Source organism: Panthera tigris, chromosome X (genome assembly GCF_018350195.1).
Source record: "Panthera tigris isolate Pti1 chromosome X, P.tigris_Pti1_mat1.1, whole genome shotgun sequence".
NCBI classification, from domain to species: Eukaryota; Metazoa; Chordata; class Mammalia; order Carnivora; family Felidae; genus Panthera; species Panthera tigris.
In genome coordinates, this window is record NC_056677.1 from 110,970,715 (window position 1) to 111,042,803 (window position 72,089).

The window sequence follows — 72,089 nt, forward strand, 5'->3', positions numbered from 1 at the left end:
GGAAGGTTCATTGACAGCACCCACATGCCGCTCATCTTCCCGCCATGTGCAGAGTATGGTCAGCAGAAGAGTGCAGAAAGCTTAGATGGAAACGCTTGGATACACTTCCAACCACAATCCCATCCACAAAATGAGGATTCCTAAGGATTCCTAGGAGGCCATTGATCTCCATGGTAGACATACTCTTTTAGTTTCTTTGCATTGGAGGCCAGAGACACATTTCTTCCCTGGTAACTAATATCTGCCCAGTCGCCAGATGCTGCCATTGCCCCTGAACCCACAATGCCTACCACACTTTCACACGAAGACACTCTACCCACCCCCTTTCAAGTTTCATTACACTCCCAGAGTTTACTCATATATCCCTTCTGGACCCTAGGTTTCACTAATTGCGAGAAATGAAGGGCCTGAAATGGTGTATAGAAACAAAGGCGGAAGGATTAATCCTCCACCCTGGACACCTGACCCAGGAGGCTCCCGGACATCCAGCTCATCAGCTCATGCCCGTGACAATCTAAACGTCCCCTGCCTCATGGAAGGTTCATTGACAGCACCCACATGCCGCTCATCTTCCCGCCATGTGCAGAGTATGGTCAGCAGAAGAGTGCAGAAAGCTTAGATGGAAACGCTTGGATACAATTCCAACCACATTCCCATCCACAAAATGAGGATTCCTAACGATTCCTAGTAGGCCATCTCTCTGTATGGTAGACAAACTCTTTTAGCTTCTTTGTATTGGAAGCCTGAGAACCAGACATGGCCCATTTCTTCCCTGGGACCTAATATCTGTCATGCCCCAGAGGCTGCCATTGCCCCTGAACCTACAATGCCTACCACACGTTCACATTAAGACCCTCGACCCCCCGCTGTCAAGTTTCATTAAATACTCATATCCCTTCTGGACCCCAGGTTTCATTAATCAAGAGAAATCAAGAGCCTGAAATGTAACAAGGAAACAAAATAGGAAGGATTAATCCTCTAACCTGGACACCTGACCCAGGAGGTTCCCGCACATCCAGAAACATCTGCACATGTCCATGAGAATCGAAACGTCCCCTGCCTCATGGAAGGTTCATTGACAGCACCCACGCAGGTGCAGGTACCAAGGGTGCAGGTCCCAAGGGGTGCAGGTACCAATGGGGCCTGGTGTCTCATGGGAGCATGGCATCAGGGCAAAGAAAATAAGAAACAAGAGCTAAACTATCCCCACTGAAAAGGGGGACACGACCTCCCCCTTCCCTTCTCTGGGAACATGGACTTTGGAAAACTTGTCCTTGGGCGCTCTCTGCCTCTTCGCAAACCTTTTGAAAAGCTAAACAAGCCTCTTGCCAGTTTTAAAACCCAGCCTCCTGACACATGGAGGGGGAAGCAAACACCACAAGCAGTGCCCAAGAGCCAACACAGATCCGGGACAATGGAAGAAGATGTCCCTGGAGGATAAAAGAGGCATAAGCAACAGCAGTTCCTTCTCAGAAGGGCCTCAGGTTATTGTCACCTGCAACAAGACAGCAGGGGGAAGGACGACGCACCCTACCCCGTGGCCTTCCTTCACAGGCCCACGGTACCACAGAGTAAGGATGAAACAGCAGAGCCGTGCCTGCTGGCAAACCCACACTCCACGTGGAACGTGGAAAACAACACCCTCTTCTCCTAATGAATGTGTCAACTCAACAAGACTGGCATAGTTTCTCATGTCACATCCACCAATGTCCATTGTCTCCTCGCCCCCAGTTATGCTGCCCCAGGGTAGTGCGTGAGAAGGGAGAAAGGCAGGGGACACACCCCTGAACCCACAATGCCTACCACAACTTTCACTCCAAGTCCCTCGGCCCACCCAAGGTCAAGATTCCTTCTCTTCCCAGAGTGTCCTCAGAGCCTTTGTGGGCCCCAGATTTCACTAATCAAGTGAAATCAAGAGCCTGAAAATGGAGGCTGGTAACCACAAAGTCTCATTAGCAAATGTCCTTGATATTCTAAAGGTCCCCTGCCTCATGGAAGGTTCATTGACAGCACCCACGCACCGCCCCGCTTCCCGCCATGTGCAGAGTTCGGTCAGCAGAAGAGTGCAGAAAGCTTAGATGGAAACGCTTGGATACAATTCCAACCACAATCCCATCCACAAAATGAGGATTCCTAAGGATTCCTAGGAGGCCATTGATCTCCATGGTAGACATACTCTTTTAGTTTCTTTGCATTGGAGGCCAGACAACCAGACATGACCCATTTCTTCCCTGGGAACTAATATCTGCCCAGTCGCCAGATGCTGCCATTGCCCCTGAACCCACAATGCCTACCAAACTTTCACACGAAGACACTCTACCCACCCCCTTTCAAGTTTCATTACACTCCCAGAGTTTTCTCATATATCCCTTCTGGAGCCTAGGTTTCACTAATCGCGAGAAATGAAGGGCCTGAAATGGCGTATAGAAACAAAGGCGGAAGGATTCATCCTCCACCCTGGACACCTGACCCAGGAGGCTCCCGGACATCCAGCTCATCAGCTCATGTCCGTGACAATCTAAACGTCCCCTGCCTCATGGAAGGTTCATGGACAGCACCCACACGCCGCTCATCTTCCCGCCATGTGCAGAGTATGGTCAGCAGAAGAGTGCAGAAAGCTTAGATGGAAACGCTTGGATACACTTCCAACCACAATCCCATCCACAAAATGAGGATTCCTAAGGATTCCTAGGAGGCCATTGATCTCCATGGTAGACATACTCTTTTAGTTTCTTTGCATTGGAGGCCAGAGACACATTTCTTCCCTGGTAACTAATATCTGCCCAGTCGCCAGATGCTGCCATTGCCCCTGAACCCACAATGCCTACCACACTTTCACACGAAGACACTCTACCCACCCCCTTTCAAGTTTCATTACACTCCCAGAGTTTACTCATATATCCCTTCTGGACCCCAGGTTTCACTAATTGCGAGAAATGAAGGGCCTGAAATGGTGTATAGAAACAAAGGCGGAAGGATTCATCCTCCACCCTGGACACCTGACCCAGGAGGCTCCCGGACATCCAGCTCATCAGCTCATGCCCGTGACAATCTAAACGTCCCCTGCCTCATGGAAGGTTCATTGACAGCACCCACATGCCGCTCATCTTCCCGCCATGTGCAGAGTATGGTCAGCAGAAGAGTGCAGAAAGCTTAGATGGAAACGCTTGGATACACTTCCAACCACAATCCCATCCACAAAATGAGGATTCCTAAGGATTCCTAGGAGGCCATTGATCTCCATGGTAGACATACTCTTTTAGTTTCTTTGCATTGGAGGCCAGAGACACATTTCTTCCCTGGTAACTAATATCTGCCCAGTCGCCAGATGCTGCCATTGCCCCTGAACCCACAATGCCTACCACACTTTCACACGAAGACACTCTACCCACCCCCTTTCAAGTTTCATTACACTCCCAGAGTTTACTCATATATCCCTTCTGGACCCCAGGTTTCACTAATTGCGAGAAATGAACGTCCTGAAATGGTGTATAGAAACAAAGGCGGAAGGATTAATCCTCCACCCTGGACACCTGACCCAGGAGGCTCCCGGACATCCAGCTCATCAGCTCATGCCCGTGACAATCTAAACGTCCCCTGCCTCATGGAAGGTTCATTGACAGCACCCACATGCCGCTCATCTTCCCGCCATGTGCAGAGTATGGTCAGCAGAAGAGTGCAGAAAGCTTAGATGGAAACGCTTGGATACAATTCCAACCACATTCCCATCCACAAAATGAGGATTCCTAACGATTCCTAGTAGGCCATCTCTCTGTATGGTAGACAAACTCTTTTAGCTTCTTTGTATTGGAAGCCTGAGAACCAGACATGGCCCATTTCTTCCCTGGGACCTAATATCTGTCATGCCCCAGAGGCTGCCATTGCCCCTGAACCTACAATGCCTACCACACGTTCACATTAAGACCCTCGACCCCCCGCTGTCAAGTTTCATTAAATACTCATATCCCTTCTGGACCCCAGGTTTCATTAATCAAGAGAAATCAAGAGCCTGAAATGTAACAAGGAAACAAAATAGGAAGGATTAATCCTCTAACCTGGACACCTGACCCAGGAGGTTCCCGCACATCCAGAAACATCTGCACATGTCCATGAGAATCGAAACGTCCCCTGCCTCATGGAAGGTTCATTGACAGCACCCACGCAGGTGCAGGTACCAAGGGTGCAGGTCCCAAGGGGTGCAGGTACCAATGGGGCCTGGTGTCTCATGGGAGCATGGCATCAGGGCAAAGAAAATAAGAAACAAGAGCTAAACTATCCCCACTGAAAAGGGGGACACGACCTCCCCCTTCCCTTCTCTGGGAACATGGACTTTGGAAAACTTGTCCTTGGGCGCTCTCTGCCTCTTCGCAAACCTTTTGAAAAGCTAAACAAGCCTCTTGCCAGTTTTAAAACCCAGCCTCCTGACACATGGAGGGGGAAGCAAACACCACAAGCAGTGCCCAAGAGCCAACACAGATCCGGGACAATGGAAGAAGATGTCCCTGGAGGATAAAAGAGGCATAAGCAACAGCAGTTCCTTCTCAGAAGGGCCTCAGGTTATTGTCACCTGCAACAAGACAGCAGGGGGAAGGACGACGCACCCTACCCCGTGGCCTTCCTTCACAGGCCCACGGTACCACAGAGTAAGGATGAAACAGCAGAGCCGTGCCTGCTGGCAAACCCACACTCCACGTGGAACGTGGAAAACAACACCCTCTTCTCCTAATGAATGTGTCAACTCAACAAGACTGGCATAGTTTCTCATGTCACATCCACCAATGTCCATTGTCTCCTCGCCCCCAGTTATGCTGCCCCAGGGTAGTGCGTGAGAAGGGAGAAAGGCAGGGGACACACCCCTGAACCCACAATGCCTACCACAACTTTCACTCCAAGTCCCTCGGCCCACCCAAGGTCAAGATTCCTTCTCTTCCCAGAGTGTCCTCAGAGCCTTTGTGGGCCCCAGATTTCACTAATCAAGTGAAATCAAGAGCCTGAAAATGGAGGCTGGTAACCACAAAGTCTCATTAGCAAATGTCCTTGATATTCTAAAGGTCCCCTGCCTCATGGAAGGTTCATTGACAGCACCCACGCACCGCCCCGCTTCCCGCCATGTGCAGAGTTCGGTCAGCAGAAGAGTGCAGAAAGCTTAGATGGAAACGCTTGGATACAATTCCAACCACAATCCCATCCACAAAATGAGGATTCCTAAGGATTCCTAGGAGGCCATTGATCTCCATGGTAGACATACTCTTTTAGTTTCTTTGCATTGGAGGCCAGACAACCAGACATGACCCATTTCTTCCCTGGGAACTAATATCTGCCCAGTCGCCAGATGCTGCCATTGCCCCTGAACCCACAATGCCTACCAAACTTTCACACGAAGACACTCTACCCACCCCCTTTCAAGTTTCATTACACTCCCAGAGTTTTCTCATATATCCCTTCTGGAGCCTAGGTTTCACTAATCGCGAGAAATGAAGGGCCTGAAATGGCGTATAGAAACAAAGGCGGAAGGATTCATCCTCCACCCTGGACACCTGACCCAGGAGGCTCCCGGACATCCAGCTCATCAGCTCATGTCCGTGACAATCTAAACGTCCCCTGCCTCATGGAAGGTTCATGGACAGCACCCACACGCCGCTCATCTTCCCGCCATGTGCAGAGTATGGTCAGCAGAAGAGTGCAGAAAGCTTAGATGGAAACGCTTGGATACACTTCCAACCACAATCCCATCCACAAAATGAGGATTCCTAAGGATTCCTAGGAGGCCATTGATCTCCATGGTAGACATACTCTTTTAGTTTCTTTGCATTGGAGGCCAGAGACACATTTCTTCCCTGGTAACTAATATCTGCCCAGTCGCCAGATGCTGCCATTGCCCCTGAACCCACAATGCCTACCACACTTTCACACGAAGACACTCTACCCACCCCCTTTCAAGTTTCATTACACTCCCAGAGTTTACTCATATATCCCTTCTGGACCCTAGGTTTCACTAATTGCGAGAAATGAAGGGCCTGAAATGGTGTATAGAAACAAAGGCGGAAGGATTAATCCTCCACCCTGGACACCTGACCCAGGAGGCTCCCGGACATCCAGCTCATCAGCTCATGCCCGTGACAATCTAAACGTCCCCTGCCTCATGGAAGGTTCATTGACAGCACCCACATGCCGCTCATCTTCCCGCCATGTGCAGAGTATGGTCAGCAGAAGAGTGCAGAAAGCTTAGATGGAAACGCTTGGATACAATTCCAACCACATTCCCATCCACAAAATGAGGATTCCTAACGATTCCTAGTAGGCCATCTCTCTGTATGGTAGACAAACTCTTTTAGCTTCTTTGTATTGGAAGCCTGAGAACCAGACATGGCCCATTTCTTCCCTGGGACCTAATATCTGTCATGCCCCAGAGGCTGCCATTGCCCCTGAACCTACAATGCCTACCACACGTTCACATTAAGACCCTCGACCCCCCGCTGTCAAGTTTCATTAAATACTCATATCCCTTCTGGACCCCAGGTTTCATTAATCAAGAGAAATCAAGAGCCTGAAATGTAACAAGGAAACAAAATAGGAAGGATTAATCCTCTAACCTGGACACCTGACCCAGGAGGTTCCCGCACATCCAGAAACATCTGCACATGTCCATGAGAATCGAAACGTCCCCTGCCTCATGGAAGGTTCATTGACAGCACCCACGCAGGTGCAGGTACCAAGGGTGCAGGTCCCAAGGGGTGCAGGTACCAATGGGGCCTGGTGTCTCATGGGAGCATGGCATCAGGGCAAAGAAAATAAGAAACAAGAGCTAAACTATCCCCACTGAAAAGGGGGACACGACCTCCCCCTTCCCTTCTCTGGGAACATGGACTTTGGAAAACTTGTCCTTGGGCGCTCTCTGCCTCTTCGCAAACCTTTTGAAAAGCTAAACAAGCCTCTTGCCAGTTTTAAAACCCAGCCTCCTGACACATGGAGGGGGAAGCAAACACCACAAGCAGTGCCCAAGAGCCAACACAGATCCGGGACAATGGAAGAAGATGTCCCTGGAGGATAAAAGAGGCATAAGCAACAGCAGTTCCTTCTCAGAAGGGCCTCAGGTTATTGTCACCTGCAACAAGACAGCAGGGGGAAGGACGACGCACCCTACCCCGTGGCCTTCCTTCACAGGCCCACGGTACCACAGAGTAAGGATGAAACAGCAGAGCCGTGCCTGCTGGCAAACCCACACTCCACGTGGAACGTGGAAAACAACACCCTCTTCTCCTAATGAATGTGTCAACTCAACAAGACTGGCATAGTTTCTCATGTCACATCCACCAATGTCCATTGTCTCCTCGCCCCCAGTTATGCTGCCCCAGGGTAGTGCGTGAGAAGGGAGAAAGGCAGGGGACACACCCCTGAACCCACAATGCCTACCACAACTTTCACTCCAAGTCCCTCGGCCCACCCAAGGTCAAGATTCCTTCTCTTCCCAGAGTGTCCTCAGAGCCTTTGTGGGCCCCAGATTTCACTAATCAAGTGAAATCAAGAGCCTGAAAATGGAGGCTGGTAACCACAAAGTCTCATTAGCAAATGTCCTTGATATTCTAAAGGTCCCCTGCCTCATGGAAGGTTCATTGACAGCACCCACGCACCGCCCCGCTTCCCGCCATGTGCAGAGTTCGGTCAGCAGAAGAGTGCAGAAAGCTTAGATGGAAACGCTTGGATACAATTCCAACCACAATCCCATCCACAAAATGAGGATTCCTAAGGATTCCTAGGAGGCCATTGATCTCCATGGTAGACATACTCTTTTAGTTTCTTTGCATTGGAGGCCAGACAACCAGACATGACCCATTTCTTCCCTGGGAACTAATATCTGCCCAGTCGCCAGATGCTGCCATTGCCCCTGAACCCACAATGCCTACCAAACTTTCACACGAAGACACTCTACCCACCCCCTTTCAAGTTTCATTACACTCCCAGAGTTTTCTCATATATCCCTTCTGGAGCCTAGGTTTCACTAATCGCGAGAAATGAAGGGCCTGAAATGGCGTATAGAAACAAAGGCGGAAGGATTCATCCTCCACCCTGGACACCTGACCCAGGAGGCTCCCGGACATCCAGCTCATCAGCTCATGTCCGTGACAATCTAAACGTCCCCTGCCTCATGGAAGGTTCATGGACAGCACCCACACGCCGCTCATCTTCCCGCCATGTGCAGAGTATGGTCAGCAGAAGAGTGCAGAAAGCTTAGATGGAAACGCTTGGATACACTTCCAACCACAATCCCATCCACAAAATGAGGATTCCTAAGGATTCCTAGGAGGCCATTGATCTCCATGGTAGACATACTCTTTTAGTTTCTTTGCATTGGAGGCCAGAGACACATTTCTTCCCTGGTAACTAATATCTGCCCAGTCGCCAGATGCTGCCATTGCCCCTGAACCCACAATGCCTACCACACTTTCACACGAAGACACTCTACCCACCCCCTTTCAAGTTTCATTACACTCCCAGAGTTTACTCATATATCCCTTCTGGACCCCAGGTTTCACTAATTGCGAGAAATGAAGGGCCTGAAATGGTGTATAGAAACAAAGGCGGAAGGATTCATCCTCCACCCTGGACACCTGACCCAGGAGGCTCCCGGACATCCAGCTCATCAGCTCATGTCCGTGACAATCTAAACGTCCCCTGCCTCATGGAAGGTTCATGGACAGCACCCACACGCCGCTCATCTTCCCGCCATGTGCAGAGTATGGTCAGCAGAAGAGTGCAGAAAGCTTAGATGGAAACGCTTGGATACACTTCCAACCACAATCCCATCCACAAAATGAGGATTCCTAAGGATTCCTAGGAGGCCATTGATCTCCATGGTAGACATACTCTTTTAGTTTCTTTGCATTGGAGGCCAGAGACACATTTCTTCCCTGGTAACTAATATCTGCCCAGTCGCCAGATGCTGCCATTGCCCCTGAACCCACAATGCCTACCACACTTTCACACGAAGACACTCTACCCACCCCCTTTCAAGTTTCACTAGACTCCCAGAGTTTTCTCATATATCCCTTCTGGACCCTAGGTTTCACTAATCGCGAGAAATGAACGGCCTGAAATGGCGTATAGAAACAAAGGGGGAAGGATTAATCCCCCACCCTGGACACCTGACCCAGGAGGCTCCCGGACATCCAGGCTCATCAGCTCATGCCTGTGACAATCTAAACGTCCCCTGCCTCATGGAAGGTTCATTGACAGCACCCACATGCCACTCGTCTTCTTGCCACGGGCAAGGTATGATCACTGGAAGTGCGCAGGAAGTTTAGATGGAAACGCATGGATACAATTCCAACCACATTCCCATACACAACATGAGGATTCCCAGTGAATCCTAGTAGGCCATTGCTCTGCATGGTAGACGTACTCTTTCAGCTTCTTTGTATAGGGAGTCTGACCACCTGACAGCACTACATTAGGTAGCACGACGGAGAACAGTAGGATGGCCTCTCAAAAAATTAATAATTGAGCTCCTATATGATGTATCAATCCCGTATCTGGGCATTTATATAAAGGAAAGGAAGCCACTATGTCAAAGACACATACTCATCCCATATACTCACTACAGTCGTATTCTCAATATGTAAGACATGAGAGACTTGTGAGCATCCATCAACAGCATAAATGGATAAAGAATATGTGGTACATGTATCCAATGAAATAATATTCATCCGTGGAAAAGTGCGCCTATAACAGGGAACCAGTGTAGCAACGAATACACTGCATTTCAAAGGCCTTACCTCGTGCTCCTTCGGCAGCACAAGTGCAAAGGCCTTACCTTCAGGTGTTCGATATCCATTCCCCTTCTGTCACCCACATCCATAAGAGGAATGAAAATCCACTTCAGGCTAACAGGGTTTGACATGAAATACTTCACACCAAGAATTCATAACTCATTAACATCCCCGCTGGGAAGTACACATTCACGGAGTACAGGCCTCATAACGCAACTGATGTGGCAGGCTCCAGAGTGGACTCCTGGGAAAGAGCCACCAAGCCAGACCCCACCTTAAATTGAGAGGGTCACCTTGTCTTTCCCTCAGGGTCCTGAGTTTGAGATGCCACCAATTAAACAGTCACCCTTTAGGAAGCTTCAACCTTGGGTCTTATTTTGTTAAGTGCCAGTACTCAGAAGTCTTACCCACAAAACATTCATCTACGTCTTCCGCATCCCTCCCCCCAGTGAAATGACCCAACATGACTTTGATGGGCAGTGGGCACAAGTGTGTGTGGAAGAAGGAGGAGGCATCACGGTTATTAAGTTGTACAACTGCTTTTGACAAGCAGACAAGCCATTCTTGTTCACTTTTGTACCTACCGCCTGGGGAAGGAACATGCGTTGGGGCACAGAGTTTTGCAAGTACCTCACGTCTCAGGTTTTCACTGGGTAGGAAGTCGTAATGACCCCCATCTCCCACGGCTTGAAAGTAACCGAACCAAGTACAGGGATAAATGAAAAGTCTTTGAAATGTCAACATGTTGTGTAAAGGCTACATACGTTAGTGTCTAACCACATAGAAATGTGGATCGTTTGGACTTTGGGGAGTGCACATCAGGCTCTGTGATGCCACCTTCTGGATAGAACTGGTGCGAACAAAGCAACAGAGGAACCAGAGGTGTGTCTGACACTAGAGGTCACAAGGGTCTTTGAATGCACCTTAGAGCCATTCGTCTTTATGCTTAACACTCTCACACCCAACCGTCAAAGTCTTCACCTGATTTTCCCCAAATTAACCACTGCCCAGAAAAGAAGTAACTTTATACAGAGAAGGAAAGAGAGGAGACCTTTGGGCACTGCCAGTTACCAGGCACCCTCCAGCCCCAGCTTGACGCTGAGTGACATCAGCTTCAATGTCAGACGTCCAAGGCAGCCAGGAAAGAATGCAGCTCAGAGAAAGGCAGGGTCTGGGATGCTGGGCTACCTCCTGGCATCACAGCAGAGTTAAAGAGGTCCATTTCCAAAGAGATGCCCAAGACCCTCTGAGAATAGTGGCTGGCCCTGTGAAAGGAAACAAAACGTAGCTGAAATTACAGCAAAAGGCTCAAGAAACGAAGTGCAAGTGGGGTCTGCACAGGTGGCAAGAGGATCTAAACCAAGCCATGATCTTTTGCTCCCCTCAACACATTCTGGAAACGGTGTCCCGATTTCTTCAGTACCTCCTGTGTGCTGAGCACTTCATAAAGATGATCACGCTTGATTTTCACACCACGCCTGAGAGCAAGAGCAAGGTGTCATTTCCATTTTGCAGATGTGGAAGCTGAGGCTCAGAGATGACAGGAAGAAAGGGCCGAGGGTCTTTCAGACTCACATGCTGGAAACTTATTGTGAACGAAACACGATGGGTGACACGGTCTCGGCGACATCTGCAAAGCCAAAAAATCGCTAGAATGTACGGAAGGGGAAACCCGCAAAGAAGTATTGACCCACATGTTGCTTGAACTGTTAGCCTGTGCTTCTAGGACGGCTGCCACATAAATGCCCACCCACCCCAGCGGGGGTGGACCGGCAGACTGTCACCCTCTGGCACCCGCTTGGTGTACAGGTCTCATCTTTCTCGCCTCTCCTAGGTACGCCTGGCTTTCAATTAATTCAGATCCATGACTTAAAAAAGTTACACCCAGACCTGAAGAAATGCACCTGAGCAGTGCTCCCACAATCTCTGAGTTCCTGAAGTTTGTGTCTGACCATCCCATCCAGGCCATCCTGCTTCTGCATGCATGGTATTAGAAAGCGATTACCAAAAGGATAAAAAGGCTCAAGATCAGGGTTTTTTGGACATCTGACATTCTAATAAAGCCAACGTGTGTGTAACAGTGGCACGCAACAGTAAGCAGAGGAACGCGAAGAAGGTCTGGGAAAAAGATGCCACTGACTCCTTGAGGAAATTGACTCAAGACATGGAGTCTCTACCACGGAGTTAACAAGTAGTGTCTAGGCGGTGACCCCGACCTTGTGGGAAGCGCCCATGTTAGAGACTCAGGGATGGGATTTCCACACCATCTGGAATAAAGGTACAGCTGACAGGAGACAAGTGCTATTCACCCAACACCTCTGGCCTCGCACAGCCTAAGGTTGCTCTTACCTGTACGGCTGGCCTTGACGATTGGTTCAGGGTCCTCTCCTCTCACAACGGGCCCACCGGCTGACCAGAACTGGACGTTCCCATCACAGATCCTGAGGGAGGTGATGATTGTACAAATCTACAAAGAGACTTACCTGTGGAAGGTCAGCTTGGGACCACTGCAGGAAAATTAGGCCACTTGGAAACTCACAACACGAGTGGATGGGGCAAACTTCCTCTTTCCCTCATCCAGAGCAATTTCTCAAAGTGGTTGGTGGGGCCAGAGGACCCAATCATGCAGCCTGTGTGAAGTAGGCCAAAAGAGTGAAAGAGAATGTAAGGCAGGAACTGCATGAATCAACCCACAAGGTGAGATTGCGGCTTTAGAGGCTGATTGTCCCCTCAGCACGAACCGTGGTGCATCCCGCCTTCATCAACCAGCACAGGGGAATTATTAAATATTATGTTAAGAGGTATCGCCCCTCAGTGGCGAGAAGGGGTGTCTCAGAACTCCCATGTCGCTCTTCACTAATGAAGCCATCCACTCGTACACAATTGGGGGTAACAAACCTTTGGAATGGGTGGTGGTGTTCTCACTTTGTTACCAATTGCTGACACTGACATACCACGCAAGACACGATGGGTAACAAATCATTCAAATGGGTTTTGTGCTCTACTTAATAGACCACGAAATGCACATTACAATGGCTGGGCTGTTATACTAGACTTCTTAATCGGTAACACAGTAAGTTCCAAAACTGCTAAAAAGCAAAATGAGCTAAGTTAATCACAACAAATTCACGAAGCATTTCACACATTGCATAATGTCCCTACCAGCTGACACTGAACACAGGTCTCCGAGGAGGAAACAACGGGAACAAATTGGACATTTGGTTACATACACACTGGAGAATCTGCTCTCAGTGTGCAAGAATGCCCCTAGGATACTACAGGCAATGGAATGGGCAAGTAATGAAAGCACCTTCATTCCACACTTAGATTTTGTTCAAGATCTAGGACTCTGTCTCAAAAGTCAGGATTGGTGAGGCTAGTTGAGTGTCCCAGTTCCTGAAGTCTGCTTTGCTGTCAGTACCGAAGACAGTAAAACCCAAATACCAGCAGTGGATCTTTCACAGGTCTAAATGTAATCAAAGTACATTTTACAGACCTTCAACGTGTCACCGATATGAGTCATTAAATCGTTTCTATGTGAGCTAAGATACCAAATTCAAGTCAATATCAAGAATCAATCAGCAAAAAGGCTGATAAGGCAAACCCAGCTATCACCATTATCAAAAGGAAGTCCCTGTTGTACCAAGTATCAGATTACTCTCAGGGATTAGGGCGCTCAGGGTTTTGAGCAAAACAACAGCTTCCCTCTCATTGAATTCTCCCCTTGCATACACATTAGGTCTGACACAGGAAGGGAGGTGTATGAGGAGAAGCAGGCAGCCACTGACTATTTCCTAAGCCAATATGCTAGCCCTTGGGGCATTAAGGCACGGTCAGCTCTTGTGGCTCAAGAGGCAGGGACAGCACCCTCTGCGATTGGGGTGGAGTAGGGTGCAGGGAGAGCAGCATGTCCAGTCTAGCCCAGGACCCCTAACAAGGAGGACTGGAGGTGTCAGGGAACAGACTGTTTGTAAATAGGATACCACAAAGTAATTTTTTCTATGGCAGAACACCTAGGAAGGAGCACCTGGGTCAGCATTTAAAGACACAACAATAAAAAAAAGAAAAGAAAAGAAATACCACTATGTCACGTGCACAATCAGGGTTCTAATATAATATTCAAAAGTATGCACTGTGACCAGCAAGGGCCATTCAGTTCTAGAACACAGAGAGCAATACTTCTGGGGGTGAATTTGCTTGTAAATAAATTGAAAATGCCCCGTGACGTTCAAAGCAAAGGCACTAAAGACGAAGTACAGAATTGACCTGAATAAAGTTGATAAGTGTCATGTAATTATTATGAGAAATGAAACCCAGAACGAAGCCAACGGAATTCCGGGATGGCCGGTGACAGGCACTTCCCGGAATTCGCGGTCAGGAAACAGCACCGTCAGCCTGATGGTCAATACCTGCTATTTTTTACATTGAAAAGAAAATTTTAAGTAGGCCCATGAAATAAAACACACAGAGCCAGTTTTTCAGAAACATTTTAATAGCAAATAAGACGAAAGGTTGGGCTCCCGGGCCACCGGGAGCCAGTCACTGTCATAAAGCAAGAAGCACACACATAATTAAAACAATCTCTTCCTCGTTTGTAAAGTAACGATAACGCCAAAAATGGTTAACACAAAGCTTACGCAAAGGGCCTGGAACAACATTTAATGGAACAAAGTCACAGGAGACCCAATTCTTTTGTACACCCAAATCCCCAACTGTATGAGAGGCAAGCATTCACCAGATTGTTTTGAATTGTAATTTGAGATCACCTCAAAACGTTTATTATTATTCATTTTGAAGACTTTATTTTTAAGCACTCTCCACACCAGTGTGGGGCCTGCAATCACAACCCCCACATCAAGAGTCACAGGTTCTATCACTGAGCCAGGCAGTTTCCCCAGAAAACCTTTGTTTTTAAGAGAATTTATCCATAGGGAACAAGACCAGGATTTAGCAAAACAAATTATGTCAAACACGCCATTATACTGGAAACATAAGGCACCCCATTAGACGTTGAATGCCTCCTCTGTAAATTGAAATTTACACCAAGCACTTTAAAGGAAATATATGAGGAGCGCCAACATCAAAATTCAATTGGCTGCCTTAAGACGAACATGGAAAATTAAATGCCAAAACAGTGTTCAGTCTTGGCTAACAAGAGCCGCTAGGAGACATTCGGCGTGTGAAACTTTCACGTGTCCAGCCGGACAAATTGTTCCAAAGTGCACGCTGAAAGTACTTTCACATTTGGAGAACACGTATGAAACACAGTCAAAATAAAAAACCAAACTCAAATGGATGCAATGTTGCAATATCACAGGGAAAACACACCCCACTGCCATTACGTTATCACAGGAAAAACAAGAAATAAGATCCCGAGCAGATCATTCCCATCGGGGACTTAAAGCACCAGGGCCCTGCCAAGCAGACCCAATAGACTACCTTCTTATTCGAAGACGGCAATTAATAGAACACCTTTTTTTTTTTTATGGAAAACACGTGAAAAGCTTCCGGACCGCTATTGGTTGGATACAATGATAGGAAAAACACGAATACGTTACAGAAAAATGCAGCTTTCAGTGGTGACTGAAGACAATTCCCGGTGGTCAGTGAACAAGCCCCGAGCCCACCACGCCATCTGTTTCCCCACTTTCACGTTGGAATTATCAGGGGGTTCCCCCCGCCTTTTCAAGGCAGCATATGCAGAAGACCATTCCAAATTTTGAACAACTGATAGGAAACACACAGTCATGTTAAATGAAAGACAAAACTGCCCTCAAAGGCAGGCATCGGCTGTCGTAATCACACACATGCTCCCCTTTCCTTACTTTCACTCTCCTTTCGTTTCAGATCAAGATAAGAGATAGCCTGTCACCAAGACACCTCACACAAATGGCCAAGACCCAGATGTAAACAATAGTCGGTGACAAGTCCCGTCCCCAAACACTGTACCGTGGAAACCAAAATCGGCTCCCAGGCAGCCAACAGCCATCGTCCTGTCTGGGACCCACTCAGGCTCAGCCAACCGCACCCCTTTTTCTGCATTTTTAAGCTGCAAACACCACAAAACATGAAGACCACGAATCCGGGGGGGAGGGGGGGAGGGGTTTGAGACCCACACTCAGACAAATGAAATGATCTGAAAGACTCATCGTGTTGTTACATAAAGCACAACAATGTCCCCAAAGGCAGCTAAGGGCCCTTCCCTTGTCATCAATCCGGAAGCCCATGAGACACATCTGTCAACGTGTCTTAGGACACACCATCTGCGCCCCCCCCCCCCCATTCTCTTAAACTCACACTTCAAACAGCCAATTATGAGAGAAAGTCAATTAAACTTACACTTGTGAGATCGGAGCATTGTCAACCGCCATATATCCACAGTACCCGCCATATTTTGCCATCACTGAGGGGAACGGTCTACGGAAGCCTCGTTGCACAATCCAAACCGTCATCGGCCTGCTCACGTGGTAGGGCTTCATGGCCGGGTGCTTGCCATCCTTCAGTGGCCCCGCCTTCAGACATCAGCTTGGAGGGCCTGCAGTGATTGACAGCCAGACTGTCCATTCTCTTAGGTCTAGGAGTGGAAACCGCCATACTTCCAGGTCCAAATAAATTACTCAAATATTTGTTCATATTTTTGTCTTTGTACATCCGTGTCTGTCCCTCAAGGCCGACCCCCCCGCCTTGTTAGACCTTTGCACATACCTTTTCCTTTGTTTCTAGTCATCTCGCACTTCGGAAATCTGGCTCACCTAGTTTATCCTGACCTAGCTAAATGCGTCCTCCTCCAGGAAGCCTTCCATGCTTACTCCTCCCATCTTCACATAGTGCACATCACCCCTGACAAAGACCCTCTCATGCTAGCACTATCCTTCCCCCATTTGTCAGGCGGGTCGGGGGTGTTGCGAGGCTTTATTGTGTAAATACTGTCACACGATAGTTTGTGAGGTTGCCCTAACTACTGCGATGGTTAATTTTCGGTGTCAACTGGACCGTCCGTGGGTGCCCAAGTTGAACATTATTTCTGGTTGTGTCTGGGAGGCTGTTTCTGCATGAGGTTTGCATTTGAATCGGTAACTCAGGAAAGTGGTTTGCCTTGCCCACTGTGAGTGAGCATTATCCCAGGCACCGAGGGCCAGAATATACCAAAAGGCACAGGAAGGAAGAATGGTCCCCTTTCCTTCTGCCTCACTACTTGAGGCGGGACATTTCATCGCATCTCCTCCTACTCCTATTTCTTTTCTAAGTAGGCTCCACACCCACTGTGGGGCTTGAACTCATGGCGCTGAGATCAAGAGTCATGCCCTAGTGACCGAGCCAGCCAGGTGCCCCACTTTTCCTGCTCTTAGACTGGGATTCATATCATTGACTCCCCTGGTTTGAAGGTTCTCAGGCCTTCATTCTCAGACTGAATTACCCCACTGTCTTTCCTGGCGTTCCAGCTTGTAGATAGGAGATCGCGGGACTTCTCAGCCTCCATACATGTATGAACCAAAGTCTTCATAATATATTCCCATTGGTTCTGTTGTCTGCAGAATGCTGACTAATAAATTGGGAATATCGCAGCTAGCTGCAGCTGTCACAGATGGCTTCATAGGCCTCAAATAGAACTCTGGAGCAACAGCAAACCCAAATAAAGTAAAATGAGTTCCAAACTACGGGGGATGAAAGGAAGACACCAGAAGCAGACAGCCTGATAGTTGGGCAGTGTTAAGGACACAGCCATTGGCCCGGATGGGTGTCTTATCCACGGAGTCTGGCTGCTCATTTACAAACTCCGTGAGAGCTTATGGTTGAGCTGGGTTGGGGGCAACAGGCTAACAAAGATCTAGAGGGCAGCAGAGTGGTCGCAGGCTTTGTCCAGCAACCAGTGAAGGGATGGTTTGGGGCAGTTAATCCACGAGAGGGGAGACAGGAAGATAGCCTGGAGCTGTTGATGTAAATGCCGTCCCAGGATCTGCCAACCCCCCTTCAACACTTGTCTCTAAGGCTTGTCCCTCTGACTGGTTCTGTGGATGGACACATGCTGGATCCTTTCAGTGCCTGGCACGTGATAACCTATAACACACACGTCCTGTTTCTCAAATCGCCTACGTCTCCCTCGTCCTTGGGTCACCAATCGTTCCTGTCCCATTCACACTCAATCCCAGGCCAATGCCCTGGGCTGCTTCTACCTGTGCGGGAAGCGCTAGCAATCACTACTTCCCTGCTGTGCATTACGGCCAGTGGTTGCGTTTGTGGGCTGCACCTTTGCTGCTGGGATTCATACACCAGCTCTTCTTCCTATCAGCTGGGTAACTTCAGATGACTTTTGTGCTTCAATTTTCTCCTCGGGTACACGAATGTGCCAGTAAGAACCAGCTCACTCGGCTGATGGAATATTCGTTGAGTTCACGCAAAGCCCTTTCCTGCTGCCTGGAGCCTTCCCATCCCAATGTAGCCCATATAAATCTGTAGTTTCTAAACACTATTCGGAGCACATAATCCGCATCTTACAACACACTACCTAGGTCTCCGATTGTTGGGTCCACAGCTTTACTGCTTTCGTCTGCGGTAATTTCTCCATGCTAGTGAATAAATCAACCAGTCCTAATTTTTTCACCTTCCTATGTCTCATAGCACGTGCTCCTTTTAGCAGCACAGATCCTACATCTGTCTCATATCTCCTTTCTAAATGCATCACCAGTTTCCCATATATAATCATAAAATATAGCTCAGTACACAGCATGGTATATATGGGGATCCAATATGTACCTATGTAGGTCCTGAAACAGAACCTTTCCCCGGGAGATCTCCAGAAATACTCCCTCTTGAGGAGTTCCTAAACCCTCTGGTCCAACGTCGGGTTGTGCCCGAAGGCACAATGGGAGAGGTGCTCCCATAGAGGAGTTGGCAAAGGGCTCGGGAAGATGTGGTTGCCTATCTCAGGCCAGTCTCTCAGGAACGTGCCCCGGGCTGAAGTGCGTACCCCTGAGACTTGCTGTGGCTTGTGAGAGAGGAGGTAGGTTAACGGACTAGGGACCTTTCCAAGGACACGAGGAAGTCATTTACTTTCCTTGGTAGGATCCGTGGGTGCTGAGTGCTGGGAGAAGTCACCAGATCGAAGGCTGAGACTGTGCTGTACCTGTCCCGCCGTGGTCCAGAAAGGCAAGTCGGCCTCCAAGTCCTGAGCGCCCACACATGCACACACACTCGCATGTAATTGTGACACTGTGATAGACGGAGATCTCAGGACCTCACAGACGGGCACAACTCGCTGACTTACCACAAAGAACGCCTGCCCCTATCGTCCACTAGAAGAAATACAACTTGCCAACAACCTCGAGGCCCACACCTGGCCCCTTCTAATCACAGTATTCTTCCCCCCACTCAAAGGTCACCATCTCCTGACTTCCCTAATAATCTCTTCCTTTTCTGTTTAGTTTCACTGACTAAGCTTGATTCCATAACTATTCAGCTTTTCATTACTTTTCACTCATGTAAAATTTGTCTTCGGCCTGAGGAATATCGGTTAGTATTTTCTGCAAGTACTATCTTCTGGTGACAAAGTCTCTCAGGTTTTCCCCTTCGGTGTTTATAAGAAGACCTTTATTTCATCTTCATTCTTGAAATATGTTGTGGCAGGGGGAGGAGTTTCCCACTGGGAAGTATATTCTTTCAGCGCATAGAAGACGATATTTCATTTTCTATTCTTTTGCTTTTTCTATTTTTTACTTGAGACGGCAGCTCTCAGGCTAATTTGCTTTCATCCTCTGAAAGCTTACAACTACTCTATTTGCCTTTGGTTCTCAATAGCTTTCCTACAATGTGCTCACGTGTAGATTTCTTGCATTTTTCTCCACGAGGAGTCTGTTCTCAGCTCATATCTGCTCATATACTGCTTTGCTTCGTTCTCTTTCCTATTTGCCTGGAACCCCAAGGAAATATCATCTCTTTCTTTCATACGATCCTCCTTGTGTCTTACTTAATCTGTATTTTTCATATGTTTATCTTTCAGTGTTTCATTCTGGATATTTTCTTATGACACGTCTTTTGGTCCACTGTTTACCTCTTGAGCTTGTATCACCTATGCTTAGACATATCCACTGAAGGAGGGAGTCCCTGTCACCGACTCCTGGGTCAGTGTCTGCCAGCCTGAAAGGCCAAAGCCCAGAGGGTGGCTGAGGCTTGCTCCCGTGTGGAGCCTGGGAGAGAGGAAAGGACTCTCATCCTGGACGTGTGGGGTTAGCTCTCCAGGCTCCGGGCAAGAGGATGACGGTGTAGCCGTGAGGCAGGCAGGCGGAGGTCCGCTGAGGGGAATCTGGGTGCAGCAGGCTCTAGTGAAGGAAACAGCCTCACAAGTACAAGCATGTGGATGTGACAGACCAGGGTGAAAGTCCCCACCCAGACCACTGTCACTATTTCACCTGGCACAGATCCCTGAAAAAGTCCCCTTCCAGGACATTGCTTATTTCACCAGACTGGGAGGTAGGTGTGGGAAAGCCCTATCATCAGGGATTTCCTGGGAGAACAAAATCAGAGAGGATTGTTTCACAGCAAGGTCACCTGAGGTCGCTGGCATCTTGTATTGTAGGTGGGGTAAGAGATAGGAAACACCAACTAGTAAATAATAACATATTTTTGAATATCTGTTAAAACACCGCATTGCCCTTACGTTTCAAAAATTTCCACACTGATTTTGGGTCTTCATTGCTCCATATGAACGTCAAAATCAACTCATCTGATCAAAAATATCCTCTTTGAGTTTCTGGTAAGATTATTTGGGGGGAGGGGGTAGCGAATGCTGCACATAATTGGATTAAACGCAGTATTCGCACATAGCCTGACCCCATCACTAGGCACGTGTTGGAAGTATAATTTAACTTAGGGAAATTTAATGTCTTTAGGATGTGGAGTCATTGTATCCCAGATCTGGGATATCAGTCCATTTGTTAGACTATTATTTTGGATCCATCTTTAGCTTAAGACACTTCCTCATGCGTTTTCTTTACAAGTAAAAAATACATTCCTGGTACTACTAACATTGAATTATTCTGAATAGGGTGTTTAATATCATTTTACATTTTATCCAATTATTTCCTGTATATATGAAAGGTGGTGATACATTTATATTAATCTGAAATGGCAAATCTCCCCGTATCCTTTCCAACTATTTAAAAGTACACCCTAAGCCTAAAGTGAGGCTTGAACTCACAACCCTGAGATCAAGAGTTGCATCCTGTGGACTGCTTGGGTGGTTCAGTCAGTTAAGCATCACCCTTGATTTCAGTCAGCTGGCATCATGATCTCTCAGTTCCTGAGATGAGCCCCCCCCCCCCCCCCCCCCCCCCCCCCCCCGCTCGGTGCTGATAGTGTGGCTCTTGATTGGGATTCTCTCTTTCCCTCTCTCTGCTCCTCTCCTGTTCGCTCACTCTCTCACCATACATAAATAAACTTAAAAAAAAAAAAGAGTTGCATACTATACTGCCTGAGCCAGCCAGGTGCCACTCTTTTCCAATTTGTGAAAATCTTACCTATTCTCTTCCTTTTTTCTTGATGCATGAACATGTAAAAAGTCATGGTTGGAAAGCATCCAACCACTCTTTCACTTGCCTTTCAGTTTCCATATAGATTACTCTCTTTTGGCCTCTTAATATAGCATATTAGCTTTCTTCCAACTCTTCTTAGATGCCCCAGTCATGTCATATACGAATCGCTAATATACTAAGCAAAGGCCTCTCGTAAAATCAAATGATCCCTCATTTTTATCTTTTCAATATCTGTGAAGGTGACATGAGTTTCTCCTGGTCTCGCGATACAGCAAATTCAGCGATTTCTTAACATGGAATCCTCCTTTCGTCCCCTCATCATGGTGCATCACTCTTTGAATGTGCTGCTCTGGATTCTGTTGGCTAATATTTCGGGTGTATGTTGGCTAACATGGGGGTTAATGCTGCAGGCAACATCTGCAGCCTGGTGCCAAGAACCGCTGGCTGAGAGACACATAAATAAGCAGGAAAAGGTGGTCACAGAACCTCACGCAAGGGGCGTCCAGAGGCCTAGAGTCAGCTAAGGACACCCCAGCTCCAGAGGTTTGGGACCTTCCCCTCGCCACGTGTAGCAGGCTCCGCCCTCATCCCCAGAAGACCGGGGTCCTGGCTCCTCCCTCAGCCACGCCCCTCACTGGCCGTCCAACGGGGGCCCCCTCGGCCCCGCCCCTCGATTCCGACCCCGCCTCCTCTCGCGAACCTTAGGCCCGCCCCTCCCCCCAGAATCTCTGGCCAGGGCGCTCCTCCCTCCCCTCTCTCGTCTTGCGCCTGTGCGCTAGCTGTCTTGTGGGCAGAGCCTGCGCAGACGTCGGGTACCGCCCATGGCCCCCCCCAACTCCTGCCCTGGGCCCGCGTCCAGGGAATGCGCTTCTGCTGGTGCCTAGAAGTGTAGTACTGTAGTAACGGGATGTCGTGGTGTTTGGTAAGGTAAGAGTGAATAAGTAAGTACCTCAGGTAAAATCATACCCACCGACCTAAAATAGAACCACTAGGAATTGGGTCCCAGCCTGCACCACAAGAGAGGATCCTATAAGGGATATAAAGTTCAGCTGCAGGTGGAGAAAAGGAGAAGTGATTTAAATTCCGCGTGCCGCTGAACCTCTCAGGCAGGACAGTGAGACATTGCAGCTTGGGCCCCTCTAGACTGGATGGCAGGAACACAGCTGCTGACACCTGCACCCAAAGTCTTTATGAAACCCTAGGGAGACACGTGTGCCCAACCACCCAGTGTATTTACAGGCAGAACAGACTGCCCGGGTCTCGATCCCCTCTCGGGAGATTTTAACGACCACGATGATGTGTTGGGTTTTTTAAAAAATATTTTATTTTCGAGTAATCTCGACACCCAACGTGGGGCTACAGACTGAGCCAGCCAGGCGCCCCACAGAGATGTTTCAGCCGTGGTAAGCTGTGTGGGAGACACGCAATGTTAGCTACTGGAAATTTTATACAAGAACTGGAAAGTGTGCATGTGTTTAAAGAACAAGCTGCCAAAAAACGTTACTACCCACTTAACTAATTTAACTCTGCGTTGACAGAGCCTTTAGAAGTAAGACCCATCATGAAAGATGCCCCAGATGCAAGGGACCAAGATTCTACTGCTGGCTTCGCCGGGCATCCACTGTGTGCTTGCTGCTTCTAGTTTTGGTCCTACTGATTTCTGGACTGACCTTCTGTACAACCATGCTGGTCCTGCTCCTTCTGACTTACCCTTGGGAGTATCAGCAAATTCCCCCACAACTGCCACAATCCCCACATACGTGCTTATGGCCTTCGTGAAGTGCCCGAAAGGGTCACTTTTCCTAGGGAGGTAGTAGATTACCTAATCGCTTGAGGGGACTACTTGCATGAAAAAGGGGAGACCTTAACAAAGACAGGGAACTTCCACTGTGGCCTGGAGACCCCGTTCCCCTGGCACCAAGTCCCTGTTGTTAATGCATCAAATTCCACACTTCAGAGCTCTGCCCTGGTTCAGGCGATGATGCACACAGCAGAGCTACAGACTCTGTGACCATGCTGGCGTTCGTGTGAATAATAAAAGAATTCTACAAGAGAGATTTTCTGAAGCACATAAATTTTATTGGAAGAACACAAGTATTTTACAAAATGCAAGATACTTAAGCAAGAAATACATTTTAAAGACGGAAGTGAGCATAGCTCAGGGAAACTCAACAGTATGTCTTCTCAATGATATTGCTTGCAGTGAAAGGATATTAACTAGCCTTTTCAAGATATCACTCATTCGTGGGGTGCCTGGGTGGCTCAGTCGGTTAAGCGTCCGACTTCGGCTCCGGTCATGATCTCACAGTCCGTGAGTTCGAGCCCCGCGTCGAGCTCTAGGCTGACAGCTCAGAGCCTGGAGCCTGCTTCTGATTCTGTGTCTCCCTCTCTCTCTCTGACCCTCCCCCGTTCATGCTCTATCTCTCTCGGTCTCAAAAATAAATAAACAAACATTAAAAAAATTAAAAAGAAAAAGATACCACTCATTCTTTTTTTATAACGATACTTGTTTACTTATTTATTTAATTTAAGCTTCATGCCCAGAGTGGAAGCCAAAATGAGGCATGAACTCACAACCCTGAGATCAAGACCCTGAGATCAAGAATTGACCTCAGATCAAGACTTGGACGCTCAACCGACTGAGTGACCCGGGTGCCCCTGTAATAATTTTTTTTTGAAGTAATCCCCACACCCAATGTGGGGCTCGAACTTAACAACCCCAAGATCCACAGTCACATGCTCTACTGACTGAGCCAGGGAGGCGCCCCCACGAGATCACACATTCTTGGGGTCTAGTCCCAAACTCTAAATACAACAAAAGTATCATTGGCTCAACTATGATAGGTGAAAAGCATCAAAGCAAGTAGCTGTGGCAAGTGAACTGGGTCATACAGTAGACAGAAGGGTTTGGGACACGCTCAGAGAAAATGTGCCGACTGGAAAGACCAATCAGCCTGAAACTACGGCCCTCCACCCCGTAGGAGAAAAATACACTGTACATACATGGTTTGACATGTTCTCATATGCAAAATAGTTTGCAAGATTACTTGCACAAGCACAAAAACACAAATTGTAAACAATGACAACATACCAAACGCACGCCAATACCAAAATCACATTAACCCACTGTCCATGTCTTGTCATATGACGAATTGCTGATGTCACGGGGCCACTCCTTGAGTCCAAATCCTCCAGGGGAAGTTCATGGCTTCTGTAGCACTGCTGCAAGTCAATGAAAATTTAAAATCCTATGGACAATAAAGGTCACCCTTGTACATCGCCAATGCAAATGCGACATATAAAGGGAACAAGCAAGGCAAAACAATAAGAAAGGAGCAGTAATCTCCCTTTTCCCTGTATAGACACTTCCTTCCCCTTCACTTTGAAGATCTAAAACCATTGGAGGGGAACACTCATCTGTACTCATGGGAGGCTCTTTTTTTATTATTTCTTCAACCACTTTACTGAGGTATGGAGACGTACGAGTGACATACGATAAGCTGTACATAGTTAATGTATACAACCTAATGAGTTGAGGGATCAGTATACATCCATGTATCAACCATCACCATCAATTATATCATAAGCGTAACTGCCCCCCTCCAATGTTACATTTCACCCTCACTAATCAGTATTTTTCTTTGTAATAAGAAGACAACCAAAGGCAGAAGACCTACCCTAAGAGGGCAACTGTTTCCGTATGCATTTACTCTGAGCTCTGGAGGAGAACTCCTGGTGTCTCCTTGCGGCTTTAACCATATCCCACATCCTACGGGTCGGCACCCCAACGGCACAACCCGTCATCTACCCGGAGGGTAGAGTGGCATCTACACCAGGCCTTTCGGCATTCTGTGAGGCCGCTGTGTCTGACTGATGGGGAGACTGAGGCAGTCAGTGAGTCTCCTCCAGAGTCACTGACCTCATCCCACTGATATTCTTTTCCGAAGCTGGAAAGAAGCCTTACAGTGGGTCTGCATATGAATGAGAAGAGACCAGGCAAGCTCAGAAGGCCAACCCTAATCTCACCCGGCAGGTGGTCTGCTTGGCAGGGGTCCAATCCATATATGCTGCTCCTTGAGTGGGCACAATGGATGAGGGGGTAAGCTCAAATGCAGACGGGCCTAGATGCCACCACGTAAACTGTCCAGGAGTGCACACGTTTTGCACGTTCCTCCCGCCCATTTCGAGAGGCCTGTGCACTAAGTATCCATCACACAGGCTCCGAGTCCTCCCCTCCCACCAAGTATTCTGTCAGGTCCTGTGTGCCACAAGAAAGACAGATCACACCTCAGCTCCTCCAGGACACTCAAGAAAGAGAGGTCGCGAGAGGGACAGTACAGCTCAACTTCCAGCGGACCACTGACACCAGCATAGTAACTCAAATCCTCTCTTAACAAGGTTTGTACTTTCCTTGATCATTGCAGTTGACTCTCTGGATCACAGAGAAGCCCCTGAGGGCACAGGCACGGGCAGGAACAGAAGCAGGCCAGAGTACAAGCCACTACTCATGCATCTTAACCTTCAGGTGAAGGTACTCTTGGCACAGATGCTCTAGAGGAAGCTCTATGCACAGGCCTAACTTTGGCCAGTCCTCGGGACTCACCAGTCGGGGTGGGCCTGTGGGTAGCAAGGGGGCCTGGTCTCTCACGGGAGCATGGCATAGGGGCAAAGAAAATAAGAAACAAGAGCTAAACTATCCCCATTGAAAGGAGGACACGACCTCCCCCTTCCCTTCTCTGGGAACATGGACTTTGGAAAACTTATCATTGTGTGCTCTCTGCCTCTTTGCAAACCTTTTGAAAAGCTAAACAAGTCTGTTGCTAGTTTTTAAAACCCACAGCATCCTGACACCACGGAGGGGAAAGCAAACACCACAAGCAATGCCCAAGAGCCAACACAGATCCGGGACAAAGGAAGAAAAATGTCCCTGGAGGATAAAACTACACATAAGCAATTCCTTCTCAGAAGGGCCTCAGGTTATTGTCACCTGCAACAAGACAGCAGGGGGAAGAACGACGCACCCTACCACCGGGGCCTTCCTTCACAGGCCCACGGTACCACAGAGTAAGGATGAAACAGCAGAGCCGTGCCTGCTGGCAAACCCACACTCCACGTGGAACGTGGAAAACAACACCCTCTTCTCCTAATGAATGTGTCAACTCAACAAGACTGGCATAGTTTCTCATGTCACATCCACCAATTTCCATTGTCTCCTCGCCCCCCAGTTATGCTGCCCCAGGGTAGTGCGTGAGAAGGGAGAAAGGCAGGGGACCCACCCCTGAACCCACAATGCCTACCACAACTTTCACCTTCAAGTCCCTCGGCCCACCCAAGGTCAAGATTCCTTCTCTTCCCAGAGATGTCCTCAGAGCTTTTGTGGGGCCCCAGATTTCACTAATCAAGTGAAATCAAGAGCCCTGAAAATGGAGGCTGGTAACCACAAAGTCTCATTAGCAAATGTCCTTGATATTCTAAAGGTCCCCTGCCTCATGGAAGGTTCATTGACAGCACCCACGCACCGCCCCGCTTCCCGCCATGTGCAGAGTTTTCGGTCAGCTGAAGAGTGCAGAAAGCTTAGATGGAAAAGCTTGGATACAATTCCAACCCACAAACCATCCACAAAATGAGGATTCCAAAGGATTCCTAGGAGGCCATTGATCTCCATGGTAGACATACTCTTTTAGTTTCTTTGCTTTGGTGGCCAAGACAACCAGACATGACCCATTTCTTCCCTGGGAACTAATATGGCTGCCCAGTCGCCATATGCTGCCATTGCCCCTGAAACCCCCACAATGCCTACCAAACTTTCACACGAAGACACTCTACCCACCCCCTTTCAAGTTTCATTACACTCCCAGGGTTTTCTCATAGATCCCCTTCTGGAGCCTAGGTTTCACTAATCGCGAGAAATGAAGGGCCTGAAATGGCGTATAGAAACAAAGGCGGAAGGATTCATCCTCCACCCTGGACACCTGACCCCAGGAGGCTCCCGGACATCCAGCTCATCAGCTCATGGCCGTGACAATCTAAACGTCCCCTGCCTCATGGAAGGTTCATGGACAGCACCCACACGCCGCTCATCTTCCCCGCCATGTGCAGAGTATGGTCAGCAGAAGAGTGCAGAAAGCTTAGATGGAAACGCTTGGATACACTTCTCAACCACAATCCCATCCACAAAATGAGGATTCCTAAGGATTCCTAGGAGGCCATTGATCTCCATGGTAGACATACTCTTTTAGTTTCTTTGCATTGGAGGCCAGAGACCCATTTCTTCCCTGGTAACTAATAGACTGCCCAGTCGCCAGATGCTGCCATTGCCCCTGAACCCACAATGCCTACCACACTTTCACACGAAGACACTCTACCCACCCCCTTTCAAGTTTCATTACACTCCACAGAGTTTACTCATATATCCCGTCTGGACCCTAGGTTTCACTAATTGCGAGAAATGAAGGGACTGAAATGGTGTATAGAAACAAAGGCGGAAGTATTAATCCTCCAACCTGGACACCTGACCCAGGAGGCTTCCCCGGACATCCAGCTCATCAGCTCATGCCCGTGACAATCTAAACGTCCCCTGCCTCATGGAAGTTTCATTGACAGCACCCACATGCCGCTCTATCTTCCCGCCATGTGCAGAGTGAAGTCAGCAGAAAGAGTGCAGAAAGCTTAGATGGAAACGCTTGGAAACAATTCCAACCACATTCCCAGCCACAAACTGAGGATTCCTAACGATTCCTAGTAGGCCATCTCTCTGTATGGTAGGACAAACTCTTTTTAGCTTCTTTGTATTGGAAGCCTGAGAACCAGACATGGCCCATTTCTTTCCTGGGACCTAATATCTGTCCATGCCCCAGAGGCTGCCATTGCCCCTGAACCTACAATGCCTACCACACGTTCACTGTAAGACCCTCGACCCCCCGCTGTCAAGTTTCATTAAAAACTCATATCCCTTCTGGGGACCCCAGGTTTCATTAAACAAGAGAAAATCAAGAGCCTGAAATGTAACAAGTAAACAAAATAGGAAGGATTAATCCTCTAACCTTGACACCTGACCCAGGAGGTTCCCGCACATCCAGAAACATCTGCACAGTGCCCATGAGAATCGAAACGTCCCCCTGCCTCATGGAAGGTTCCATTGACAGCACCAACCTACCCAGGTGCAGGTACCAAGGGTGCAGGTCCCAAGGGGTGCAGGTACCAATGGGGCCTGGTGTCTCATGGAGGCATGGCGATCAGGCCAAAGAAAAATAAGAAACAAGAGCTAGCAACTATCCCCACTGAAAAGGGGGACCCCGAACCTCCCCCTTCCCTTCTCTGGGAACATGGACTTTTGGAAAACTTGTAGACAGCCTTGGGGCGCTCTCTGCCTCTTCGCAAACCTTTTGAAAAGCAAAACAAGCCTCTTGCCAGTAGCAGAATAAAACCCAGCCTCCTGACACATGGAGGGGGAAGCAAACACCACAAGCAAGTGCCCAAGAAGCCAACACAAGATCCGGGACAATGGAAGAAGATGTCCCTGGAGGATAAAAGAGGCATAAGCAACAGCAGTTTTCCTTCTCAGAAGGGCCACAGGTTATTGTCACCTGCAACAAGACAGCAGGGGGAAGGACGACGCACCCCTACCCCGTGGCCTTCCTTCAACAGGCCCACGGTACCACAGAGTAAGGATGAAACCGCAGAGCCGTGCCTGCTGGCAAACCCACACTCCACGTGGAACGTGGAAAACAACACCCTCTTCGCCTAATGAATGTGTCAGCTCAACAAGACTGGCATAGTTTTCTCATGTCACTTCCACTCAATGTCCATTGTCTCCTCGCCCCCAGTTATGCAGCCCACAGGGTAGTGCGTGAGAAGGGAGAAAGGCAGGGGACAACCACCCCTGAACCCACAATGCCTACCACAACTTTCACTCCATGTCCCTCCTCGCCCACCCAAGGTCAAGATTCCTTCTCTTCCCCAGAGTGCCCTCAGAGCCTTTGTGGGCCCCAGATTTCACTAATCAAGTGAAATCAAGAGCCTGAACATGGAGGCTGGTAACCACAAAGTCTCATTAGCAAATGTCCTAGATATTCTAGAAGGTCCCCCTGCCTCATGGAAGGTTCATTGACGAGCACCCACGCACCGCCCCGCTTCCCGCCATGTGCCAGAGTTCGGTCAGCAGAAGAGTGCAGAAAGCTTAGATGGAAACGCTTGGATACAATTCCAACCAACAATCCCATCCACAAAATGAGGATTCCTAAGGATGTCCTAGGAGGCCATTGATCTCCATGGTAGACATACTCTTTTTATTTCTTTGCATTGGAGGCCAGACAACCATGACATGACCCATTTCTTCCCTGGGAACTAATATCTGACCAGTCGCCAGATGCTGCCATTGCCCCTGAACCCACAATGCCTACCAAACTTTCACACGAAGAACACTCTACACACCCCCTTTCAAGTTTCATTACACTCCCAGAGTTTTCTCATATATCCCGTTCTGGAGCCTAGGTTTCACTAATCGCGAGAAATGAAGGGCCTGAAATGGGCGTATAGAAACAAAGGCGGAAGGATTCATCCTCCACCCTGGACACCTGACCACAGGAGGCTCCCGGACATCCCAGCACATCATCTCATGTCCGTGACAATCTAAACGTCCCCTGCCTCATGGAAGGTTCATGGACAGCACCCACACGCCGCTCCTCTTCCCGCCATGTGCAGAGTATGGTCAGCAGAAGAGTGCAGAAAGCTTAGATGGAAACGCTTGGATACACTTCCAACCACAATCCCATCCACAAAATGAGGATTCCTAAGGATTCCTAGGAGGCCCATTGATCTCCATGGTAGACATACTCTTTTAGTTTCTTTGCATTGGAGGCCCAGAGACACATTTCTTCCCTGGTAACAACTATATCTGCCCAGTCGCCAGATGCTGCCATTGCCCCTGAACCCACAATGCCTACCACACTTTCACACGAAGACACTCTACCCACCCCCTTTCAAGTTTCATTACACTCCCAGAGTTTACTCATATTTCCCTTCTGGACCCCAGGTTTCACTAATTGCGAGAAATGAAGGGCCTGAAATGTGTGTATAGAAACAAAGGAGGAAGGATTAATCCTCCACCCTGGACACCTGACCCAGGAGGCTCCCGGACATCCAGCTCATCAGCTCATGCCCGTGACAATCTAAACACCCCAGGCCTCATGGAAGGTTCATTGACAGCACCCACATGCCGCTCATCTTCCCGCCATGTGCCAGAGTATGGTCAGCAGAAGAGTGCAGAAAGCTTAGATGGAAACGCTTGGATACAATTCCAACCACATTCCCATCCACAAAATGAGGATTCCTAACGATTCCTAGTAGGCCCTCTCTCTGTATGGTAGACAAACTCTTTTAGCTTCTTTGTATTGGAAGCCTGAGAACCAGACATGGCCCATTTCTTCCCCTGGGACCTAATATCTGTCATGCCCCAGAGGCTGCCATTGCCCCTGAACCTACAATGCCTACCACACGTTCACATTACAACCCTCGCCCCCCCGCTGTCAAGTTTCATTAAATACTCATATCCCTTCTGGACCCCAGGTTTCATTAATCAAGAGAAATCAAGAGCCTGAAATGTAACAAGGAAACAAAATAGGAAGGATTAATCCTCTAACAGACACCTGACCCAGGAGGTTCCCGCACATCCAGAAACATCTGCACATGTCCATGAGAATCGAAACGTCCCCTGCCTCATGGAAGGTTCATTGACAGCACCCACGCAGGTGCAGGTACCAAGGGTGCAGGTCCCAAGGGGGTGCAGGTACCAATGGGGCCTGGTGTCTCATGGGAGCATGGCATCAGGGCAAAGAAAATAAGAAACAAGAGCTAAACTATCCCCACTGAAAAGGGGGACACGACCTCCCCCTTCCCTTCTCTGGGAACATGGACTTTGGAAAACTTGTCCTTGGGCGCTCTCTGCCTCTTTGCAAACCTTTTGAAAAGCTAAACAAGCCTCTTGCCAGTTTTAAAACCCAGCCTCCTGACACATGGAGGGGAAAGCAAACACCACAAGCAATGCCCAAGAGCCAACACAGATCCGGGACAATGGAAGAAGATGTCCCTGGAGGATAAAAGAGGCATAAGCAACAGCAGTTCCTTCTCAGAAGGGCCTCAGGTTATTGTCACCTGCAACAAGACAGCAGGGGGAAGGACGACGCACCCTACCCCGTGGCCTTCCTTCACAGGCCCACGGTACCACAGAGTAAGGATGAAACAGCAGAGCCGTGCCTGCTGGCAAACCCACACTCCACGTGGAACGTGGAAAACAACACCCTCTTCTCCCTAATGAATGTGTCAACTCAACAAGACTGGCATAGTTTCTCATGTCACATCCACCAATGTCCATTGTCTCCTCGCCCCCAGTTATGCTGCCCCAGGGTAGTGCGTGAGAAGGGAGAAAGGCAGGGGACACACCCCTGAACCCACAATGCCTACCACAACTTTCACTCCAAGTCCCTCGGCCCACCCAAGGTCAAGATTCCTTCTCTTCCCAGAGTGTCCTCAGAGCCTTTGTGGGCCCCAGATTTCACTAATCAAGTGAAATCAAGAGCCTGAAAATGGAGGCTGGTAACCACAAAGTCTCATTAGCAAATGTCCTTGATATTCTAAAGGTCCCCTGCCTCATGGAAGGTTCATTGACAGCACCCACGCACCGCCCCGCTTCCCGCCATGTGCAGAGTTCGGTCAGCAGAAGAGTGCAGAAAGCTTAGATGGAAACGCTTGGATACAATTCCAACCACAATCCCATCCACAAAATGAGGATTCCTAAGGATTCCTAGGAGGCCATTGATCTCCATGGTAGACATACTCTTTTAGTTTCTTTGCATTGGAGGCCAGACAACCAGACACATTTTCTTCCCTGGTAACTAATATCTGCCCAGTCGCCAGATGCTGCCATTGCCCCTGAACCCACAATGCCTACCAAACTTTCACACGAAGACAACTCTAACTACCCACCCCCCTTTCAAGTTTCATTACACTCCCAGAGTTTTTCTCATATATCCCTTCTGGAGCCCAGGTTTCACTAATTGCGAGAAATGAAGGGCCTGAAATGGCGTATAGAAACAAAGGCGGAAGGATTCATCCTCCACCCTGGACACCTGACCCAGGAGGCTCCCGGACATCCAGCTCATCAGCTCATGCCCGTGACAATCTAAACGTCCCCTGCCTCATGGAAGGTTCATTGACAGCACCCACATGCCGCTCATCTTCCCGCCATGTGCAGAGTATGGTCAGCAGAAGAGTGCAGAAAGCTTAGATGGAAACGCTTGGATACACTTCCAACCACAATCCCATCCACAAAATGAGGATTCCTAAGGATTCCTAGGAGGCCATTGATCTCCATGGTAGACATACTCTTTTAGTTTCTTTGCATTGGAGGCCAGAGACACATTTCTTCCCTGGTAACTAATATCTGCCCAGTCGCCAGATGCTGCCATTGCCCCTGAACCCACAATGCCTACCACACTTTCACACGAAGACACTCTACCCACCCCCCTTTCAAGTTTCATTACACTCCCAGAGTTTACTCATATATCCCTTCTGGACCCTAGGTTTCACTAATTGCGAGAAATGAAGGGCCTGAAATGGTGTATAGAAACAAAGGCGGAAGGATTAATCCTCCACCCTGGACACCTGACCCAGGAGGCTCCCGGACATCCAGCTCATCAGCTCATGCCCGTGACAATCTAAACGTCCCCTGCCTCATGGAAGGTTCATTGACAGCACCCACATGCCGCTCATCTTCCCGCCATGTGCAGAGTATGGTCAGCAGAAGAGTGCAGAAAGCTTAGATGGAAACGCTTGGATACAATTCCAACCACATTCCCATCCACAAAATGAGGATTCCTAACGATTCCTAGTAGGCCATCTCTCTGTATGGTAGACAAACTCTTTTAGCTTCTTTGTATTGGAAGCCTGAGAACCAGACATGGCCCATTTCTTCCCTGGGACCTAATATCTGTCATGCCCCAGAGGCTGCCATTGCCCCTGAACCTACAATGCCTACCACACGTTCACATTAAGACCCTCGACCCCCCCGCTGTCAAGTTTCATTAAATACTCATATCCCTTCTGGACCCCAGGTTTCATTAATCAAGAGAAATCAAGAGCCTGAAATGTAACAAGGAAACAAAATAGGAAGGATTAATCCTCTAACCTGGACACCTGACCCAGGAGGTTCCCGCACATCCAGAAACATCTGCACATGTCCATGAGAATCGAAACGTCCCCTGCCTCATGGAAGGTTCATTGACAGCACCCACGCAGGTGCAGGTACCAAGGGTGCAGGTCCCAAGGGGTGCAGGTACCAATGGGGCCTGGTGTCTCATGGGAGCATGGCATCAGGGCAAAGAAAATAAGAAACAAGAGCTAAACTATCCCCACTGAAAAGGGGGACACGACCTCCCCCTTCCCTTCTCTGGGAACATGGACTTTGGAAAACTTGTCCTTGGCGCTCTCTGCCTCTTTCGCAAACCTTTTGAAAAGCTAAACAAGCCTCTTGCCAGTTTTAAAACCCAGCCTCCTGACACATGGAGGGGGAAGCAAACACCACAAGCAGTGCCCAAGAGCCAACACAGATCCGGGACAATGGAAGAAGATGTCCCTGGAGGATAAAAGAGGCATAAGCAACAGCAGTTCCTTCTCAGAAGGGCCTCAGGTTATTGTCACCTGCAACAAGACAGCAGGGGAAGGACGACGCACCCTACCCCGTGGCCTTCCTTCACAGGCCCACGGTACCACAGAGTAAGGATGAAACAGCAGAGCCGTGCCTGCTGGCAAACCCACACTCCACGTGGAACGTGGAAAACAACACCCTCTTCTCCTAATGAATGTGTCAACTCAACAAGACTGGCATAGTTTCTCATGTCACATCCACCAATTTGTCCATTGTCTCCTCGCCCCCAGTTATGCTGCCCCCCCAGGGTAGTGCGTGAGAAGGGAGAAAGGCAGGGGACACACCCCTGAACCCACAATGCCTACCACAACTTTCACTCCAAGTCCCTCGCGCCCACCCAAGGTCAAGATTCCTTCTCTTCCCAGAGTGTCCTCAGAGCCTTTGTGGGCCCCCAGATTTCACTAATCAAGTGAAATCAAGAGCCTGAAAATGGAGGCTGGTAACCACAAAGTCTCATTAGCAAATGTCCTTGATATTCTAAAGGTCCCCTGCCTCATGGAAGGTTCATTGACAGCACCCACGCACCGCCCCGCTTCCCGCCATGTGCAGAGTTCGGTCAGCAGAAGAGTGCAGAAAGCTTAGATGGAAACGCTTGGATACAATTCCAACCACAATCCCATCCACAAAATGAGGATTCCTAAGGATTCCTAGGAGGCCATTGATCTCCATGGTAGACATACTCTTTTAGTTTCTTTGCATTGGAGGCCAGAGACACCCATTTCTTCCCTGGTAACTAATATCTGCCCAGTCGCCAGATGCTGCCATTGCCCCTGAACCCACAATGCCTACCAAACTTTCACACGAAGACACTCTACCCACCCCCTTTCAAGTTTCATTACACTCCCAGAGTTTTCTCATATATCCCTTCTGGAGCCCAGGTTTCACTAATCGCGAGAAATGAAGGGCCTGAAATGGCGTATAGAAACAAAGGCGGAAGGATTCATCCTCCACCCTGGACACCTGACCCAGGAGGCTCCCGGACATCCAGCTCATCAGCTCATGCCCGTGACAATCTAAACGTCCCCTGCCTCATGGAAGGTTCATTGACAGCACCCACACGCCGCTCATCTTCCCGCCATGTGCAGAGTATGGTCAGCAGAAGAGTGCAGAAAGCTTAGATGGAAACGCTTGGATACACTTCCAACCACAATCCCATCCACAAAATGAGGATTCCTAAGGATTCCTAGGAGGCCATTGATCTCCATGGTAGACATACTCTTTTAGTTTCTTTGCATTGGAGGCCAGAGACACATTTCTTCCCTGGTAACTAATATCTGCCCAGTCGCCAGATGCTGCCATTGCCCCTGAACCCACAATGCCTACCACACTTTCACACGAAGACACTCTACCCACCCCCTTTTCAAGTTTCATTACACTCCCAGAGTTTACTCATATATCCCTTCTGGACCCTAGGTTTCACTAATTGCGAGAAATGAAGGGCCTGAAATGGTGTATAGAAACAAAGGCGGAAGGATTAATCCTCCACCCTGGACACCTGACCCAGGAGGCTCCCGGACATCCAGCTCATCAGCTCATGCCCGTGACAATCTAAACGTCCCCTGCCTCATGGAAGGTTCATTGACAGCACCCACATGCCGCTCATCTTCCCGCCATGTGCAGAGTATGGTCAGCAGAAGAGTGCAGAAAGCTTAGATGGAAACGCTTGGATACAATTCCAACCACATTCCCATCCACAAAATGAGGATTCCTAACGATTCCTAGTAGGCCATCTCTCTGTATGGTAGACAAACTCTTTTAGCTTCTTTGTATTGGAAGCCTGAGAACCAGACATGGCCCATTTCTTCCCTGGGACCTAATATCTGTCATGCCCCAGAGGCTGCCATTGCCCCTGAACCTACAATGCCTACCACACGTTCACATTAAGACCCTCGACCCCCCCGCTGTCAAGTTTCATTAAATACTCATATCCCTTCTGGACCCCAGGTTTCATTAATCAAGAGAAATCAAGAGCCTGAAATGTAACAAGGAAACAAAATAGGAAGGATTAATCCTCTAACCTGGACACCTGACCCAGGAGGTTCCCGCACATCCAGAAACATCTGCACATGTCCATGAGAATCGAAACGTCCCCTGCCTCATGGAAGGTTCATTGACAGCACCCACGCAGGTGCAGGTACCAAGGGTGCAGGTCCCAAGGGGTGCAGGTACCAATGGGGCCTGGTGTCTCATGGGAGCATGGCATCAGGGCAAAGAAAATAAGAAACAAGAGCTAAACTATCCCCACTGAAAAGGGGGACACGACCTCCCCCTTCCCTTCTCTGGGAACATGGACTTTGGAAAACTTGTCCTTGGGCGCTCTCTGCCTCTTCGCAAACCTTTTGAAAAGCTAAACAAGCCTCTTGCCAGTTTTAAAACCCAGCCTCCTGACACATGGAGGGGGAAGCAAACACCACAAGCAGTGCCCAAGAGCCAACACAGATCCGGGACAATGGAAGAAGATGTCCCTGGAGGATAAAAGAGGCATAAGCAACAGCAGTTCCTTCTCAGAAGGGCCTCAGGTTATTGTCACCTGCAACAAGACAGCAGGGGGAAGGACGACGCACCCTACCCCGTGGCCTTCCTTCACAGGCCCACGGTACCACAGAGTAAGGATGAAACAGCAGAGCCGTGCCTGCTGGCAAACCCACACTCCACGTGGAACGTGGAAAACAACACCCTCTTCTCCTAATGAATGTGTCAACTCAACAAGACTGGCATAGTTTCTCATGTCACATCCACCAATGTCCATTGTCTCCTCGCCCCCAGTTATGCTGCCCCAGGGTAGTGCGTGAGAAGGGAGAAAGGCAGGGGACACACCCCTGAACCCACAATGCCTACCACAACTTTCACTCCAAGTCCCTCGGCCCACCCAAGGTCAAGATTCCTTCTCTTCCCAGAGTGTCCTCAGAGCCTTTGTGGGCCCCAGATTTCACTAATCAAGTGAAATCAAGAGCCTGAAAATGGAGGCTGGTAACCACAAAGTCTCATTAGCAAATGTCCTTGATATTCTAAAGGTCCCCTGCCTCATGGAAGGTTCATTGACAGCACCCACGCACCGCCCCGCTTCCCGCCATGTGCAGAGTTCGGTCAGCAGAAGAGTGCAGAAAGCTTAGATGGAAACGCTTGGATACAATTCCAACCACAATCCCATCCACAAAATGAGGATTCCTAAGGATTCCTAGGAGGCCATTGATCTCCATGGTAGACATACTCTTTTAGTTTCTTTGCATTGGAGGCCAGACAACCAGACATGACCCATTTCTTCCCTGGGAACTAATATCTGCCCAGTCGCCAGATGCTGCCATTGCCCCTGAACCCACAATGCCTACCAAACTTTCACACGAAGACACTCTACCCACCCCCTTTCAAGTTTCATTACACTCCCAGAGTTTTCTCATATATCCCTTCTGGAGCCTAGGTTTCACTAATCGCGAGAAATGAAGGGCCTGAAATGGCGTATAGAAACAAAGGCGGAAGGATTCATCCTCCACCCTGGACACCTGACCCAGGAGGCTCCCGGACATCCAGCTCATCAGCTCATGTCCGTGACAATCTAAACGTCCCCTGCCTCATGGAAGGTTCATGGACAGCACCCACACGCCGCTCATCTTCCCGCCATGTGCAGAGTATGGTCAGCAGAAGAGTGCAGAAAGCTTAGATGGAAACGCTTGGATACACTTCCAACCACAATCCCATCCACAAAATGAGGATTCCTAAGGATTCCTAGGAGGCCATTGATCTCCATGGTAGACATACTCTTTTAGTTTCTTTGCATTGGAGGCCAGAGACACATTTCTTCCCTGGTAACTAATATCTGCCCAGTCGCCAGATGCTGCCATTGCCCCTGAACCCACAATGCCTACCACACTTTCACACGAAGACACTCTACCCACCCCCTTTCAAGTTTCATTACACTCCCAGAGTTTACTCATATATCCCTTCTGGACCCCAGGTTTCACTAATTGCGAGAAATGAAGGGCCTGAAATGGTGTATAGAAACAAAGGCGGAAGGATTCATCCTCCACCCTGGACACCTGACCCAGGAGGCTCCCGGACATCCAGCTCATCAGCTCATGCCCGTGACAATCTAAACGTCCCCTGCCTCATGGAAGGTTCATTGACAGCACCCACATGCCGCTCATCTTCCCGCCATGTGCAGAGTATGGTCAGCAGAAGAGTGCAGAAAGCTTAGATGGAAACGCTTGGATACACTTCCAACCACAATCCCATCCACAAAATGAGGATTCCTAAGGATTCCTAGGAGGCCATTGATCTCCATGGTAGACATACTCTTTTAGTTTCTTTGCATTGGAGGCCAGAGACACATTTCTTCCCTGGTAACTAATATCTGCCCAGTCGCCAGATGCTGCCATTGCCCCTGAACCCACAATGCCTACCACACTTTCACACGAAGACACTCTACCCACCCCCTTTCAAGTTTCATTACACTCCCAGAGTTTACTCATATATCCCTTCTGGACCCCAGGTTTCACTAATTGCGAGAAATGAAGGGCCTGAAATGGTGTATAGAAACAAAGGCGGAAGGATTAATCCTCCACCCTGGACACCTGACCCAGGAGGCTCCCGGACATCCAGCTCATCAGCTCATGCCCGTGACAATCTAAACGTCCCCTGCCTCATGGAAGGTTCATTGACAGCACCCACATGCCGCTCATCTTCCCGCCATGTGCAGAGTATGGTCAGCAGAAGAGTGCAGAAAGCTTAGATGGAAACGCTTGGATACAATTCCAACCACATTCCCATCCACAAAATGAGGATTCCTAACGATTCCTAGTAGGCCATCTCTCTGTATGGTAGACAAACTCTTTTAGCTTCTTTGTATTGGAAGCCTGAGAACCAGACATGGCCCATTTCTTCCCTGGGACCTAATATCTGTCATGCCCCAGAGGCTGCCATTGCCCCTGAACCTACAATGCCTACCACACGTTCACATTAAGACCCTCGACCCCCCGCTGTCAAGTTTCATTAAATACTCATATCCCTTCTGGACCCCAGGTTTCATTAATCAAGAGAAATCAAGAGCCTGAAATGTAACAAGGAAACAAAATAGGAAGGATTAATCCTCTAACCTGGACACCTGACCCAGGAGGTTCCCGCACATCCAGAAACATCTGCACATGTCCATGAGAATCGAAACGTCCCCTGCCTCATGGAAGGTTCATTGACAGCACCCACGCAGGTGCAGGTACCAAGGGTGCAGGTCCCAAGGGGTGCAGGTACCAATGGGGCCTGGTGTCTCATGGGAGCATGGCATCAGGGCAAAGAAAATAAGAAACAAGAGCTAAACTATCCCCACTGAAAAGGGGGACACGACCTCCCCCTTCCCTTCTCTGGGAACATGGACTTTGGAAAACTTGTCCTTGGGCGCTCTCTGCCTCTTCGCAAACCTTTTGAAAAGCTAAACAAGCCTCTTGCCAGTTTTAAAACCCAGCCTCCTGACACATGGAGGGGGAAGCAAACACCACAAGCAGTGCCCAAGAGCCAACACAGATCCGGGACAATGGAAGAAGATGTCCCTGGAGGATAAAAGAGGCATAAGCAACAGCAGTTCCTTCTCAGAAGGGCCTCAGGTTATTGTCACCTGCAACAAGACAGCAGGGGGAAGGACGACGCACCCTACCCCGTGGCCTTCCTTCACAGGCCCACGGTACCACAGAGTAAGGATGAAACAGCAGAGCCGTGCCTGCTGGCAAACCCACACTCCACGTGGAACGTGGAAAACAACACCCTCTTCTCCTAATGAATGTGTCAACTCAACAAGACTGGCATAGTTTCTCATGTCACATCCACCAATGTCCATTGTCTCCTCGCCCCCAGTTATGCTGCCCCAGGGTAGTGCGTGAGAAGGGAGAAAGGCAGGGGACACACCCCTGAACCCACAATGCCTACCACAACTTTCACTCCAAGTCCCTCGGCCCACCCAAGGTCAAGATTCCTTCTCTTCCCAGAGTGTCCTCAGAGCCTTTGTGGGCCCCAGATTTCACTAATCAAGTGAAATCAAGAGCCTGAAAATGGAGGCTGGTAACCACAAAGTCTCATTAGCAAATGTCCTTGATATTCTAAAGGTCCCCTGCCTCATGGAAGGTTCATTGACAGCACCCACGCACCGCCCCGCTTCCCGCCATGTGCAGAGTTCGGTCAGCAGAAGAGTGCAGAAAGCTTAGATGGAAACGCTTGGATACAATTCCAACCACAATCCCATCCACAAAATGAGGATTCCTAAGGATTCCTAGGAGGCCATTGATCTCCATGGTAGACATACTCTTTTAGTTTCTTTGCATTGGAGGCCAGACAACCAGACATGACCCATTTCTTCCCTGGGAACTAATATCTGCCCAGTCGCCAGATGCTGCCATTGCCCCTGAACCCACAATGCCTACCAAACTTTCACACGAAGACACTCTACCCACCCCCTTTCAAGTTTCATTACACTCCCAGAGTTTTCTCATATATCCCTTCTGGAGCCTAGGTTTCACTAATCGCGAGAAATGAAGGGCCTGAAATGGCGTATAGAAACAAAGGCGGAAGGATTCATCCTCCACCCTGGACACCTGACCCAGGAGGCTCCCGGACATCCAGCTCATCAGCTCATGTCCGTGACAATCTAAACGTCCCCTGCCTCATGGAAGGTTCATGGACAGCACCCACACGCCGCTCATCTTCCCGCCATGTGCAGAGTATGGTCAGCAGAAGAGTGCAGAAAGCTTAGATGGAAACGCTTGGATACACTTCCAACCACAATCCCATCCACAAAATGAGGATTCCTAAGGATTCCTAGGAGGCCATTGATCTCCATGGTAGACATACTCTTTTAGTTTCTTTGCATTGGAGGCCAGAGACACATTTCTTCCCTGGTAACTAATATCTGCCCAGTCGCCAGATGCTGCCATTGCCCCTGAACCCACAATGCCTACCACACTTTCACACGAAGACACTCTACCCACCCCCTTTCAAGTTTCATTACACTCCCAGAGTTTACTCATATATCCCTTCTGGACCCCAGGTTTCACTAATTGCGAGAAATGAAGGGCCTGAAATGGTGTATAGAAACAAAGGCGGAAGGATTAATCCTCCACCCTGGACACCTGACCCAGGAGGCTCCCGGACATCCAGCTCATCAGCTCATGCCCGTGACAATCTAAACGTCCCCTGCCTCATGGAAGGTTCATTGACAGCACCCACATGCCGCTCATCTTCCCGCCATGTGCAGAGTATGGTCAGCAGAAGAGTGCAGAAAGCTTAGATGGAAACGCTTGGATACAATTCCAACCACATTCCCATCCACAAAATGAGGATTCCTAACGATTCCTAGTAGGCCATCTCTCTGTATGGTAGACAAACTCTTTTAGCTTCTTTGTATTGGAAGCCTGAGAACCAGACATGGCCCATTTCTTCCCTGGGACCTAATATCTGTCATGCCCCAGAGGCTGCCATTGCCCCTGAACCTACAATGCCTACCACACGTTCACATTAAGACCCTCGACCCCCCCGCTGTCAAGTTTCATTAAATACTCATATCCCTTCTGGACCCCAGGTTTCATTAATCAAGAGAAATCAAGAGCCTGAAATGTAACAAGGAAACAAAATAGGAAGGATTAATCCTCTAACCTGGACACCTGACCCAGGAGGTTCCCGCACATCCAGAAACATCTGCACATGTCCATGAGAATCGAAACGTCCCCTGCCTCATGGAAGGTTCATTGACAGCACCCACGCAGGTGCAGGTACCAAGGGTGCAGGTCCCAAGGGTGCAGGTACCAATGGGGCCTGGTGTCTCATGGGAGCATGGCATCAGGGCAAAGAAAATAAGAAACAAGAGCTAAACTATCCCCACTGAAAAGGGGGACACGACCTCCCCCTTCCCTTCTCTGGGAACATGGACTTTGGAAAACTTGTCCTTGGGCGCTCTCTGCCTCTTCGCAAACCTTTTGAAAAGCTAAACAAGCCTCTTGCCAGTTTTAAAACCCAGCCTCCTGACACATGGAGGGGGAAGCAAACACCACAAGCAGTGCCCAAGAGCCAACACAGATCCGGGACAATGGAAGAAGATGTCCCTGGAGGATAAAAGAGGCATAAGCAACAGCAGTTCCTTCTCAGAAGGGCCTCAGGTTATTGTCACCTGCAACAAGACAGCAGGGGGAAGGACGACGCACCCTACCCCGTGGCCTTCCTTCACAGGCCCACGGTACCACAGAGTAAGGATGAAACAGCAGAGCCGTGCCTGCTGGCAAACCCACACTCCACGTGGAACGTGGAAAACAACACCCTCTTCTCCTAATGAATGTGTCAACTCAACAAGACTGGCATAGTTTCTCATGTCACATCCACCAATGTCCATTGTCTCCTCGCCCCCAGTTATGCTGCCCCAGGGTAGTGCGTGAGAAGGGAGAAAGGCAGGGGACACACCCCTGAACCCACAATGCCTACCACAACTTTCACTCCAAGTCCCTCGGCCCACCCAAGGTCAAGATTCCTTCTCTTCCCAGAGTGTCCTCAGAGCCTTTGTGGGCCCCAGATTTCACTAATCAAGTGAAATCAAGAGCCTGAAAATGGAGGCTGGTAACCACAAAGTCTCATTAGCAAATGTCCTTGATATTCTAAAGGTCCCCTGCCTCATGGAAGGTTCATTGACAGCACCCACGCACCGCCCCGCTTCCCGCCATGTGCAGAGTTCGGTCAGCAGAAGAGTGCAGAAAGCTTAGATGGAAACGCTTGGATACAATTCCAACCACAATCCCATCCACAAAATGAGGATTCCTAAGGATTCCTAGGAGGCCATTGATCTCCATGGTAGACATACTCTTTTAGTTTCTTTGCATTGGAGGCCAGACAACCAGACATGACCCATTTCTTCCCTGGGAACTAATATCTGCCCAGTCGCCAGATGCTGCCATTGCCCCTGAACCCACAATGCCTACCAAACTTTCACACGAAGACACTCTACCCACCCCCTTTCAAGTTTCATTACACTCCCAGAGTTTTCTCATATATCCCTTCTGGAGCCTAGGTTTCACTAATCGCGAGAAATGAAGGGCCTGAAATGGCGTATAGAAACAAAGGCGGAAGGATTCATCCTCCACCCTGGACACCTGACCCAGGAGGCTCCCGGACATCCAGCTCATCAGCTCATGTCCGTGACAATCTAAACGTCCCCTGCCTCATGGAAGGTTCATGGACAGCACCCACACGCCGCTCATCTTCCCGCCATGTGCAGAGTATGGTCAGCAGAAGAGTGCAGAAAGCTTAGATGGAAACGCTTGGATACACTTCCAACCACAATCCCATCCACAAAATGAGGATTCCTAAGGATTCCTAGGAGGCCATTGATCTCCATGGTAGACATACTCTTTTAGTTTCTTTGCATTGGAGGCCAGAGACACATTTCTTCCCTGGTAACTAATATCTGCCCAGTCGCCAGATGCTGCCATTGCCCCTGAACCCACAATGCCTACCACACTTTCACACGAAGACACTCTACCCCACCCCCTTTCAAGTTTCATTACACTCCCAGAGTTTACTCATATATCCCTTCTGGACCCCAGGTTTCACTAATTGCGAGAAATGAAGGGCCTGAAATGGTGTATAGAAACAAAGGCGGAAGGATTCATCCTCCACCCTGGACACCTGACCCAGAGGCTCCCGGACATCCAGCTCATCAGCTCATGTCCGTGACAATCTAAACGTCCCCTGCCTCATGGAAGGTTCATTGACAGCACCCACACGCCGCTCATCTTCCCGCCATGTGCAGAGTATGGTCAGCAGAAGAGTGCAGAAAGCTTAGATGGAAACGCTTGGATACACTTCCAACCACAATCCCATCCACAAAATGAGGATTCCTAAGGATTCCTAGGAGGCCATTGATCTCCATGGTAGACATACTCTTTTAGTTTCTTTGCATTGGAGGCCAGAGACACATTTCTTCCCTGGTAACTAATATCTGCCCAGTCGCCAGATGCTGCCATTGCCCCTGAACCCACAATGCCTACCACACTTTCACACGAAGACACTCTACCCACCCCCTTTCAAGTTTCACTAGACTCCCAGAGTTTTCTCATATATCCCTTCTGGACCCTAGGTTTCACTAATCGCGAGAAATGAACGGCCTGAAATGGCGTATAGAAACAAAGGGGGAAGGATTAATCCCCCACCCTGGACACCTGACCCAGGAGGCTCCCGGACATCCAGGCTCATCAGCTCATGCCTGTGACAATCTAAACGTCCCCTGCCTCATGGAAGGTTCATTGACAGCACCCACATGCCACTCGTCTTCTTGCCACGGGCAAGGTATGATCACTGGAAGTGCGCAGGAAGTTTAGATGGAAACGCATGGATACAATTCCAACCACATTCCCATACACAACATGAGGATTCCCAGTGAATCCTAGTAGGCCATTGCTCTGCATGGTAGACGTACTCTTTCAGCTTCTTTGTATAGGGAGTCTGACCACCTGACAGCACTACATTAGGTAGCACGACGGAGAACAGTAGGATGGCCTCTCAAAAAATTAATAATTGAGCTCCTATATGATGTATCAATCCCGTATCTGGGCATTTATATAAAGGAAAGGAAGCCACTATGTCAAAGACACATACTCATCCCATATACTCACTACAGTCGTATTCTCAATATGTAAGACATGAGAGACTTGTGAGCATCCATCAACAGCATAAATGGATAAAGAATATGTGGTACATGTATCCAATGAAATAATATTCATCCGTGGAAAAGTGCGCCTATAACAGGGAACCAGTGTAGCAACGAATACACTGCATTTCAAAGGCCTTACCTCGTGCTCCTTCGGCAGCACAAGTGCAAAGGCCTTACCTTCAGGTGTTCGATATCCATTCCCCTTCTGTCACCCACATCCATAAGAGGAATGAAAATCCACTTCAGGCTAACAGGGTTTGACATGAAATACTTCACACCAAGAATTCATAACTCATTAACATCCCCGCTGGGAAGTACACATTCACGGAGTACAGGCCTCATAACGCAACTGATGTGGCAGGCTCCAGAGTGGACTCCTGGGAAAGAGCCACCAAGCCAGACCCCACCTTAAATTGAGAGGGTCACCTTGTCTTTCCCTCAGGGTCCTGAGTTTGAGATGCCACCAATTAAACAGTCACCCTTTAGGAAGCTTCAACCTTGGGTCTTATTTTGTTAAGTGCCAGTACTCAGAAGTCTTACCCACAAAACATTCATCTACGTCTTCCGCATCCCTCCCCCCAGTGAAATGACCCAACATGACTTTGATGGGCAGTGGGCACAAGTGTGTGTGGAAGAAGGAGGAGGCATCACGGTTATTAAGTTGTACAACTGCTTTTGACAAGCAGACAAGCCATTCTTGTTCACTTTTGTACCTACCGCCTGGGGAAGGAACATGCGTTGGGGCACAGAGTTTTGCAAGTACCTCACGTCTCAGGTTTTCACTGGGTAGGAAGTCGTAATGACCCCCATCTCCCACGGCTTGAAAGTAACCGAACCAAGTACAGGGATAAATGAAAAGTCTTTGAAATGTCAACATGTTGTGTAAAGGCTACATACGTTAGTGTCTAACCACATAGAAATGTGGATCGTTTGGACTTTGGGGAGTGCACATCAGGCTCTGTGATGCCACCTTCTGGATAGAACTGGTGCGAACAAAGCAACAGAGGAACCAGAGGTGTGTCTGACACTAGAGGTCACAAGGGTCTTTGAATGCACCTTAGAGCCATTCGTCTTTATGCTTAACACTCTCACACCCAACCGTCAAAGTCTTCACCTGATTTTCCCCAAATTAACCACTGCCCAGAAAAGAAGTAACTTTATACAGAGAAGGAAAGAGAGGAGACCTTTGGGCACTGCCAGTTACCAGGCACCCTCCAGCCCCAGCTTGACGCTGAGTGACATCAGCTTCAATGTCAGACGTCCAAGGCAGCCAGGAAAGAATGCAGCTCAGAGAAAGGCAGGGTCTGGGATGCTGGGCTACCTCCTGGCATCACAGCAGAGTTAAAGAGGTCCATTTCCAAAGAGATGCCCAAGACCCTCTGAGAATAGTGGCTGGCCCTGTGAAAGGAAACAAAACGTAGCTGAAATTACAGCAAAAGGCTCAAGAAACGAAGTGCAAGTGGGGTCTGCACAGGTGGCAAGAGGATCTAAACCAAGCCATGATCTTTTGCTCCCCTCAACACATTCTGGAAACGGTGTCCCGATTTCTTCAGTACCTCCTGTGTGCTGAGCACTTCATAAAGATGATCACGCTTGATTTTCACACCACGCCTGAGAGCAAGAGCAAGGTGTCATTTCCATTTTGCAGATGTGGAAGCTGAGGCTCAGAGATGACAGGAAGAAAGGGCCGAGGGTCTTTCAGACTCACATGCTGGAAACTTATTGTGAACGAAACACGATGGGTGACACGGTCTCGGCGACATCTGCAAAGCCAAAAAATCGCTAGAATGTACGGAAGGGGAAACCCGCAAAGAAGTATTGACCCACATGTTGCTTGAACTGTTAGCCTGTGCTTCTAGGACGGCTGCCACATAAATGCCCACCCACCCCAGCGGGGGTGGACCGGCAGACTGTCACCCTCTGGCACCCGCTTGGTGTACAGGTCTCATCTTTCTCGCCTCTCCTAGGTACGCCTGGCTTTCAATTAATTCAGATCCATGACTTAAAAAAGTTACACCCAGACCTGAAGAAATGCACCTGAGCAGTGCTCCCACAATCTCTGAGTTCCTGAAGTTTGTGTCTGACCATCCCATCCAGGCCATCCTGCTTCTGCATGCATGGTATTAGAAAGCGATTACCAAAAGGATAAAAAGGCTCAAGATCAGGGTTTTTTGGACATCTGACATTCTAATAAAGCCAACGTGTGTGTAACAGTGGCACGCAACAGTAAGCAGAGGAACGCGAAGAAGGTCTGGGAAAAAGATGCCACTGACTCCTTGAGGAAATTGACTCAAGACATGGAGTCTCTACCACGGAGTTAACAAGTAGTGTCTAGGCGGTGACCCCGACCTTGTGGGAAGCGCCCATGTTAGAGACTCAGGGATGGGATTTCCACACCATCTGGAATAAAGGTACAGCTGACAGGAGACAAGTGCTATTCACCCAACACCTCTGGCCTCGCACAGCCTAAGGTTGCTCTTACCTGTACGGCTGGCCTTGACGATTGGTTCAGGGTCCTCTCCTCTCACAACGGGCCCACCGGCTGACCAGAACTGGACGTTCCCATCACAGATCCTGAGGGAGGTGATGATTGTACAAATCTACAAAGAGACTTACCTGTGGAAGGTCAGCTTGGGACCACTGCAGGAAAATTAGGCCACTTGGAAACTCACAACACGAGTGGATGGGGCAAACTTCCTCTTTCCCTCATCCAGAGCAATTTCTCAAAGTGGTTGGTGGGGCCAGAGGACCCAATCATGCAGCCTGTGTGAAGTAGGCCAAAAGAGTGAAAGAGAATGTAAGGCAGGAACTGCATGAATCAACCCACAAGGTGAGATTGCGGCTTTAGAGGCTGATTGTCCCCTCAGCACGAACCGTGGTGCATCCCGCCTTCATCAACCAGCACAGGGGAATTATTAAATATTATGTTAAGAGGTATCGCCCCTCAGTGGCGAGAAGGGGTGTCTCAGAACTCCCATGTCGCTCTTCACTAATGAAGCCATCCACTCGTACACAATTGGGGGTAACAAACCTTTGGAATGGGTGGTGGTGTTCTCACTTTGTTACCAATTGCTGACACTGACATACCACGCAAGACACGATGGGTAACAAATCATTCAAATGGGTTTTGTGCTCTACTTAATAGACCACGAAATGCACATTACAATGGCTGGGCTGTTATACTAGACTTCTTAATCGGTAACACAGTAAGTTCCAAAACTGCTAAAAAGCAAAATGAGCTAAGTTAATCACAACAAATTCACGAAGCATTTCACACATTGCATAATGTCCCTACCAGCTGACACTGAACACAGGTCTCCGAGGAGGAAACAACGGGAACAAATTGGACATTTGGTTACATACACACTGGAGAATCTGCTCTCAGTGTGCAAGAATGCCCCTAGGATACTACAGGCAATGGAATGGGCAAGTAATGAAAGCACCTTCATTCCACACTTAGATTTTGTTCAAGATCTAGGACTCTGTCTCAAAAGTCAGGATTGGTGAGGCTAGTTGAGTGTCCCAGTTCCTGAAGTCTGCTTTGCTGTCAGTACCGAAGACAGTAAAACCCAAATACCAGCAGTGGATCTTTCACAGGTCTAAATGTAATCAAAGTACATTTTACAGACCTTCAACGTGTCACCGATATGAGTCATTAAATCGTTTCTATGTGAGCTAAGATACCAAATTCAAGTCAATATCAAGAATCAATCAGCAAAAAGGCTGATAAGGCAAACCCAGCTATCACCATTATCAAAAGGAAGTCCCTGTTGTACCAAGTATCAGATTACTCTCAGGGATTAGGGCGCTCAGGGTTTTGAGCAAAACAACAGCTTCCCTCTCATTGAATTCTCCCCTTGCATACACATTAGGTCTGACACAGGAAGGGAGGTGTATGAGGAGAAGCAGGCAGCCACTGACTATTTCCTAAGCCAATATGCTAGCCCTTGGGGCATTAAGGCACGGTCAGCTCTTGTGGCTCAAGAGGCAGGGACAGCACCCTCTGCGATTGGGGTGGAGTAGGGTGCAGGGAGAGCAGCATGTCCAGTCTAGCCCAGGACCCCTAACAAGGAGGACTGGAGGTGTCAGGGAACAGACTGTTTGTAAATAGGATACCACAAAGTAATTTTTTCTATGGCAGAACACCTAGGAAGGAGCACCTGGGTCAGCATTTAAAGACACAACAATAAAAAAAAGAAAAGAAAAGAAATACCACTATGTCACGTGCACAATCAGGGTTCTAATATAATATTCAAAAGTATGCACTGTGACCAGCAAGGGCCATTCAGTTCTAGAACACAGAGAGCAATACTTCTGGGGGTGAATTTGCTTGTAAATAAATTGAAAATGCCCCGTGACGTTCAAAGCAAAGGCACTAAAGACGAAGTACAGAATTGACCTGAATAAAGTTGATAAGTGTCATGTAATTATTATGAGAAATGAAACCCAGAACGAAGCCAACGGAATTCCGGGATGGCCGGTGACAGGCACTTCCCGGAATTCGCGGTCAGGAAACAGCACCGTCAGCCTGATGGTCAATACCTGCTATTTTTTACATTGAAAAGAAAATTTTAAGTAGGCCCATGAAATAAAACACACAGAGCCAGTTTTTCAGAAACATTTTAATAGCAAATAAGACGAAAGGTTGGGCTCCCGGGCCACCGGGAGCCAGTCACTGTCATAAAGCAAGAAGCACACACATAATTAAAACAATCTCTTCCTCGTTTGTAAAGTAACGATAACGCCAAAAATGGTTAACACAAAGCTTACGCAAAGGGCCTGGAACAACATTTAATGGAACAAAGTCACAGGAGACCCAATTCTTTTGTACACCCAAATCCCCAACTGTATGAGAGGCAAGCATTCACCAGATTGTTTTGAATTGTAATTTGAGATCACCTCAAAACGTTTATTATTATTCATTTTGAAGACTTTATTTTTAAGCACTCTCCACACCAGTGTGGGGCCTGCAATCACAACCCCCACATCAAGAGTCACAGGTTCTATCACTGAGCCAGGCAGTTTCCCCAGAAAACCTTTGTTTTTAAGAGAATTTATCCATAGGGAACAAGACCAGGATTTAGCAAAACAAATTATGTCAAACACGCCATTATACTGGAAACATAAGGCACCCCATTAGACGTTGAATGCCTCCTCTGTAAATTGAAATTTACACCAAGCACTTTAAAGGAAATATATGAGGAGCGCCAACATCAAAATTCAATTGGCTGCCTTAAGACGAACATGGAAAATTAAATGCCAAAACAGTGTTCAGTCTTGGCTAACAAGAGCCGCTAGGAGACATTCGGCGTGTGAAACTTTCACGTGTCCAGCCGGACAAATTGTTCCAAAGTGCACGCTGAAAGTACTTTCACATTTGGAGAACACGTATGAAACACAGTCAAAATAAAAAACCAAACTCAAATGGATGCAATGTTGCAATATCACAGGGAAAACACACCCCACTGCCATTACGTTATCACAGGAAAAACAAGAAATAAGATCCCGAGCAGATCATTCCCATCGGGGACTTAAAGCACCAGGGCCCTGCCAAGCAGACCCAATAGACTACCTTCTTATTCGAAGACGGCAATTAATAGAACACCTTTTTTTTTTTTATGGAAAACACGTGAAAAGCTTCCGGACCGCTATTGGTTGGATACAATGATAGGAAAAACACGAATACGTTACAGAAAAATGCAGCTTTCAGTGGTGACTGAAGACAATTCCCGGTGGTCAGTGAACAAGCCCCGAGCCCACCACGCCATCTGTTTCCCCACTTTCACGTTGGAATTATCAGGGGGTTCCCCCCGCCTTTTCAAGGCAGCATATGCAGAAGACCATTCCAAATTTTGAACAACTGATAGGAAACACACAGTCATGTTAAATGAAAGACAAAACTGCCCTCAAAGGCAGGCATCGGCTGTCGTAATCACACACATGCTCCCCTTTCCTTACTTTCACTCTCCTTTCGTTTCAGATCAAGATAAGAGATAGCCTGTCACCAAGACACCTCACACAAATGGCCAAGACCCAGATGTAAACAATAGTCGGTGACAAGTCCCGTCCCCAAACACTGTACCGTGGAAACCAAAATCGGCTCCCAGGCAGCCAACAGCCATCGTCCTGTCTGGGACCCACTCAGGCTCAGCCAACCGCACCCCTTTTTCTGCATTTTTAAGCTGCAAACACCACAAAACATGAAGACCACGAATCCGGGGGGGAGGGGGGGGAGGGGTTTGAGACCCACACTCAGACAAATGAAATGATCTGAAAGACTCATCGTGTTGTTACATAAAGCACAACAATGTCCCCAAAGGCAGCTAAGGGCCCTTCCCTTGTCATCAATCCGGAAGCCCATGAGACACATCTGTCAACGTGTCTTAGGACACACCATCTGCGCCCCCCCCCCCCCATTCTCTTAAACTCACACTTCAAACAGCCAATTATGAGAGAAAGTCAATTAAACTTACACTTGTGAGATCGGAGCATTGTCAACCGCCATATATCCACAGTACCCGCCATATTTTGCCATCACTGAGGGGAACGGTCTACGGAAGCCTCGTTGCACAATCCAAACCGTCATCGGCCTGCTCACGTGGTAGGGCTTCATGGCCGGGTGCTTGCCATCCTTCAGTGGCCCCGCCTTCAGACATCAGCTTGGAGGGCCTGCAGTGATTGACAGCCAGACTGTCCATTCTCTTAGGTCTAGGAGTGGAAACCGCCATACTTCCAGGTCCAAATAAATTACTCAAATATTTGTTCATATTTTTGTCTTTGTACATCCGTGTCTGTCCCTCAAGGCCGACCCCCCCGCCTTGTTAGACCTTTGCACATACCTTTTCCTTTGTTTCTAGTCATCTCGCACTTCGGAAATCTGGCTCACCTAGTTTATCCTGACCTAGCTAAATGCGTCCTCCTCCAGGAAGCCTTCCATGCTTACTCCTCCCATCTTCACATAGTGCACATCACCCCTGACAAAGACCCTCTCATGCTAGCACTATCCTTCCCCCATTTGTCAGGCGGGTCGGGGGTGTTGCGAGGCTTTATTGTGTAAATACTGTCACACGATAGTTTGTGAGGTTGCCCTAACTACTGCGATGGTTAATTTTCGGTGTCAACTGGACCGTCCGTGGGTGCCCAAGTTGAACATTATTTCTGGTTGTGTCTGGGAGGCTGTTTCTGCATGAGGTTTGCATTTGAATCGGTAACTCAGGAAAGTGGTTTGCCTTGCCCACTGTGAGTGAGCATTATCCCAGGCACCGAGGGCCAGAATATACCAAAAGGCACAGGAAGGAAGAATGGTCCCCTTTCCTTCTGCCTCACTACTTGAGGCGGGACATTTCATCGCATCTCCTCCTACTCCTATTTCTTTTCTAAGTAGGCTCCACACCCACTGTGGGGCTTGAACTCATGGCGCTGAGATCAAGAGTCATGCCCTAGTGACCGAGCCAGCCAGGTGCCCCACTTTTCCTGCTCTTAGACTGGGATTCATATCATTGACTCCCCTGGTTTGAAGGTTCTCAGGCCTTCATTCTCAGACTGAATTACCCCACTGTCTTTCCTGGCGTTCCAGCTTGTAGATAGGAGATCGCGGGACTTCTCAGCCTCCATACATGTATGAACCAAAGTCTTCATAATATATTCCCATTGGTTCTGTTGTCTGCAGAATGCTGACTAATAAATTGGGAATATCGCAGCTAGCTGCAGCTGTCACAGATGGCTTCATAGGCCTCAAATAGAACTCTGGAGCAACAGCAAACCCAAATAAAGTAAAATGAGTTCCAAACTACGGGGGATGAAAGGAAGACACCAGAAGCAGACAGCCTGATAGTTGGGCAGTGTTAAGGACACAGCCATTGGCCCGGATGGGTGTCTTATCCACGGAGTCTGGCTGCTCATTTACAAACTCCGTGAGAGCTTATGGTTGAGCTGGGTTGGGGGCAACAGGCTAACAAAGATCTAGAGGGCAGCAGAGTGGTCGCAGGCTTTGTCCAGCAACCAGTGAAGGGATGGTTTGGGGCAGTTAATCCACGAGAGGGGAGACAGGAAGATAGCCTGGAGCTGTTGATGTAAATGCCGTCCCAGGATCTGCCAACCCCCCTTCAACACTTGTCTCTAAGGCTTGTCCCTCTGACTGGTTCTGTGGATGGACACATGCTGGATCCTTTCAGTGCCTGGCACGTGATAACCTATAACACACACGTCCTGTTTCTCAAATCGCCTACGTCTCCCTCGTCCTTGGGTCACCAATCGTTCCTGTCCCATTCACACTCAATCCCAGGCCAATGCCCTGGGCTGCTTCTACCTGTGCGGGAAGCGCTAGCAATCACTACTTCCCTGCTGTGCATTACGGCCAGTGGTTGCGTTTGTGGGCTGCACCTTTGCTGCTGGGATTCATACACCAGCTCTTCTTCCTATCAGCTGGGTAACTTCAGATGACTTTTGTGCTTCAATTTTCTCCTCGGGTACACGAATGTGCCAGTAAGAACCAGCTCACTCGGCTGATGGAATATTCGTTGAGTTCACGCAAAGCCCTTTCCTGCTGCCTGGAGCCTTCCCATCCCAATGTAGCCCATATAAATCTGTAGTTTCTAAACACTATTCGGAGCACATAATCCGCATCTTACAACACACTACCTAGGTCTCCGATTGTTGGGTCCACAGCTTTACTGCTTTCGTCTGCGGTAATTTCTCCATGCTAGTGAATAAATCAACCAGTCCTAATTTTTTCACCTTCCTATGTCTCATAGCACGTGCTCCTTTTAGCAGCACAGATCCTACATCTGTCTCATATCTCCTTTCTAAATGCATCACCAGTTTCCCATATATAATCATAAAATATAGCTCAGTACACAGCATGGTATATATGGGGATCCAATATGTACCTATGTAGGTCCTGAAACAGAACCTTTCCCCGGGAGATCTCCAGAAATACTCCCTCTTGAGGAGTTCCTAAACCCTCTGGTCCAACGTCGGGTTGTGCCCGAAGGCACAATGGGAGAGGTGCTCCCATAGAGGAGTTGGCAAAGGGCTCGGGAAGATGTGGTTGCCTATCTCAGGCCAGTCTCTCAGGAACGTGCCCCGGGCTGAAGTGCGTACCCCTGAGACTTGCTGTGGCTTGTGAGAGAGGAGGTAGGTTAACGGACTAGGGACCTTTCCAAGGACACGAGGAAGTCATTTACTTTCCTTGGTAGGATCCGTGGGTGCTGAGTGCTGGGAGAAGTCACCAGATCGAAGGCTGAGACTGTGCTGTACCTGTCCCGCCGTGGTCCAGAAAGGCAAGTCGGCCTCCAAGTCCTGAGCGCCCACACATGCACACACACTCGCATGTAATTGTGACACTGTGATAGACGGAGATCTCAGGACCTCACAGACGGGCACAACTCGCTGACTTACCACAAAGAACGCCTGCCCCTATCGTCCACTAGAAGAAATACAACTTGCCAACAACCTCGAGGCCCACACCTGGCCCCTTCTAATCACAGTATTCTTCCCCCCACTCAAAGGTCACCATCTCCTGACTTCCCTAATAATCTCTTCCTTTTCTGTTTAGTTTCACTGACTAAGCTTGATTCCATAACTATTCAGCTTTTCATTACTTTTCACTCATGTAAAATTTGTCTTCGGCCTGAGGAATATCGGTTAGTATTTTCTGCAAGTACTATCTTCTGGTGACAAAGTCTCTCAGGTTTTCCCCTTCGGTGTTTATAAGAAGACCTTTATTTCATCTTCATTCTTGAAATATGTTGTGGCAGGGGGAGGAGTTTCCCACTGGGAAGTATATTCTTTCAGCGCATAGAAGACGATATTTCATTTTCTATTCTTTTGCTTTTTCTATTTTTTACTTGAGACGGCAGCTCTCAGGCTAATTTGCTTTCATCCTCTGAAAGCTTACAACTACTCTATTTGCCTTTGGTTCTCAATAGCTTTCCTACAATGTGCTCACGTGTAGATTTCTTGCATTTTTCTCCACGAGGAGTCTGTTCTCAGCTCATATCTGCTCATATACTGCTTTGCTTCGTTCTCTTTCCTATTTGCCTGGAACCCCAAGGAAATATCATCTCTTTCTTTCATACGATCCTCCTTGTGTCTTACTTAATCTGTATTTTTCATATGTTTATCTTTCAGTGTTTCATTCTGGATATTTTCTTATGACACGTCTTTTGGTCCACTGTTTACCTCTTGAGCTTGTATCACCTATGCTTAGACATATCCACTGAAGGAGGGAGTCCCTGTCACCGACTCCTGGGTCAGTGTCTGCCAGCCTGAAAGGCCAAAGCCCAGAGGGTGGCTGAGGCTTGCTCCCGTGTGGAGCCTGGGAGAGAGGAAAGGACTCTCATCCTGGACGTGTGGGGTTAGCTCTCCAGGCTCCGGGCAAGAGGATGACGGTGTAGCCGTGAGGCAGGCAGGCGGAGGTCCGCTGAGGGGAATCTGGGTGCAGCAGGCTCTAGTGAAGGAAACAGCCTCACAAGTACAAGCATGTGGATGTGACAGACCAGGGTGAAAGTCCCCACCCAGACCACTGTCACTATTTCACCTGGCACAGATCCCTGAAAAAGTCCCCTTCCAGGACATTGCTTATTTCACCAGACTGGGAGGTAGGTGTGGGAAAGCCCTATCATCAGGGATTTCCTGGGAGAACAAAATCAGAGAGGATTGTTTCACAGCAAGGTCACCTGAGGTCGCTGGCATCTTGTATTGTAGGTGGGGTAAGAGATAGGAAACACCAACTAGTAAATAATAACATATTTTTGAATATCTGTTAAAACACCGCATTGCCCTTACGTTTCAAAAATTTCCACACTGATTTTGGGTCTTCATTGCTCCATATGAACGTCAAAATCAACTCATCTGATCAAAAATATCCTCTTTGAGTTTCTGGTAAGATTATTTGGGGGGAGGGGGTAGCGAATGCTGCACATAATTGGATTAAACGCAGTATTCGCACATAGCCTGACCCCATCACTAGGCACGTGTTGGAAGTATAATTTAACTTAGGGAAATTTAATGTCTTTAGGATGTGGAGTCATTGTATCCCAGATCTGGGATATCAGTCCATTTGTTAGACTATTATTTTGGATCCATCTTTAGCTTAAGACACTTCCTCATGCGTTTTCTTTACAAGTAAAAAATACATTCCTGGTACTACTAACATTGAATTATTCTGAATAGGGTGTTTAATATCATTTTACATTTTATCCAATTATTTCCTGTATATATGAAAGGTGGTGATACATTTATATTAATCTGAAATGGCAAATCTCCCCGTATCCTTTCCAACTATTTAAAAGTACACCCTAAGCCTAAAGTGAGGCTTGAACTCACAACCCTGAGATCAAGAGTTGCATCCTGTGGACTGCTTGGGTGGTTCAGTCAGTTAAGCATCACCCTTGATTTCAGTCAGCTGGCATCATGATCTCCCAGTTCCTGAGATGAGCCCCCCCCCCCCCCCCCCCCCCCCCCCCCCCCCCGCTCGGTGCTGATAGTGTGGCTCTTGATTGGGATTCTCTCTTTCCCTCTCTCTGCTCCTCTCCTGTTCGCTCACTCTCTCACCATACATAAATAAACTTAAAAAAAAAAAAGAGTTGCATACTATACTGCCTGAGCCAGCCAGGTGCCACTCTTTTCCAATTTGTGAAAATCTTACCTATTCTCTTCCTTTTTTCTTGATGCATGAACATGTAAAAAGTCATGGTTGGAAAGCATCCAACCACTCTTTCACTTGCCTTTCAGTTTCCATATAGATTACTCTCTTTTGGCCTCTTAATATAGCATATTAGCTTTCTTCCAACTCTTCTTAGATGCCCCAGTCATGTCATATACGAATCGCTAATATACTAAGCAAAGGCCTCTCGTAAAATCAAATGATCCCTCATTTTTATCTTTTCAATATCTGTGAAGGTGACATGAGTTTCTCCTGGTCTCGCGATACAGCAAATTCAGCGATTTCTTAACATGGAATCCTCCTTTCGTCCCCTCATCATGGTGCATCACTCTTTGAATGTGCTGCTCTGGATTCTGTTGGCTAATATTTCGGGTGTATGTTGGCTAACATGGGGGTTAATGCTGCAGGCAACATCTGCAGCCTGGTGCCAAGAACCGCTGGCTGAGAGACACATAAATAAGCAGGAAAAGGTGGTCACAGAACCTCACGCAAGGGGCGTCCAGAGGCCTAGAGTCAGCTAAGGACACCCCAGCTCCAGAGGTTTGGGACCTTCCCCTCGCCACGTGTAGCAGGCTCCGCCCTCATCCCCAGAAGACCGGGGTCCTGGGCTCCTCCCTCAGCCACGCCCCTCACTGGCCGTCCAACGGGGGCCCCCTCGGCCCCGCCCCTCGATTCCGACCCCGCCTCCTCTCGCGAACCTTAGGCCCGCCCCTCCCCCCAGAATCTCTGGCCAGGGCGCTCCTCCCTCCCCTCTCTCGTCTTGCGCCTGTGCGCTAGCTGTCTTGTGGGCAGAGCCTGCGCAGACGTCGGGTACCGCCCATGGCCCCCCCCAACTCCTGCCCTGGGCCCGCGTCCAGGGAATGCGCTTCTGCTGGTGCCTAGAAGTGTAGTACTGTAGTAACGGGATGTCGTGGTGTTTGGTAAGGTAAGAGTGAATAAGTAAGTACCTCAGGTAAAATCATACCCACCGACCTAAAATAGAACCACTAGGAATTGGGTCCCAGCCTGCACCACAAGAGAGGATCCTATAAGGGATATAAAGTTCAGCTGCAGGTGGAGAAAAGGAGAAGTGATTTAAATTCCGCGTGCCGCTGAACCTCTCAGGCAGGACAGTGAGACATTGCAGCTTGGGCCCCTCTAGACTGGATGGCAGGAACACAGCTGCTGACACCTGCACCCAAAGTCTTTATGAAACCCTAGGGAGACACGTGTGCCCAACCACCCAGTGTATTTACAGGCAGAACAGACTGCCCGGGTCTCGATCCCCTCTCGGGAGATTTTAACGACCACGATGATGTGTTGGGTTTTTTAAAAAATATTTTATTTTCGAGTAATCTCGACACCCAACGTGGGGCTACAGACTGAGCCAGCCAGGCGCCCCACAGAGATGTTTCAGCCGTGGTAAGCTGTGTGGGAGACACGCAATGTTAGCTACTGGAAATTTTATACAAGAACTGGAAAGTGTGCATGTGTTTAAAGAACAAGCTGCCAAAAAACGTTACTACCCACTTAACTAATTTAACTCTGCGTTGACAGAGCCTTTAGAAGTAAGACCCATCATGAAAGATGCCCCAGATGCAAGGGACCAAGATTCTACTGCTGGCTTCGCCGGGCATCCACTGTGTGCTTGCTGCTTCTAGTTTTGGTCCTACTGATTTCTGGACTGACCTTCTGTACAACCATGCTGGTCCTGCTCCTTCTGACTTACCCTTGGGAGTATCAGCAAATTCCCCCACAACTGCCACAATCCCCACATACGTGCTTATGGCCTTCGTGAAGTGCCCGAAAGGGTCACTTTTCCTAGGGAGGTAGTAGATTACCTAATCGCTTGAGGGGACTACTTGCATGAAAAAGGGGAGACCTTAACAAAGACAGGGAACTTCCACTGTGGCCTGGAGACCCCGTTCCCCTGGCACCAAGTCCCTGTTGTTAATGCATCAAATTCCACACTTCAGAGCTCTGCCCTGGTTCAGGCGATGATGCACACAGCAGAGCTACAGACTCTGTGACCATGCTGGCGTTCGTGTGAATAATAAAAGAATTCTACAAGAGAGATTTTCTGAAGCACATAAATTTTATTGGAAGAACACAAGTATTTTACAAAATGCAAGATACTTAAGCAAGAAATACATTTTAAAGACGGAAGTGAGCATAGCTCAGGGAAACTCAACAGTATGTCTTCTCAATGATATTGCTTGCAGTGAAAGGATATTAACTAGCCTTTTCAAGATATCACTCATTCGTGGGGTGCCTGGGTGGCTCAGTCGGTTAAGCGTCCGACTTCGGCTCCGGTCATGATCTCACAGTCCGTGAGTTCGAGCCCCGCGTCGAGCTCTAGGCTGACAGCTCAGAGCCTGGAGCCTGCTTCTGATTCTGTGTCTCCCTCTCTCTCTCTGACCCTCCCCCGTTCATGCTCTATCTCTCTCGGTCTCAAAAATAAATAAACAAACATTAAAAAAATTAAAAAGAAAAAGATACCACTCATTCTTTTTTTATAACGATACTTGTTTACTTATTTATTTAATTTAAGCTTCATGCCCAGAGTGGAAGCCAAAATGAGGCATGAACTCACAACCCTGAGATCAAGACCCTGAGATCAAGAATTGACCTCAGATCAAGACTTGGACGCTCAACCGACTGAGTGACCCGGGTGCCCCTGTAATAATTTTTTTTTGAAGTAATCCCCACACCCAATGTGGGGCTCGAACTTAACAACCCCAAGATCCACAGTCACATGCTCTACTGACTGAGCCAGGGAGGCGCCCCCACGAGATCACACATTCTTGGGGTCTAGTCCCAAACTCTAAATACAACAAAAGTATCATTGGCTCAACTATGATAGGTGAAAAGCATCAAAGCAAGTAGCTGTGGCAAGTGAACTGGGTCATACAGTAGACAGAAGGGTTTGGGACACGCTCAGAGAAAATGTGCCGACTGGAAAGACCAATCAGCCTGAAACTACGGCCCTCCACCCCGTAGGAGAAAAATACACTGTACATACATGGTTTGACATGTTCTCATATGCAAAATAGTTTGCAAGATTACTTGCACAAGCACAAAAACACAAATTGTAAACAATGACAACATACCAAACGCACGCCAATACCAAAATCACATTAACCCACTGTCCATGTCTTGTCATATGACGAATTGCTGATGTCACGGGGCCACTCCTTGAGTCCAAATCCTCCAGGGGAAGTTCATGGCTTCTGTAGCACTGCTGCAAGTCAATGAAATTTAAAATCCTATGGACAATAAAGGTCACCCTTGTACATCGCCAATGCAAATGCGACATATAAAGGGAACAAGCAAGGCAAAACAATAAGAAAGGAGCAGTAATCTCCCTTTTCCCTGTATAGACACTTCCTTCCCCTTCACTTTGAAGATCTAAAACCATTGGAGGGGAACACTCATCTGTACTCATGGGAGGCTCTTTTTTTATTATTTCTTCAACCACTTTACTGAGGTATGGAGACGTACGAGTGACATACGATAAGCTGTACATAGTTAATGTATACAACCTAATGAGTTGAGGGATCAGTATACATCCATGTATCAACCATCACCATCAATTATATCATAAGCGTAACTGCCCCCTCCAATGTTACATTTCACCCTCACTAATCAGTATTTTTCTTTGTAATAAGAAGACAACCAAAGGCAGAAGACCTACCCTAAGAGGGCAACTGTTTCCGTATGCATTTACTCTGAGCTCTGGAGGAGAACTCCTGGTGTCTCCTTGCGGCTTTAACCATATCCCACATCCTACGGGTCGGCACCCCAACGGCACAACCCGTCATCTACCCGGAGGGTAGAGTGGCATCTACACCAGGCCTTTCGGCATTCTGTGAGGCCGCTGTGTCTGACTGATGGGGGAGACTGAGGCAGTCAGTGAGTCTCCTCCAGAGTCACTGACCTCATCCCACTGATATTCTTTTCCGAAGCTGGAAAGAAGCCTTACAGTGGGTCTGCATATGAATGAGAAGAGACCAGGCAAGCTCAGAAGGCCAACCCTAATCTCACCCGGCAGGTGGTCTGCTTGGCAGGGGTCCAATCCATATATGCTGCTCCTTGAGTGGGCACAATGGATGAGGGGGTAAGCTCAAATGCAGACGGGCCTAGATGCCACCACGTAAACTGTCCAGGAGTGCACACGTTTTGCACGTTCCTCCCGCCCATTTCGAGAGGCCTGTGCACTAAGTATCCATCACACAGGCTCCGAGTCCTCCCCTCCCACCAAGTATTCTGTCAGGTCCTGTGTGCCACAAGAAAGACAGATCACACCTCAGCTCCTCCAGGACACTCAAGAAAGAGAGGTCGCGAGAGGGACAGTACAGCTCAACTTCCAGCGGACCACTGACACCAGCATAGTAACTCAAATCCTCTCTTAACAAGGTTTGTACTTTCCTTGATCATTGCAGTTGACTCTCTGGATCACAGAGAAGCCCCTGAGGGCACAGGCACGGGCAGGAACAGAAGCAGGCCAGAGTACAAGCCACTACTCATGCATCTTAACCTTCAGGTGAAGGTACTCTTGGCACAGATGCTCTAGAGGAAGCTCTATGCACAGGCCTAACTTTGGCCAGTCCTCGGGACTCACCAGTCGGGGTGGGCCTGTGGGTAGCAAGGGGGCCTGGTCTCTCACGGGAGCATGGCATAGGGGCAAAGAAAATAAGAAACAAGAGCTAAACTATCCCCATTGAAAGGAGGACACGACCTCCCCCTTCCCTTCTCTGGGAACATGGACTTTGGAAAACTTATCATTGTGTGCTCTCTGCCTCTTTGCAAACCTTTTGAAAAGCTAAACAAGTCTGTTGCTAGTTTTAAAACCCAGCATCCTGACACACGGAGGGGAAAGCAAACACCACAAGCAATGCCCAAGAGCCAACACAGATCCGGGACAAAGGAAGAAAATGTCCCTGGAGGATAAACTACACATAAGCAATTCCTTCTCAGAAGGGCCTCAGGTTATTGTCACCTGCAACAAGACAGCAGGGGGAAGGACGACGCACCCTACCCCGGGGCCTTCCTTCACAGGCCCACGGTACCACAGAGTAAGGATGAAACAGCAGAGCCGTGCCTGCTGGCAAACCCACACTCCACGTGGAACGTGGAAAACAACACCCTCTTCTCCTAATGAATGTGTCAACTCAACAAGACTGGCATAGTTTCTCATGTCACATCCACCAATGTCCATTGTCTCCTCGCCCCCAGTTATGCTGCCCCAGGGTAGTGCGTGAGAAGGGAGAAAGGCAGGGGACACACCCCTGAACCCACAATGCCTACCACAACTTTCACTCCAAGTCCCTCGGCCCACCCAAGGTCAAGATTCCTTCTCTTCCCAGAGTGTCCTCAGAGCCTTTGTGGGCCCCAGATTTCACTAATCAAGTGAAATCAAGAGCCTGAAAATGGAGGCTGGTAACCACAAAGTCTCATTAGCAAATGTCCTTGATATTCTAAAGGTCCCCTGCCTCATGGAAGGTTCATTGACAGCACCCACGCACCGCCCCGCTTCCCGCCATGTGCAGAGTTCGGTCAGCAGAAGAGTGCAGAAAGCTTAGATGGAAACGCTTGGATACAATTCCAACCACAATCCCATCCACAAAATGAGGATTCCTAAGGATTCCTAGGAGGCCATTGATCTCCATGGTAGACATACTCTTTTAGTTTCTTTGCATTGGAGGCCAGAGACACATTTCTTCCCTGGTAACTAATATCTGCCCAGTCGCCAGATGCTGCCATTGCCCCTGAACCCACAATGCCTACCACACTTTCACACGAAGACACTCTACCCACCCCCTTTCAAGTTTCATTACACTCCCAGAGTTTACTCATATATCCCTTCTGGACCCCAGGTTTCACTAATTGCGAGAAATGAAGGGCCTGAAATGGTGTATAGAAACAAAGGCGGAAGGATTAATCCTCCACCCTGGACACCTGACCCAGGAGGCTCCCGGACATCCAGCTCATCAGCTCATGCCCGTGACAATCTAAACGTCCCCTGCCTCATGGAAGGTTCATTGACAGCACCCACATGCCGCTCATCTTCCCGCCATGTGCAGAGTATGGTCAGCAGAAGAGTGCAGAAAGCTTAGATGGAAACGCTTGGATACAATTCCAACCACATTCCCATCCACAAAATGAGGATTCCTAACGATTCCTAGTAGGCCATCTCTCTGTATGGTAGACAAACTCTTTTAGCTTCTTTGTATTGGAAGCCTGAGAACCAGACATGGCCCATTTCTTCCCTGGGACCTAATATCTGTCATGCCCCAGAGGCTGCCATTGCCCCTGAACCTACAATGCCTACCACACGTTCACATTAAGACCCTCGACCCCCCGCTGTCAAGTTTCATTAAATACTCATATCCCTTCTGGACCCCAGGTTTCATTAATCAAGAGAAATCAAGAGCCTGAAATGTAACAAGGAAACAAAATAGGAAGGATTAATCCTCTAACCTGGACACCTGACCCAGGAGGTTCCCGCACATCCAGAAACATCTGCACATGTCCATGAGAATCGAAACGTCCCCTGCCTCATGGAAGGTTCATTGACAGCACCCACGCAGGTGCAGGTACCAAGGGTGCAGGTCCCAAGGGGTGCAGGTACCAATGGGGCCTGGTGTCTCATGGGAGCATGGCATCAGGGCAAAGAAAATAAGAAACAAGAGCTAAACTATCCCCACTGAAAAGGGGGACACGACCTCCCCCTTCCCTTCTCTGGGAACATGGACTTTGGAAAACTTGTCCTTGGGCGCTCTCTGCCTCTTCGCAAACCTTTTGAAAAGCTAAACAAGCCTCTTGCCAGTTTTAAAACCCAGCCTCCTGACACATGGAGGGGGAAGCAAACACCACAAGCAGTGCCCAAGAGCCAACACAGATCCGGGACAATGGAAGAAGATGTCCCTGGAGGATAAAAGAGGCATAAGCAACAGCAGTTCCTTCTCAGAAGGGCCTCAGGTTATTGTCACCTGCAACAAGACAGCAGGGGGAAGGACGACGCACCCTACCCCGTGGCCTTCCTTCACAGGCCCACGGTACCACAGAGTAAGGATGAAACAGCAGAGCCGTGCCTGCTGGCAAACCCACACTCCACGTGGAACGTGGAAAACAACACCCTCTTCTCCTAATGAATGTGTCAACTCAACAAGACTGGCATAGTTTCTCATGTCACATCCACCAATGTCCATTGTCTCCTCGCCCCCAGTTATGCTGCCCCAGGGTAGTGCGTGAGAAGGGAGAAAGGCAGGGGACACACCCCTGAACCCACAATGCCTACCACAACTTTCACTCCAAGTCCCTCGGCCCACCCAAGGTCAAGATTCCTTCTCTTCCCAGAGTGTCCTCAGAGCCTTTGTGGGCCCCAGATTTCACTAATCAAGTGAAATCAAGAGCCTGAAAATGGAGGCTGGTAACCACAAAGTCTCATTAGCAAATGTCCTTGATATTCTAAAGGTCCCCTGCCTCATGGAAGGTTCATTGACAGCACCCACGCACCGCCCCGCTTCCCGCCATGTGCAGAGTTCGGTCAGCAGAAGAGTGCAGAAAGCTTAGATGGAAACGCTTGGATACAATTCCAACCACAATCCCATCCACAAAATGAGGATTCCTAAGGATTCCTAGGAGGCCATTGATCTCCATGGTAGACATACTCTTTTAGTTTCTTTGCATTGGAGGCCAGACAACCAGACATGACCCATTTCTTCCCTGGGAACTAATATCTGCCCAGTCGCCAGATGCTGCCATTGCCCCTGAACCCACAATGCCTACCAAACTTTCACACGAAGACACTCTACCCACCCCCTTTCAAGTTTCATTACACTCCCAGAGTTTTCTCATATATCCCTTCTGGAGCCTAGGTTTCACTAATCGCGAGAAATGAAGGGCCTGAAATGGCGTATAGAAACAAAGGCGGAAGGATTCATCCTCCACCCTGGACACCTGACCCAGGAGGCTCCCGGACATCCAGCTCATCAGCTCATGTCCGTGACAATCTAAACGTCCCCTGCCTCATGGAAGGTTCATGGACAGCACCCACACGCCGCTCATCTTCCCGCCATGTGCAGAGTATGGTCAGCAGAAGAGTGCAGAAAGCTTAGATGGAAACGCTTGGATACACTTCCAACCACAATCCCATCCACAAAATGAGGATTCCTAAGGATTCCTAGGAGGCCATTGATCTCCATGGTAGACATACTCTTTTAGTTTCTTTGCATTGGAGGCCAGAGACACATTTCTTCCCTGGTAACTAATATCTGCCCAGTCGCCAGATGCTGCCATTGCCCCTGAACCCACAATGCCTACCACACTTTCACACGAAGACACTCTACCCACCCCCTTTCAAGTTTCATTACACTCCCAGAGTTTACTCATATATCCCTTCTGGACCCCAGGTTTCACTAATTGCGAGAAATGAAGGGCCTGAAATGGTGTATAGAAACAAAGGCGGAAGGATTAATCCTCCACCCTGGACACCTGACCCAGGAGGCTCCCGGACATCCAGCTCATCAGCTCATGCCCGTGACAATCTAAACGTCCCCTGCCTCATGGAAGGTTCATTGACAGCACCCACATGCCGCTCATCTTCCCGCCATGTGCAGAGTATGGTCAGCAGAAGAGTGCAGAAAGCTTAGATGGAAACGCTTGGATACAATTCCAACCACATTCCCATCCACAAAATGAGGATTCCTAACGATTCCTAGTAGGCCATCTCTCTGTATGGTAGACAAACTCTTTTAGCTTCTTTGTATTGGAAGCCTGAGAACCAGACATGGCCCATTTCTTCCCTGGGACCTAATATCTGTCATGCCCCAGAGGCTGCCATTGCCCCTGAACCTACAATGCCTACCACACGTTCACATTAAGACCCTCGACCCCCCGCTGTCAAGTTTCATTAAATACTCATATCCCTTCTGGACCCCAGGTTTCATTAATCAAGAGAAATCAAGAGCCTGAAATGTAACAAGGAAACAAAATAGGAAGGATTAATCCTCTAACCTGGACACCTGACCCAGGAGGTTCCCGCACATCCAGAAACATCTGCACATGTCCATGAGAATCGAAACGTCCCCTGCCTCATGGAAGGTTCATTGACAGCACCCACGCAGGTGCAGGTACCAAGGGTGCAGGTCCCAAGGGGTGCAGGTACCAATGGGGCCTGGTGTCTCATGGGAGCATGGCATCAGGGCAAAGAAAATAAGAAACAAGAGCTAAACTATCCCCACTGAAAAGGGGGACACGACCTCCCCCTTCCCTTCTCTGGGAACATGGACTTTGGAAAACTTGTCCTTGGGCGCTCTCTGCCTCTTCGCAAACCTTTTGAAAAGCTAAACAAGCCTCTTGCCAGTTTTAAAACCCAGCCTCCTGACACATGGAGGGGGAAGCAAACACCACAAGCAGTGCCCAAGAGCCAACACAGATCCGGGACAATGGAAGAAGATGTCCCTGGAGGATAAAAGAGGCATAAGCAACAGCAGTTCCTTCTCAGAAGGGCCTCAGGTTATTGTCACCTGCAACAAGACAGCAGGGGGAAGGACGACGCACCCTACCCCGTGGCCTTCCTTCACAGGCCCACGGTACCACAGAGTAAGGATGAAACAGCAGAGCCGTGCCTGCTGGCAAACCCACACTCCACGTGGAACGTGGAAAACAACACCCTCTTCTCCTAATGAATGTGTCAACTCAACAAGACTGGCATAGTTTCTCATGTCACATCCACCAATGTCCATTGTCTCCTCGCCCCCAGTTATGCTGCCCCAGGGTAGTGCGTGAGAAGGGAGAAAGGCAGGGGACACACCCCTGAACCCACAATGCCTACCACAACTTTCACTCCAAGTCCCTCGGCCCACCCAAGGTCAAGATTCCTTCTCTTCCCAGAGTGTCCTCAGAGCCTTTGTGGGCCCCAGATTTCACTAATCAAGTGAAATCAAGAGCCTGAAAATGGAGGCTGGTAACCACAAAGTCTCATTAGCAAATGTCCTTGATATTCTAAAGGTCCCCTGCCTCATGGAAGGTTCATTGACAGCACCCACGCACCGCCCCGCTTCCCGCCATGTGCAGAGTTCGGTCAGCAGAAGAGTGCAGAAAGCTTAGATGGAAACGCTTGGATACAATTCCAACCACAATCCCATCCACAAAATGAGGATTCCTAAGGATTCCTAGGAGGCCATTGATCTCCATGGTAGACATACTCTTTTAGTTTCTTTGCATTGGAGGCCAGACAACCAGACATGACCCATTTCTTCCCTGGGAACTAATATCTGCCCAGTCGCCAGATGCTGCCATTGCCCCTGAACCCACAATGCCTACCAAACTTTCACACGAAGACACTCTACCCACCCCCTTTCAAGTTTCATTACACTCCCAGAGTTTTCTCATATATCCCTTCTGGAGCCTAGGTTTCACTAATCGCGAGAAATGAAGGGCCTGAAATGGCGTATAGAAACAAAGGCGGAAGGATTCATCCTCCACCCTGGACACCTGACCCAGGAGGCTCCCGGACATCCAGCTCATCAGCTCATGTCCGTGACAATCTAAACGTCCCCTGCCTCATGGAAGGTTCATGGACAGCACCCACACGCCGCTCATCTTCCCGCCATGTGCAGAGTATGGTCAGCAGAAGAGTGCAGAAAGCTTAGATGGAAACGCTTGGATACACTTCCAACCACAATCCCATCCACAAAATGAGGATTCCTAAGGATTCCTAGGAGGCCATTGATCTCCATGGTAGACATACTCTTTTAGTTTCTTTGCATTGGAGGCCAGAGACACATTTCTTCCCTGGTAACTAATATCTGCCCAGTCGCCAGATGCTGCCATTGCCCCTGAACCCACAATGCCTACCACACTTTCACACGAAGACACTCTACCCACCCCCTTTCAAGTTTCATTACACTCCCAGAGTTTACTCATATATCCCTTCTGGACCCTAGGTTTCACTAATTGCGAGAAATGAAGGGCCTGAAATGGTGTATAGAAACAAAGGCGGAAGGATTAATCCTCCACCCTGGACACCTGACCCAGGAGGCTCCCGGACATCCAGCTCATCAGCTCATGCCCGTGACAATCTAAACGTCCCCTGCCTCATGGAAGGTTCATTGACAGCACCCACATGCCGCTCATCTTCCCGCCATGTGCAGAGTATGGTCAGCAGAAGAGTGCAGAAAGCTTAGATGGAAACGCTTGGATACAATTCCAACCACATTCCCATCCACAAAATGAGGATTCCTAACGATTCCTAGTAGGCCATCTCTCTGTATGGTAGACAAACTCTTTTAGCTTCTTTGTATTGGAAGCCTGAGAACCAGACATGGCCCATTTCTTCCCTGGGACCTAATATCTGTCATGCCCCAGAGGCTGCCATTGCCCCTGAACCTACAATGCCTACCACACGTTCACATTAAGACCCTCGACCCCCCGCTGTCAAGTTTCATTAAATACTCATATCCCTTCTGGACCCCAGGTTTCATTAATCAAGAGAAATCAAGAGCCTGAAATGTAACAAGGAAACAAAATAGGAAGGATTAATCCTCTAACCTGGACACCTGACCCAGGAGGTTCCCGCACATCCAGAAACATCTGCACATGTCCATGAGAATCGAAACGTCCCCTGCCTCATGGAAGGTTCATTGACAGCACCCACGCAGGTGCAGGTACCAAGGGTGCAGGTCCCAAGGGGTGCAGGTACCAATGGGGCCTGGTGTCTCATGGGAGCATGGCATCAGGGCAAAGAAAATAAGAAACAAGAGCTAAACTATCCCCACTGAAAAGGGGGACACGACCTCCCCCTTCCCTTCTCTGGGAACATGGACTTTGGAAAACTTGTCCTTGGGCGCTCTCTGCCTCTTCGCAAACCTTTTGAAAAGCTAAACAAGCCTCTTGCCAGTTTTAAAACCCAGCCTCCTGACACATGGAGGGGGAAGCAAACACCACAAGCAGTGCCCAAGAGCCAACACAGATCCGGGACAATGGAAGAAGATGTCCCTGGAGGATAAAAGAGGCATAAGCAACAGCAGTTCCTTCTCAGAAGGGCCTCAGGTTATTGTCACCTGCAACAAGACAGCAGGGGGAAGGACGACGCACCCTACCCCGTGGCCTTCCTTCACAGGCCCACGGTACCACAGAGTAAGGATGAAACAGCAGAGCCGTGCCTGCTGGCAAACCCACACTCCACGTGGAACGTGGAAAACAACACCCTCTTCTCCTAATGAATGTGTCAACTCAACAAGACTGGCATAGTTTCTCATGTCACATCCACCAATGTCCATTGTCTCCTCGCCCCCAGTTATGCTGCCCCAGGGTAGTGCGTGAGAAGGGAGAAAGGCAGGGGACACACCCCTGAACCCACAATGCCTACCACAACTTTCACTCCAAGTCCCTCGGCCCACCCAAGGTCAAGATTCCTTCTCTTCCCAGAGTGTCCTCAGAGCCTTTGTGGGCCCCAGATTTCACTAATCAAGTGAAATCAAGAGCCTGAAAATGGAGGCTGGTAACCACAAAGTCTCATTAGCAAATGTCCTTGATATTCTAAAGGTCCCCTGCCTCATGGAAGGTTCATTGACAGCACCCACGCACCGCCCCGCTTCCCGCCATGTGCAGAGTTCGGTCAGCAGAAGAGTGCAGAAAGCTTAGATGGAAACGCTTGGATACAATTCCAACCACAATCCCATCCACAAAATGAGGATTCCTAAGGATTCCTAGGAGGCCATTGATCTCCATGGTAGACATACTCTTTTAGTTTCTTTGCATTGGAGGCCAGACAACCAGACATGACCCATTTCTTCCCTGGGAACTAATATCTGCCCAGTCGCCAGATGCTGCCATTGCCCCTGAACCCACAATGCCTACCAAACTTTCACACGAAGACACTCTACCCACCCCCTTTCAAGTTTCATTACACTCCCAGAGTTTTCTCATATATCCCTTCTGGAGCCTAGGTTTCACTAATCGCGAGAAATGAAGGGCCTGAAATGGTGTATAGAAACAAAGGCGGAAGGATTCATCCTCCACCCTGGACACCTGACCCAGGAGGCTCCCGGACATCCAGCTCATCAGCTCATGTCCGTGACAATCTAAACGTCCCCTGCCTCATGGAAGGTTCATGGACAGCACCCACACGCCGCTCATCTTCCCGCCATGTGCAGAGTATGGTCAGCAGAAGAGTGCAGAAAGCTTAGATGGAAACGCTTGGATACACTTCCAACCACAATCCCATCCACAAAATGAGGATTCCTAAGGATTCCTAGGAGGCCATTGATCTCCATGGTAGACATACTCTTTTAGTTTCTTTGCATTGGAGGCCAGAGACACATTTCTTCCCTGGTAACTAATATCTGCCCAGTCGCCAGATGCTGCCATTGCCCCTGAACCCACAATGCCTACCACACTTTCACACGAAGACACTCTACCCACCCCCTTTCAAGTTTCATTACACTCCCAGAGTTTACTCATATATCCCTTCTGGACCCTAGGTTTCACTAATTGCGAGAAATGAAGGGCCTGAAATGGTGTATAGAAACAAAGGCGGAAGGATTAATCCTCCACCCTGGACACCTGACCCAGGAGGCTCCCGGACATCCAGCTCATCAGCTCATGCCCGTGACAATCTAAACGTCCCCTGCCTCATGGAAGGTTCATTGACAGCACCCACATGCCGCTCATCTTCCCGCCATGTGCAGAGTATGGTCAGCAGAAGAGTGCAGAAAGCTTAGATGGAAACGCTTGGATACAATTCCAACCACATTCCCATCCACAAAATGAGGATTCCTAACGATTCCTAGTAGGCCATCTCTCTGTATGGTAGACAAACTCTTTTAGCTTCTTTGTATTGGAAGCCTGAGAACCAGACATGGCCCATTTCTTCCCTGGGACCTAATATCTGTCATGCCCCAGAGGCTGCCATTGCCCCTGAACCTACAATGCCTACCACACGTTCACATTAAGACCCTCGACCCCCCGCTGTCAAGTTTCATTAAATACTCATATCCCTTCTGGACCCCAGGTTTCATTAATCAAGAGAAATCAAGAGCCTGAAATGTAACAAGGAAACAAAATAGGAAGGATTAATCCTCTAACCTGGACACCTGACCCAGGAGGTTCCCGCACATCCAGAAACATCTGCACATGTCCATGAGAATCGAAACGTCCCCTGCCTCATGGAAGGTTCATTGACAGCACCCACGCAGGTGCAGGTACCAAGGGTGCAGGTCCCAAGGGGTGCAGGTACCAATGGGGCCTGGTGTCTCATGGGAGCATGGCATCAGGGCAAAGAAAATAAGAAACAAGAGCTAAACTATCCCCACTGAAAAGGGGGACACGACCTCCCCCTTCCCTTCTCTGGGAACATGGACTTTGGAAAACTTGTCCTTGGGCGCTCTCTGCCTCTTCGCAAACCTTTTGAAAAGCTAAACAAGCCTCTTGCCAGTTTTAAAACCCAGCCTCCTGACACATGGAGGGGGAAGCAAACACCACAAGCAGTGCCCAAGAGCCAACACAGATCCGGGACAATGGAAGAAGATGTCCCTGGAGGATAAAAGAGGCATAAGCAACAGCAGTTCCTTCTCAGAAGGGCCTCAGGTTATTGTCACCTGCAACAAGACAGCAGGGGGAAGGACGACGCACCCTACCCCGTGGCCTTCCTTCACAGGCCCACGGTACCACAGAGTAAGGATGAAACAGCAGAGCCGTGCCTGCTGGCAAACCCACACTCCACGTGGAACGTGGAAAACAACACCCTCTTCTCCTAATGAATGTGTCAACTCAACAAGACTGGCATAGTTTCTCATGTCACATCCACCAATGTCCATTGTCTCCTCGCCCCCAGTTATGCTGCCCCAGGGTAGTGCGTGAGAAGGGAGAAAGGCAGGGGACACACCCCTGAACCCACAATGCCTACCACAACTTTCACTCCAAGTCCCTCGGCCCACCCAAGGTCAAGATTCCTTCTCTTCCCAGAGTGTCCTCAGAGCCTTTGTGGGCCCCAGATTTCACTAATCAAGTGAAATCAAGAGCCTGAAAATGGAGGCTGGTAACCACAAAGTCTCATTAGCAAATGTCCTTGATATTCTAAAGGTCCCCTGCCTCATGGAAGGTTCATTGACAGCACCCACGCACCGCCCCGCTTCCCGCCATGTGCAGAGTTCGGTCAGCAGAAGAGTGCAGAAAGCTTAGATGGAAACGCTTGGATACAATTCCAACCACAATCCCATCCACAAAATGAGGATTCCTAAGGATTCCTAGGAGGCCATTGATCTCCATGGTAGACATACTCTTTTAGTTTCTTTGCATTGGAGGCCAGACAACCAGACATGACCCATTTCTTCCCTGGGAACTAATATCTGCCCAGTCGCCAGATGCTGCCATTGCCCCTGAACCCACAATGCCTACCAAACTTTCACACGAAGACACTCTACCCACCCCCTTTCAAGTTTCATTACACTCCCAGAGTTTTCTCATATATCCCTTCTGGAGCCTAGGTTTCACTAATCGCGAGAAATGAAGGGCCTGAAATGGCGTATAGAAACAAAGGCGGAAGGATTCATCCTCCACCCTGGACACCTGACCCAGGAGGCTCCCGGACATCCAGCTCATCAGCTCATGTCCGTGACAATCTAAACGTCCCCTGCCTCATGGAAGGTTCATGGACAGCACCCACACGCCGCTCATCTTCCCGCCATGTGCAGAGTATGGTCAGCAGAAGAGTGCAGAAAGCTTAGATGGAAACGCTTGGATACACTTCCAACCACAATCCCATCCA

The 72,089-nt window shown here is 48.8% G+C and overlaps 2 long non-coding RNA genes across 4 annotated transcripts; both read right to left on the reverse strand.

Annotated features, from left to right (window-relative positions):
- Positions 1 to 9,467: 9,467 nt before the first annotated feature.
- On the reverse strand, positions 9,468 to 16,184 carry LOC122235465. Of its 2 annotated transcripts, none has more exons than XR_006213550.1 (4): positions 16,107 to 16,184; positions 12,251 to 12,397; positions 11,191 to 11,397; positions 9,468 to 11,032 (listed from the first exon to the last, which is right to left on the reverse strand). It is a non-coding gene; the product is annotated as an uncharacterized LOC122235465 (long non-coding RNA). The 2 variants fall into 2 exon arrangements; XR_006213551.1 differs by having other exon boundaries at positions 12,117 to 12,397.
- Positions 16,185 to 44,500: 28,316 nt separating this feature from the next.
- On the reverse strand, positions 44,501 to 51,218 carry LOC122235464. 2 transcript variants are annotated; one of them, XR_006213548.1, is made up of 4 exons: positions 51,141 to 51,218; positions 47,284 to 47,430; positions 46,224 to 46,430; positions 44,501 to 46,065 (listed from the first exon to the last, which is right to left on the reverse strand). It is a non-coding gene; the product is annotated as an uncharacterized LOC122235464 (long non-coding RNA). The 2 variants fall into 2 exon arrangements; XR_006213549.1 differs by having other exon boundaries at positions 47,150 to 47,430.
- Positions 51,219 to 72,089: the final 20,871 nt, after the last annotated feature.